Source organism: Alnus glutinosa, chromosome 5 (assembly GCF_958979055.1).
Source record: "Alnus glutinosa chromosome 5, dhAlnGlut1.1, whole genome shotgun sequence".
Classification (NCBI taxonomy): Eukaryota; Viridiplantae; Streptophyta; class Magnoliopsida; order Fagales; family Betulaceae; genus Alnus; species Alnus glutinosa.
Window position 1 is genome coordinate 29,247,436 of NC_084890.1, and position 72,089 is coordinate 29,319,524.

A 72,089-nucleotide genomic window follows, 5' to 3' on the forward strand; every position below is an offset into this window, starting at 1 on the left:
ATGGATGGATTAATTATAAAGGAACTCATAAATGCTAAGTCTCACGTTGATTATTTATTAGGTGAGATTTATTAAACTTTATAAACTATTTTAAGAAGCTTAAATTGTAATTTAACTATTTCTTTTAATTAATTAAGTTGTGATGCAGATTGATATGCATGATGTGATTCCTTGTACGATATTTCTATTATGTGTCGGCCGGCATGCACAAGAGGCTATAAATTCCTCCCTCCCCCTTCTTGTGTAGACATGTCAAAAAAAAAAAAAAAAAAAGGCTAAAAATTAAATCAAAGTAAACAAACAAGTCTTCTGATTAAAAAAATGAACAACTCAGTTGCGTCTAACAATTGCCAACAAAAAAGAGGGATACATGACATTAAGAGATCGATAATGAATATGTTAAAATCCTTTTAGGAATGTTAAAGTTTAACTGTTTAAGGATATGTTTGGTATGGAGAATGTCTATTTTATTAAAAGAATGAAATAGATTTTATTATAATTGGAATAACTATTCACATTCCGAGTATTTAAAAGCTCGGCTATTATTATTATTAAATGGATAATTCTCCATGCACCAAACGTATCTTAAAGCACTTTTCAAATACATGACATTACAGTTAATGAATGGTCGTATTTCATTGACACGATTGTTGGCATTTTCCGATTGTCTTATATTAATTTGCTTTCTCAAGTGACCTTTTCAAGTTTATAAAGTGATCTTCGGTTGGATTCATTTTATCATGTTTCTATATGTGTCGATTGCATAATTGGATTTATTCATTGACATCAACAAACTAGGGTTTCATGACTTCTAAGGAAAAAATAAAAAGTAAAAAAATAAAAAATAAAAAATTGAATTCAATTGCGTCCTACAACCGACTATTGTTGAATAGACAGTCTAAAAAAAGGTTCATTCACACGTGGTAAAGATGTACGTCGTAAGTGTAGGTGGTTAATATAGGGTCCGTTTGGGTTTGCAATTTCAAAATGTGCGATTTGAAATAACGATTTTAAAATGTGCAATTTGAAAAAATAATAATAATTTTTAAAGTTTGGCCTTTAAAATCACAAATTCGCCTTTAAAATTCTGCGTTTGCCAAAAAATCATCATCTGATCTGCGATTTGAAAAAACAGATTTTTCGCGTTTTCAAATCGCAATTTTTAAAAACGCAATTACCAAACGATTTATATTTTGCGATTTGGTTTAAAATCGCACTTATTGTCTATAAAATCACAATCTCAAACGCACCCATAGTATTGTTGAACCCAAACTTATATGCTTAAACTTTTAAGTTGAACGGTGTCCTAACATGCTATAATATTGTACGTAGTCTCATTGATAGATTGTGATTTGTAGCTTATGGTTACTATTAGGTTACTAAAATGTTTGTATTAACTTATGGTAATTATTAGGTTACTAAAATGTTTGTATTAACTAGCCTCAGTTTCATTCTACCATTATTCTTCACATGTCATTGTGGGGGTAGATTTATACATTGGATATTATATGATAAGAGAGTCAATTGAGTTCCACAATTATGATTTTCAATGTGACAATCTAACATTCTGGTTGAACATTGTACTGACCAACTATATTAAACTTTTTTGGAAATAATTTTGGATGGTGCACAAAATTCTTATTGAACTAAAATAATACCAATATGAAAATTAACAATTAAATAAATAATTGTTACACAAATAATTGGTTGAAAAATTATTGTTGATACTAGACCATAATAATCGAAATAATTATAATAATAAAATAAATATTGTACAAGAGATTAAAAATAAAGCAAGAAAAGATCTCACAATACTATAAAATCACGCAAGAGCGTTATCCTTAAAGGTTGATTCATGTCTCCCAGAATATATAACTCGGTGTGATCGCATCTCTTAACACGCAACTTCCCAAGATTAAACTATAACGTCTATCTTCATTAAGGACATACTTTCAAGAGCGAAGATCACATAGAACTACCATTTGATCAAAGTGAATGGAAGACTTTCAAATATTTTCTCTTGTAGAAAAACTAATAATGTACGAAATAGCTTTATCACTTGAAAATTTGAAAAAACAAAAGAAACAATTTCTATATAACAGTGTAAAACGTACATTCACCCACTTTTGATTGAAGAAGATTTGAATATTTTATAAACAAAATCAGTGTTGACTTTCAAAGGATTATGGGGGTGAATCAATGACAAACGATCATATCTGTTAGAATCAAGAGTAATAAAACTTGATAATTGCCAAACGGTAAAACAACGTAGAGCCAAATTTGTAAAACGGTCACAAACGGTAAAAAAACAAATCAATGGGTTTAATGACTAATAAAAAAAAAAAGGTTTAAAATATTAATACATTTTAATGACCAAACGTTTAAAGTAAGATTTAATTATTTGTAAACACCCAACGGTTATATTTTGAGATTTTATGACTAACTGTCATAATTCTTTAAGAAGAAAAAAATAAATGGTCAAAACACTTTAAGACCAAATTATTAAAACTGATTTGTCTTCTTCATAAAAACTCATAAACATTTTGAGAAACGGTAATATGTTTTAAATACTTCAAAAAAGAAATAATGTTTGTAACAAATACAACAATCCCCCACATGTTACAAACACTATAATATAAGGAGATTGAAAGCATGCATCAATATGGTACCCGAAGGTTTTGACCGCACCTAGGATAAATAAGTAGGAACTTAATGAATCGTAGTAGAGTTAAACTCTTTTAACCAAATTCATAAGTTGGCCAAACTTATCACCTATATAACTTTCTCCAAAAAAAAATTTTGGTTGTTCTATAGCGGGTTGGCGCCTTATACAGGCCATGCGCCCCTGGGTTTCATGAGCGCTCTAGAAACCTACCCTAGTCTCATAAGAGGCGGCACTACCTCCACACTCACATAGGTGGAATCCATCAAAAGTGTGTGTAGAGTACACTACATCCCAACATGTAGGGACTATAGATCCATTAAGAGTTTTAAACTCATCCTTAATCATTTTGCATCTTGTATTGTCTTACACCATAGGGATGGACTCATCACTACTTTCTCAACAAGATAGTGGATAAACATAGAATGACAGTACCTCAATATGATCACTTGTCACTTCATTTCCCATTAAACCTCATTCATGGGATCTCCAATCAAAGAGGTTAGGTATCAATCACAGTGTCATAATTTGGGTATTAGTCCTATTCTCCTCAATGTTTTACTCACTAGCCTTCTTGCTAATGGCTTAGTCAAAGGATTTGCAAATTCCTTTTTGACCTCACAAAGTCCATGGACATTATACTAGTCTCAATAAGCTGCCTCACAATATTGTGCACTTTTCCCATTATAAATTTTGCTCATTCCTCGAGCTATGGCAGCTTGTCAATCACAATAAAAACACAAGTGGAACGAAATTAGTATATAAAGGCAAATCAATTAATCAATGAGCTTCTTAGCCATTCATCTTCAATTCCTGCCTCCTCTAAGGCAATTAACTCTGACTCCATAGGAAACTTCGCTATTTAGGTTTGCTTTGAAGACCTCCAAGAGGTAGCTTATCTAGCTAGAGTAAACATATAGCCACATATAGGCTTTACCTCATTTGAATAAAAAATTCAGTTAGCATCACAATATCCTTTCAATAAACGAGAATAACCACAATATGACAAATCAAAATTAATTGTGCCTTTTAAGTATCTCAACACTTTTGAGATAGCATCCCAATGCTCAACAGCAGGTTATGAGTATATCTACTCAATATGCCAACAACATATGCACTATCAGGGCGTGTATAGTTTGTCAAAATATCAAACTACCAATGAATTGTGTATATTTTTTCTTGCAAAACACCATCACCATGATTCTTAACTAAATATATTTTTAATCATATGGTGTAGACATAGGCAGATAACAAAGTGCTCAAATCTTTTAATTATGTTTTCAACGTAATGTATTTGAGCTAAAATAATGTAATCATTATCTATAAGAACTTTAATATCCAATATGACATTAGTTCTACCCATTTATTTCATATCAAAATTATATGCAAGATCTTTTAGCTTCATGCACAATATCAATGTCGGTTAAAAAAAATAAGCAAATCACCAATTTGCATAAACAAATAATGACACAATCATTATTATAAAACTTGATATGTATTTACCTACACAATTATTTAATATGAATTAGATAGCATCACATTGTCAAACTTTCCATGCCATTGTTTAGGAACTTGCTTTAATCCAACAAGGATTTCATCAATTTAAATACTTGGTGTTCTTCACTGGAGATTACAGGTCCCTCGGGCTTCTCCACATAAATCTCTTCACTATTTATAAAACAATTTTGACATCTATTTGATGTACAACAAGTTTATAAATAGAAGCAATGACAAATAACATTTTATAGATACAGTTATAGTAAACAAAGAATAAGTACTAAATAATCATCATTTGACATTTGCTTATAGATTTTAGCTATCAAGCTTGCCTTGTACTTATCTATCATATTGTACAATTTAAGCTTCTTCTTAAACATCTAGTTACAACCAAGTGATTTAGTTGAAGGAGGTAACTCAATAAGTTTCAAATATGGTTAGACATAATTTAAGACGATCAATTCAGCATGCACTCTTGTCTTCCTCCTACCATGTGCTTACCTGCAATAATTTTCAGCAAAGTGGTATTCTTTGCACACAATTAGCAATGCATTTTTTTTTTTTTTTTTTTTTCCTTACAACATGAGTAATCATTCACTTTTGTTATTATTAAATGATGTGAATGTTCTCCAACAAACCCAGTACAACACAATAGAAATTGTTAAGTTCTAAAAATCTATAAAAGACTCAACTTTTATTGCAAGATTCGTGACTTAACAAGAAAAGATTATTTGATAAACAAATTAAATAACTCAAATTTGAGTTCAAATAATCGAAAATTCTTTTAGTCAAAATATTTTCACTTCACATGAAATTAGGCTTTTCTTCTGACAAACAACTCAATTATCAAATAATTTTTTCACAACAAAGTCTTTATTTTTTAAACCAAGAATTGATTTCATTTTTCTTGTATATATGCAAATTGCATACCACAAACTCTAATTGTATTTGACTTTTCATAAGTTCAAATACTATTGTTATAATCAAAATATTTGTGCAACCATCAACACGAATCAACCTTTAAGATTGTTGGAAATAATTTTGGATGGTGCACAAAATTTTTATTAAAATAAAATAATACCAATATGAAAATTAACAATTAAATAAATAATTGTTACACAAATAATTGGTTGAAAAATTATTGTTGATACTAGACCATATTGATCCAAAATAATGATAATAATAAAATAAATATTTTATAAGAGATTAAAAACAAAGCAATAAAAGATCTCATAATACTATAGAATCACGCAAGAGCGTTGTCTTTAAAGGTTGATTAGTGCCTCTCGAAGTATATAACTCGGTATGATCAGATCTCTTGACACGCAACTTCTCAGGATTAGACTATAGCATCTATCTTCGTTAATGACACGTCTAAGAACAAAGATCACATAGAACAACCCTTTGATCAGAGTAAATGGAGACCTTCAAAATATTTTCTATCGTAAAAAAACTAATAATGTACCAAATAGCTTAATCACTTGAAAAATTGAAAAAATAAAAGAAACAATTTCTATGTAACAGTGTAAAACGTACATTCACCCACTTTTGATTGAAGAAGATTTGTATCTTTTATAAACAAAATAAGTGTTGACTTTCAAAGGATTATGAGGGTAATTCAATGACAAACGGTCATATCTATTAGAAATCAAGAGTAATAAAACTTGATGATGGCCAAATGGTAAAACAACGTAAAGCCAAATTCGTAAAACGGTCACAAACGGTAAAAAACAAATCAATGGGTTTAAATTTTAATGACTAATAAAAAAAAAGGTTTAAAATATTAATACATTTTAATGACCGAACAAAGCAAGATTTAATGATTTATAAACACCCAACAATTATATTTTGAGATTTTATGACTAACCGTCATAATTCTTTAAGAAGAAAAAAATAAACGGTCAAAACACTTTAAAACTAAATTATTAAAATTGATTTGTCTTCTTCATAAAAACTCATAAACATTTTGAGAAATAGTAATATGTTTTAAATACTTTAAAAAAAAAAAAAATGTTTGTAACAAATACAACAAACTTTGCCCGGAAACCTCTGTTCGCTATAACAGCATGTTCCAAGATAACTCACTTAGGAGGGTAAAGCCACTAGAACATAGTATGAGCTACTATATCAAATATCTTAATCATGTAAAAAGGGAGAATATCTACTACTTAATGTATCTTCAACTTCATGTTACAACATTTTTTACCCAAGACTGGTAACCAAACACAAATATTTTCAAACCAAAGGATTCAATATAATTTCTTCTCATTAAGCAAAAACCTTTCATTGCCAGGAGGGCAATTTTATGGTCATTTTACTCAAAACTAAGATCGATTTGATAATGCAGCAGAGGAGCCAATCCATGTAGCATCTGATGATTGAATGAGACTCTGAGTGGTATTTGAGCTCTCTCCTAGGATTTGATCAAACTGGTCTCTTAAAGCCTTAAATCTCAACTCATCGCTATAAATACTTGGATCCATGATCAACTCATGAACAACAGTACGGCCTTCAAGCATGCTCACTACTGCAGACATTGTGGGTCGAAGTGCTGGCGATGAATTAGTACATAATAGAGCTACTTTAATGATTCTTACTGCCTCTTCTTTACTGAAGTTAGACCCCAACTTTGGATCCACCAACTCCATCAAGTTCCCTTTTTGTTGTAAAACAAGGGCCTATATAAGAATAGAGAAGAAAATGCAAAATAAATACAAATCTTGGATGAAAAGCTAATAACTTACAATGAAAAACAAAAATGAAATTTGTTATACATTCATGATATTCGTATGTTGTCAACATGGATTAACATATGTTATTTGATTTCAATGAAGATAAACTAGTGTGCAAATTGAAACTTTTGATGAAGATCAATGATATAGGAAAATCCAATGACAAAGCCAAATAGATAAATCATTAATTGATTGATTGGGGCTCAAAATTATGCGTTTAGTTTCATGTATCAGAATAAATTGACGAAGACCTATCTTACCCAATCTAGAAGGCACACAAAATCCTCGTTAGGTCGAAATTTCATGTTGTTCTTCCCAGCGACAATTTCCAATGCAACAATTCCAAAACTATAGACATCCGCTTTATATGTTAAATAGCCCCATAATGCATATTCTGGTGCCATGTATCCTCTGCACAAAAAAATTATTCTATTAGTAAGGGTTCATTGGTCAGAGGCTAAAAGCTTCACTATCAAAGAACTCCATAAGAAAATAATTTTAGGTACTAGATTTCCCATCTTAGTAATTTTATTGGCATCTTGACAAGTAGTCAGTGCCATAAATAAAGCTTGCATTATCTCTTCACAAGTTTATTGCACTCGAAAAAGTGAACAGTTCAACCAACAGAAAGAAGAGTTCGTACTCTAATTACTACAGGCCTCGATAGATGCACTTAATATTTTATTTTGGTGGAGGACTAACTGTATCTGTTACAGATATTTGTCCTTGCAAATTGTTAATAAAAGCAATCATGCACCATTAGCCATACGGGAAACCTGAACATATAAATACAATCTTCTGTTTATTGCATACTCCTTGTATGAGGAGGGGAGTAACAATTAGAGGTAAAATGCATCATATGGTAAACTAAGTATTAAGTTTGTAGATCATAGCATGTGTTACGTACTTAGGGAATGTGACAAGGGCATTATCAAAATTATATTTATGCCCTAAGTTTTTAAATAAGGTAATAATCTATTTGTCACTTGGAAAGAATAATAGATTATTATTATTATTAGGAAAATAAGGAATTTTGCTCATAAAACAATATCTCTAATAGGAAATTAAGGGATTTGTCTCTCTTTAGAATTAATATTTATTATTTAGGGTTTGTAATATTTATTTAATTATCGTCTCGTAATTCTAGCTTTATAACCCTATTAATAGAGGTATTGAAGAATATTCAATCAAGAAAAAAAATATTATTCAACTTTTGTAATTGTTTAGGAGTTTTTAGGGTTACTCAAATAACCCTAACCTTAAGAGGCCTCAAGTACCTCGAATACCCTAGTATTACATGCACCAACTAACTCAATTATCCACCGTCCATCTCCCTTCAAAGAAAACCATAACAACTTGGTATCAGAGCTTCGTTGGGACATGGAGGACCAAATATTAGAGCGTATAGCGAACGAGTTGAGTTCTCTCAACGTCAGGTGGCAACTTATGGGCGACAGACTTGCCAAAAGAATGGAGGAGATGATGGCTGCCTTTGCCACCAAGCTCCAGCCATCCCGTGCAGAAGACCCATCCTGCCCAGAAGTCACCCGTGCAGAAGAGCAACCCACAAGAAACCCCACCATCACCATCACCCTTAGAAAACCCACCCGAACAACAACCCACAAAAGCCACCCTACCACCCCCATCACCCCTTGAAAATCTTCCAGAAAAACAACCACTGCCCAAACCCACAGCCCCACCAACACCTCTGAAATTGCCACCATGTTCATCCATCACCCAGCCACTCCATCACCCACAGTACCCACCCCCGAAACCTCAAAACCCAGCCACCCTCTTCACGATTTCCTCAACCCAACGTTTCCCACACATCAAGACCGCCCATTGTCAGCCACAAAACAAAAGACCCAAACCAAGAAAACCGCCCCCGTTGTGGAAACCCAATTTCTTCCGCATAGATTGGTTCAGAACGAAGAAACGGGCAAGGTACAAAATGGGCAACGGAGGACCGAAGAAGAAGAGGCAGGTGCTGAGGGCCAACATCCAGGGGTTCACGGTTTCGGCGATTTGGCGTTTAGTAAGAAGGAGGCTCGGGGAGCCGACCCAAACTGGGCCGTGGCCCAGAGCGTCGTTCCCTGGCTGGCGGCAAGAAACAGGAGCCGGAAGGATGGGTGGAGCTCCGACGGGTCCAGCGGCGCAAAGTTCTCCTCCGGGCTATTTGTTCGGCCACCCAGACGTCCCCCAGACGGTAATGACGCGAAGGACAGAGATTCCGGCATGAAGAGCGGCAACCCAGACCTTGCCACACCCAAAACATGGAGTTTTTCCCGCAAGCGATGGACAGAGGAGCAATTTCGGCCTTCACTGGCGGAGGAGGAAGGTCGTCCGAAATTTCTAAGGGGAGAGAAGGAAATCCAGACTGTGCAGATGAGGGCAAATTGAATGGGATTATGGCAGTATCCAAGAGTTCCGGATTCTTCGTTGAAAGAGAAGCAAACCTGGAATCTGCTGTTAAAGGAAAATGGAAAGGAACTGTAGTTGGGACAAAAGAGGCGCGTTGCAGGTCCTTGCAAAGAAGAAGCTAGATCTTGAAAAGAAGAAGAAGAAGAGGACCACGAAGGACAAAAAAACAAAGTACAAATAAGAAGAAGGATAGGTGGCAGCGCATGATTGATTTTCACCAAAATGAAGGACAGCTGGAGTCCATTAAGACTTGTGGAACATACACTGGGCCGGATTTTGTCTATGGGGCCACCTCGATACAGTACTGGCATATCTTGTTGGAGAAGGCATTGCTTCTTTGTGGATTAATGGTCCGACAACAATTGGAGCATATTTCTAAGACCTCGAGGACATGGTCCATTTGAAGAGGGTAAGAGTGTTACTTACTTATTTAGGATATGTGACAAGGGGATTATTGAAATTATATTTATGGCCTTTTTAATAGAATAATTAGGTTAGATTTTTAAATAAGGTAATAGTCTAATTGTCACTTGGAATGAATAATAGATTATTATTATTATTAGAAAAATAAGGAGTTTTGCTCGTAAAACAATATCTCTAATAGGAAATTAAGAAATTTATCTCCCTTAAGAATTAATATTTATTATTTAGAATTTGTAATATTTATTTAATTATCGTCCCGTAATTCTAGCTTTGTAATCCTATTAATAGGGGTATTGAAGAATGAATAATCAAGAAGAAAAATATTATTCAACTCCTGTGGTTGTTTAGGAGTTTCTAGGGTTTCTCGAATAACTCTATCCTTAAGAGGCCCAGGGTATCTTGAATACCCTATTATCACACGCACTAACTAACCCAATAATCCACAGTCCATCCCCCGTCAAAGAAGACCATAACACCATGTGTATCATGCTTAGAAAATAATTTGTGAAGCAGGGATACTAATAAGAGTGCAATTAGGTCACAAATGCCGATGGCTAACATAAACAGCTTACTAGTAATACTTAAGCCAAGACTTTTTACACAGTAATGCACATGCTAGAACTCATTTATGGAGACTTCAATATCCACCTTATTCTGATTTACTTTAAGGCAATAAACTTGACTTTAGAGACATTATGATGCATATTTTGTACAAAAAGAACGAAAGAAAAATTTGACATTAGAGTGAAGGAAAGAGATAAAGGTAGCTCACATTGTTCCTGCAACACGGGTGCTAATGTGGGTGTTCTCCTCTTCATCGAGCTTGGCCAATCCAAAATCAGAAATCTTAGGGTTGAGATCCCTATCCAGTAGTACATTGGTAGTTTTGATGTCCCTATGAACAATTTTCAATGGTGATTCCTCATGCAAGAAAGTCAAACCTCTTGCTATGCCGACACATATTTTATGCCTTGTAGGCCAGTCCAATTTCACATCACCTTCCTCTGGACCTGCAATTGGTGTTTTATAGCTCAATCAATGATATTAAACATTTAAGTTCAACCTATATGATTCATGGCATGCAATTCCTATTCTTTTTATAATCAATATAATATACATGCCAGGGATCAAACACAAAGCTTACCAAACAAAGCATGTGCAAGGCTATTGTTTTCCATGTATTCATATACCAACAATAATTGATTTCGTTCAATACAACATCCATACAGTTTAACAAGATTCGGATGTTGTAAACCAGAAATCATTCCTATTTCATTCACGAACTCTCGATTTCCTTGCTTTGATTTAGAAGAAAGTTGCTTAACGGCAATTATGGTACCATCTAATAACGTGCCCTGCAGTTAAAGCATAATATGCATTATTGGTTATGTATAAACTCTATCTGAAAATGTAACAGTCTAGTAAACATTTTGAAAGAGAAGAGAAAAAGATATTTAATGCTTTCATACAAAGAAACAAGATAATGATGGAATAGTAGATTACCTTGTATACAGATCCAAAGCCACCTTCCCCAAGCTTGTTTGCAGCATCAAAGTTGTTTGTGGCAACTTTAATTTGTCTGAAGGTAAAAAAACCAGTTTGTAGATCTAATCCTTTCAGCTCTGCAGAAGGAACAAGGTTAAGATTGTTGTAAGTGCACTTGAGTGTTGTGTCCCATATTGAGAAAATGAAGAAGAAGAAAGTGAGTAGTTAATATACCTAAGTGGACCTTAGCCCAATAGCTTAAGCTTTTGGGCTAAAATGGCATCCAAATATGTATATAAATGTATTCTTAGTAGACTTCCTAGTGATTCTCTCCCTAACAAAGATGTTGGACTGCATCTTAAAACATTACTAGACTGCTTGGGTGCTCTGACTAGTTAATGCATCTGAACAAAATTACCTTGTTCCCTTGATGTCTTGCCTCCTAAATAGCCTTTCCACCAAAGAATTCCTAAAATCATAAAAACAAGGATTGACACAAAAAATGTAGCTCCAACTGCAAGGAATATCTTCTTTTTTTTGTCATCGGGAGGGTTGAAATCTGCAGAAAAAGGTAGCAAAGAACAGTGATTGTAGGACTACATTTTTTTTCTTATGTAATAGCATAGACGTATATATAGGTGAATCTTGTGTAAAATAGGATTCTTCTCGATGGTTCAAGACATAGATTAACTAATAAAGAAGAAAAAAAGAAAGCTATAAGACAAAAATCTGGATAAGTCTTCCACCAAACTATGCATTAACTTTATTTCAAGTATTTTATTTTGCACCCAGTAGATGGGAATTGCGCATCCATTATGTGTAAAACATCTTTTATTTTGTCAATATTTTCCTAGAGCAAAAGACATGGAAAATTGATAAATTTAACAGTTAGTATGAGAGAAAGAGAGTGGCATAGACCAGTAATGTCTCACAATGTAAAAGAAGGAACATAGAATGTACAACCTATTTCACTCACCAGAGTTTATGTTGATAGCTGATATAAGAGTACCATATGTTCCTCTCTTTGGGATATCTTTTGTCCCCTTCCCAGCCCAATAAAACCGAATCTCCAACGTTTTATTCTTAACAACTGCTGTAAAATTCCTAATGACTGCTTTGTCAACTCCATGTGCTTCCTTTTCAATATCAAAATCCTTTAGCACCAATTCATTCTGTAACAAAGTAATTTAGTTAAATAATCTTCTATAGCATATAGAGAAGAAGAAGAAAAAAAAAAAAAAAAATCTTATTGACCACCTGTACCTGTATATAAACATCAAACATCCGTCTTCCAACACTGTAAAAAGATCTATTGCTTCGGAGTATTATCTCAGCAAAATGAAGTTTCACAGTATAATTGCCATTTGCCAAACAGCGTGCATAATATGTTAGAGAAAGAGGAGAGAGACGTGCATTCATGTATAGTAGGGAGTCATTCATTCTAAGCTTGGATACATTTTCTACTAAATAGTCCTTTGAGGTACTCCAAACATCCCAAAAATCTCCAGTGCTACTAAAGCCCCAAGTATCATCTCTCATGCGAACAAATTTCGCTGCACCTCCCGGCTCTAAATCTTCTTCATACTCGATGTCGCCAATGGTGGTTGCCCTTCCACCACAATTTATATGCAATGAGTAATGATCTACAGAGTATCATTACAAGGTAATTAGATGCAAACAAACATGATAGAAGAGATTCGATTATGTTTGATAGTTTAATCTTGTTGTTATGCAGTATAAAAGATTGAACAGTTTCTTCTTTTTTTGATAAAAAAAAAAAATTGAAGAAACAAAAATTCTGTTTTGGTTCTAACAAATGTACCTTTTGAACACGGATTATTCTTCAGACACTCTGTAAGTATTCTACATTAAAATATAGCACAAGGAAGAAGAATTAGTATGTTAAGAACAAAATTGAAATGAAATATAGAAAATAAAAAAGAGGCTCATTCTTTGAAATTTAACAAATTAGATGCTTACGAATTGTTCGATCCAGAAAAGCTTCTAAACAAATTTCTGTTGAATAACAAACAAGTTACTTCCACAAATAAAAATTACAAGTAGATGAAAAAAGCAAAGTTGTAATGCTCAAGTAGGTTTCTATTAAGGGGGAAAAAATTTCTTACAGGGTGTCTGGACAAGTATTTGGTGCAGAGCTCGTGGAAAAATTATTATAAGATATGTCTATTTGACTGCACGAAAACATAATTTCTTTTAGTCCTTGGAAACAAAAAAAAAAAAAAAAAAAAAAGCTTATTGAACCATATTGAAATAATGATGTTTATATTTAAATTGATCTAATTTAGATGGATTTTGTATCAAAAAGAGTTCATAGCCCAGAGAACTTTGTACAAACTTATTACCTTACTAACCACCCGTTGACACAAACTCTTTAGACCTTCTTACCATAACTATACAATGAAACAATATAGTTAAATACCATCTTTATGGATGTTCTGAGAAAGGCCATATATTAGGAGTAGTCTAAATCAGCATTGTGATCTATTTACAACATCACAACATTTCTAAGACTTCACACTGGGTCTTTTCAAAGCTAAACAAATACTAGTGGCATAGCATAATGGGGTAAACTTGCCAGATATAAATAACAAACATCAAACTATGGAATGAAAAATTGACGCTATGTCTAGGTGACACTACATAGAGGACGATGGAAATAAGTTGACAGCAAAATGGGATCATTTCACCCATTGGACATGGGAGAATGTTCCCACAACTGACACCTATTGAGGTCATGTGATGAAGTACCATCCACTGTAGGGTTTCATGTATATGTATCTAGATCTATAAGGCATGATGTTTACAACTTAAATGAATATGCTTCTGCAGTCCAAAATAAGTGTACTACATAAATGAATGGAAATCTCATGCAAAATTAATGTACAAGTTACAGAGGAAAACATACTAGCGGCTATCTCTGCTCTTGATCCATTCTGGAATAGGCCCATCGAGCAAGTTTCCTGTCAGATATCTATCCCACCATCAACAAAATCACATTGCCGTCAGAAACGTTCAGATTGTTACTATTTTAAACATTCAAACGTTCAGATTGGGTGTTGAATTTGTTTGAATTTTTTATTTTTTAAAGCTAGGGTCATCTATGCAAAAGCGGAATTGTTTTAGGAAGTCAATGCCTTATTCAAGCTTAACACACTGACAGGGCTCCTAGACATAATGCTGTAAGTTAGCCTTCCTCATGAATTTAGATTGCTTACATGGTATCCAAGCTTGTTAGAACTCCAAACTCTGAAATTCTTCCTTCCAATCTGTTGAAGCTGAGATCTCTGCAAAAGAAAAAAAAAATGAAAGGAAGAAAAACAGATGTCGTAAGAACCAAAAATTATAAATAATTTTTTGAGTGAACGTGGTAAACATAAGAGATATGTGTGTTTCCTAAATGAGAGTGTTTTATGCAGTAAAACTCAGTCATTCAGCACACCCCTGAAAATGCAAGAGGCTTTCATGTCATACCAAACTAATGAGATGTACAGGTGTTCCAAACCAATGCAATTTCATTATCTTACTAATCTATATGTGTACTTGGCTAACATTCTATCATGGCACTGTATATCACATTCATTATAAAGCAGACGCCATCCATTCTCTTGAAATACGAACACCTAATACTACATTCTATTTTGTCAAGCTAACATTAAAAGGTCTCCAACTTCTATGAATGTCAAAGATTAGCGTTTCAGAAGTTATCAAATTGCAAGAAGCTCCCCTAGTAGGAGAAGTCCACACATTTCAATGTAAATATTATTATGCATGTCTTAGTCTCCATGTTCTTCACTAAAAAAGTAGAGAAAAGAATTACAATATTTTCAGCTGTGCCATTTCTGAGATATATGCAGGGATTGGTCCAGAGATATTACAATTCCTCAACATCCTGAACCATAAACAAACTTCATGTAAGTGTTGCTACGAGAGATGCATTATTTCAATTGCAGAGCATTTCACAACATAAAAATGCCTTACAATTTTTCCAGGCTTCTCATGTTTCGTAATGGCGGAAAAGGTGAACCCTCTCCTAGTAAGTCACTAATCCTTCTGCATAGAATAGCATCATCAAAAACTGTTATTGCGTTCAGCAATGCATTTTATTAGTTTAAAAATCACATGAATATATCGTAGAGATTATGCACTCAAGAATGTTAACTTAGAAAGCAGAACTCACAGCTCCGTCAAATTACTCAAGACAGAAATGCTAGGAGGAATAGGCCCCTCAAGACCACTAGCTTGGATCTCTCTGTTAAGAACACAATTCCAATGGATTTAGATTACACCTGAAAATTTCAGGTAGAAGATATTTAAATAGTATTGTTGAAAAAATCACATACAATTTCTGAAGTTGTTTCCAGCTTTGAAAGAAGTCAGGCATTCTTCCAGTGAAGTTGTTACTGCTAATCCTACTGCATGTGGGCCAAATGGAATCAAGATTGAGTGAAATAAAAAGCTGAATATTTTCAAGGAAAAATCTAAAGTTACTGCTAGTAAAGCAATGGAAAAGATTACAAGCACTTACAGTTGTTTTAATTTGGTCAGATTAGTAAGATTGGCAGGCAACTCTCCTGTGAGATTGTTAGCATTAAGAATGCTGCAGTCACCAGATGAAAACTTAAGACCGGTTTGACCAACTCTAATGGTACATTATTCCGAAAATCATTGAGAATATAAAAATGATTAATCAAATGTTATTATGAAAAAAGAAACAAGGAAGAAAGAAACACTGACAGTCTCTCCAAGTCCACCAAGTTCCCAAGCTCAGGGGGAACAGGTCCAGAAAACAGGTTGCTCTCTATGGTCCTGGAATACAGTCCTTTATGAGTACAACAGGGCTAAACCAAATGAAACCTCATAATAATTTGGGTTAAACACCTTTTTAGTCCCTGAGTTTTGACAACTTTATTTTTTAGTTCCTGAGTTTCAATTCGCATCACAGATGATACATCAATTTTGGGAATGACCAAATTAGTACCTCGGTTAACTTCTCCGTCCAAAAATTAACGGTCTGCCACGTGTCAACCTCAGAAGTTGACACGTGGCACTATATAAAAAATTAAAAATAAAAAATAAAAAATCTTTAAAAATTAATTAAAAAATTAAAAAAAAATTGAAAAAACTAAAAAAAAAAAAAAAAAAGGGGGTGGCTCTTGGCCACCATGGGGGTGGCCGGCCACCCCCATTTTGGCCAGGGAGGTGGCCGGCCGGTCTGGGGTGGCCGAACCACCCCCATGTGGTGGTTCGGCCACCCCCTGGACAAAAAAATAATAATAATAATTCGGGTTTAGGGTTTTGCCCTTGGGGGTGGCCGAACCACCCCCCAAGGGGCACGGGGATGGTTCGGCCACCCCAAGGGCAAAACGGGAAAAATAAACCCTAAAAAAAAATTTCGTTTTGCCCTTGGGGTGGCCGAACCACCCCCAAGAGCCACGGGGGTGGTTCGGCCACCCCCAAGGGCAAAACCCTAAACCCCAATTTTTTATTTTTTATTTTTGTCCAGGGGGTGGCCGAACCACCACATGGGGGTGGTTCGGCCACCCCAGACCGGCCGGCCACCTCCCTGGCCAAAATGGGGGTGGTCGGCCACCCCCTTTTTTTTTTTTAGTTTTTTTAATTTTTTAATTAATTTTTAAAGATTTTTAATTTTTAATTTTTAATTTTTTTATATAATGCCACGTGTCAACTTCTGAGGTTGACATGTGGCGGACCGTTAATTTTTGGACGGAGAAGTTAACTGATGTACTAATTTGGTCATTTCCCAAAATTGATGTATCATCTGTGATGCGAATTGAAACTCAGGGACTAAAAAATAAAGTTGTCAAAACTCAGAAACCTTAGAGGTATTTAACCCTAATAATTTAACATAGAGATCCAGAGCATACATAGCTTTAATAGTGGTAATCTTTCCCAAGTAGTCAATACGTCCTGATAAGTTGTTTCCACTGATGGACCTGCACTTGATTCATTCTATTAGTTCAATAATTAGCTTTTACTTGCTAACCTTGGACATGAAACTTTAGTAAGTTGTTTACAGATATTCCAACTGTGTGGAAGCCCATTCTCTTGGTATTGTACCACTAAGGTAGTTCCTATTGAGATCACTATCAGCAAGAGAAAAGTGTGCTGTTAGCATAGAAGCTCTAAGTCTAATTTCTGGCAATAACAAGAAAAACAAATAATTAGAAGCTCTTCTTACATGGCCTTAAGGTAGGATAGCTTCACCAATGCTGGTGGAAGTGTACCAGCAAGATCCTGCCCTTTAAGAAATCTGCATGTCAAAAATTTAAAAGAAATAAAATTGTAGATTACTGTTAAAGTATTGATTAAATGAGTAAATTTACCTATTCTTATAAGTTTCAGCTTTTGAAACAAGTGATGATTTAACATGGTATCAAAGCCAAAAGTTCTGAGTTCGAACATTATTTCGTCAAAATCATTTTACGACAGAAATCATTTTACGTCGAAACAAACGGAGCATTAGTCGAAGGGAGCTTACATGCTTTGTATGTGACATACACCTCCTGGGTAGGAGCAATTGCACTCGACAGTATTGTTGTACAATGGCCTCAAGTCCGATTGTGGTGTCGCCCAGCTTGAGTCGTTACTGCATGGGTCTACGCGGAAATTCCAGTCCTTTTTCCCTAATTGTCCAGCTATTTCTCGGAGGGCTTCAACTGCACACGTACATCAAGCTTATTAAGAAAATTTTCCCTCGCTTTACACTTTCTTTTTTTCTTTTTTCTTTTTTCTTTTTCTTTTTTTTTATTGCATGGTAATACTCCTGCACCAAAAACAAAGAAAAAAAATCTAGAAAAAAAGAAAAGAAAAGAAAAATTAGAAGAAAGTTGAAAGTTTTTAACTTTTTTTTGTTAATGTAAGATATAATTAAATGAATAGTTTTCATGATCGAACTGCCTTTTATAATTTCTTTTAAACTGCCATCAAATAATCAAGCTGGGTTTTAGAAGTATTTTTGTTTTTCTCAAAGTGATCTTGAAAAAGTCTCTCTTGATCAATGTTTTGGTGAATCTCGCAAGATCCAACAAAGTAAATTAAAACTTCTCCAGTTAATAGGTGATATTATCAGCAATTATTAACTAATTAAAGTACTTTAGGACTAGATATTGCTAAGAGGGGATAAAGTATAAACAGTTCTGTCAGTTAATCAGTGGCATTTATATTAGATCTAAATTACATCTAATAAAGTTAAAGTTACATATTTATTTCTCCTCTTTTCTTACTTATGATCACCATAAATTTTTAATTTTTAATTTTTTTTTAACGGAGCTCGAATAGTTAATATTAGGATCAAATCTGCTCGATTACTATTAAAGAATAGAATCTTTTGAGATACCTGTTAATTTGTATATCATAAATCAAGGAATTTAGATGATTTGATCACTGTAAATTAAGGGATTTGCTAACCCTAATTTAAGGAATATATTTGTATTTGAAATTATTCAAATCACATGCAAAGCTATATAAATAGAGCATTGTACTCATATCAAATATGAAGGAAAAATGTAGTCTATAAAGCTTTAACGTGCATGTGGATGTAGGTCATAGGCCGAACCACCTTAATATCTGTGTTTTATCTCTTTCCTTCATCTCTTTATTTTATTATCAATTTCTATATGGTATCAAAGCTATAGACTAACGCAATCTAGTGAATTTCATTTTTTTTTTTTAAATTTTATTTTGCTTCCCTTTATTTTTTTATTATTTTGTCTTTGATTTTCACATGGAATCAGAAAACGAAATGAGATATGAGAGTCTATTTTAATTTTATATATATATATATATATATATATATATATATATAGTCAATACTTTTGCAAATGTTCTCACCATAAATTTTGCTTACTTGTACTTGATCGGAAAGGAGACAAAAAAAAAAAAAAGCAAAAAAAAAAAGCAAAAAAGGAAAGAGAAGAAGAAGAAGAGACCAAAGAAAAATCGGTTAAAAAAATAAATAAATAAAAAACACTAAAGAGGCATTTGTGTGGCCATGAAGGCCGTTTCATACCCATAATTGACTCTATTCCGGCCAAAGTTGCGATGTCAAAATTTTGGTCAAAGCAACTGATACTGGCCAAAGTTGTCGAAGTCAAAATTTCAGTCATAGTAACAGACGTTCTAATTCAGGCCATAGTAGACATTCTTCGGTCATTTGATGTTCAAGATCAATGATCGCTAACGGATCATTCATTTTATAGGACATGTTAAAAGATATAAATCCTTTGAGATAATTATTGATTTGAATACCATAAATCAATGGATTTAGATGATTTGATTATTGTAGATTAATGGATTTGTTAACCTTAATCTAAATGATTTGTTTGTATTTAAACTTATTCAAATCACATGTAAAGTTCTATAAATAGAGTAAGGTTTTAACGTGTGGATGTAGACCATAGGCTGAACCACCTTAATCTCTGTATTTTTTTTTATTTTCTTCATCTCTTTATTTTATTATTAGTTTCTATAATTATAGACTTACTCTCAAATATCACATCTTTAGGCTTATACCGGCCGCAACTCACGTGATTATTTTATACATAAAGAAAGAAATTCAAGATTGTTCTTGAGGACGAGCAAAGATGTATGTGTTCACCATGTTGCAAGATGCTAAATGCATGCCATACTCCGACCGCCTTCTTTTTCTTTTTTCTTTTTTTGGCACTTGGTATGATTGAAAATTTTGACCCAACTGAAAATATTTTGGGTTAACAAGAAAAACTTTTTTCAAACTGCATAAAATTATTGTTATAATTTTTTTTTTTTTTAAGTTTGAATTTCTCATATTTCGTCTATGGCATTTAACTTTCTTCTCGCATTCACTCTAGCTGTGGATGGGGTCTTAATATATGGGCAAAAAGTTTTGTATGTATTATGTACATATATATGGATCTGGATTTTTTTAACAAAGTAAATTACAAAGTGATAACAATGATCGAATTGAAGAACTCTACTCAGTAGGATACCTAGCTTGAAAATTCTTTGAAATCCTGATACTGTGTATATATAGATAAAAAGAGGATACAAAACCCTCACCTTCGTCATGGGCTAGACGGCCAGATTGTCCTTCCACGCGCATAAGCAAGCTGATGAGTACCATAAAGCAAATATAAGGAGAAAGACTTGCCATCATCCCTCCTCTACTGACACGAGATCGCTTGCAAAGCTTCATAGAAATTAAGTATGAACTGTACGTATTATATATATATAGTGGTACTGAATTATTCATTTGATATTGTAACGGACCCTACACATTTATGGATGGTTGCTTCTATTCGGAGCATCACTGTGTCTCAAAAGTTTAAATCGATAAGAAAAGATAAATTAATTTAATCATTTAATTATATACTTTGTCACTTTTCTTCAGGTGTGAATTCAAACTCTATTTTTAATAGATGAAGTTCAACATGTGAAATATTTAATTGAAATGAATGGTATGACTGAGTCAAGGTTCGAACTCATTACATTTGACTCTTATATTATGTTAAATCACCTTTTATCCAAAAAACTTAAGCTAATAAAAAGAGATAAATTTATTTCTTTATGTGTGTGTGTGTGACATTTGTTGATTAGTATATATTAGACTCTAAAACAGTGAGTACTATTTGGCTGCCGTCGGACTCCTAATAATTTCTTTTTTCTTGAGGAGTACGATTTCTTATATTTTACTGAAAAGAAAAAACTTTATTCGTTATCCAAATTTCTTAGGATTGTGCGACACTGATACCACATAAAAATATTTTCTTTTGAATTTAATTTTATTGCGAGTTTACAAGTTTACCACGTTATCATGATGCACATAGATGGTACTTAATTTTTTTTTTTTTTTTGGATGAATCAATTCTATTAAAATCAATTCTAGTTTGGCAAGCTATTCCTTCGCATTTCTTATTGCCTTTTTTCTTGTCATAAATAGAAATTAAGGACAGGCCAGCTTCAGAACTAATCCTGCACAATATTTTCTCTCTGACTCACCCATTGCCTTTCGGTCTTCAACTTCACCTTTTGTTATTTTTTTATTATTTTGTTTTTTCTTCCTTTTTTTCGAGTCAAGGTCTTCTCTCCGACAAACTTTATTTTTTTCCTTTCTTTTTTTTTCTTCGAGTCAATGTCTTCTCTGCGTTGCCTTTCAGGCTTTCAGCCTTCACCTTCACTTTTTGCTTCCTTTTTTTTCTTTTAACTTCTTTCGTATTTCGTCGCAATAGAAAAGTTGCTTCAGTTTTTTGGACGTAAGGTAGAGCTACGCCTTCACGTCCTTCACTATGGTCCATAATACTTTTGCATTTCTCTCTCTCTAATCGGTGGCAGGCTTGGCCTGTCCTTAATCACCGTTCATGACAAGAAAAAAAAGCAATAAGAAATGTGAAGGAATACCTTGCCAAACTAGCCCGGAACACTTCTCAGTAAAACTGGAAAAACACAGCAACTATACAGTGGACCAACCAAAATCAGCTGGACCACCTAGAAGAACCAACCTCCACTACTTGAGATACAACACATTTTATTATTCATTTTGTCATTTGTTCTCTCTTGCTTTTATTTTTATTATTCTATTTTAAATTTTTATAACATTATTCACTTTTTGTTATTATTTAATAAAAAATATTCCTTAAAACGTTAAAGGTCCTGTTTAGTAACTCTTCTTCCCTCCCCTTTCCTCATTAGAGAATCTTTTTATTGAGTGAAAATAAAAAGTGATTGATGTGATATAAAGTATAAATAATTTATATGAAAAAGTAAAAAAAAAATTTATTGAAGTGAATTTTTTTATTTAAATAATAATAAAAAATTATTGATGTGATATAAAAAATTAAAAAAAAAATAAAAATGTTTGGAAGTTGATATTTTTTGAAAAAAGTGAAAATAAAGAGATAGGGAAGTGAGGGGATTATTAAACGAGCTAAAATTCTTTATCAGACAATTCCATGTGACTCGAATAGCAGCCATCGGCAACATTATTTCTTCTGTCACTTTTATGGTCCGGAGTAGGCCCCTGCCTGCAAGTGCTTCTAAGCAAACAAGCAACATGAGTACAATAAAGTAGAGAAGAATGATAGACTCCTCAAAAAAATTTTAAAAAATTTCTTTTTAAATGATATGTTATAATCTCATGAAATTGTGACATTTTTTTTAAAATAATAGATTACATAAGATTTTGATATATTATTTAGGAACCAAATTTAAGAGAAATTTGGAGATGTGTAATCATCTTTGCTTGATCTGCCAACAGGTTAATGGTCAATCCGAATACGATCTTTTTAGTTAAATTGGTTATACCTGCCAATTCAAAACACGACTTGTGAGTGACCCGATCCGATTGACAGTTTAGTAAACAGGTTACAAATGGATCGAACCGTTTGATCTTTTTAGATCCAAAAGTAACATGTTTAACTCGTTTGACCTTATTCAAAATGATCCGTTCGACCCATTTCAACATGTATTTATTATATAAAAAATATATATAATTTTATAGACAGGTCAAAGAGATTAACTCTTTTATGGCCCAAATCTATTTATATCAAACCTTAACCTTCTAATACTATATTGAATTTATAAATGGTGTGAATATGCATAGAAAGTGTGATATCTATTATCTATATGAGAAATGATTTTTGTAAATTATTTGTATATCACTTTTCTAAATTAATTATTGGGTTCTACAAATTCAATAGTTAATTTAAAAAAATGATGTATAAAAGATGTATAAGTGATGTGCATGTAACATGTCTCTATCTATATTATCATTACTGAATTATTTATTTAATTATCATACATGAGGTACAGACTGTTGCGTGTCCCTACGACATGTGACATGTCTCCTATTTATTGACTCTAAGGAGAAATGATTGAGGGACCTTTAACTGCCCATCCTCATTTTGAATGAAAAAGCAATTTTATTTAGAAAGTGTGCTTTTTTATTGTTTTGATTTTTCTTTTTGAATAAAATTACTTATTTATTTATTTATTTTATTTATAAAGGTAGAGGAGTCTGGTTAAAGGTGCTCGCTCAATCATTTCTCCGCTCTAAGAAGTAGAACTACTTTTTAGGTGGCGTGCGACTCTAATTAATTTTGTTTTTCTTGGACTACTATTAGTCTTATATTGTATTAAAAAAAAAAAGAATTATGCTTTATAAAAAAAAATCCATAGGATATGCATTGATAACATAGAAAGAGATGTTTTTGAATTAAAAATCAATAAAATAACTCTTGTGTGACTTAGAAAAGCTTCATCTTCCTCTTCATCATCACCCATTTCTTTTTTATCATCAGGATCTACATCCTCCACATCCACATCTACCCTCCCTTGTAGATAGAAGGATTCGCAGATCTCACCTCTTCTAACATTGGAATACTCTTCCCCCTTCCACAGCCCTTCCCCTAGGGGTGGCAGCCCAACCCTAGGCGGTAGTTCGCAGTCCCCCCCCAACCACCTTTTCTTTTTCTTTTTTAAAAAAAAATTATTTTCTTTTTCTTTTTTTGGATTGATTGAGTTAATTATTGGTATTAATTTATTTATTTTCTTTGGTTATTTGGTGCTAAAGTTTAGGCTTTCTTTGGATTTTTTAAGTGTTGGGTTTTTGTTTAGCCTTTGAATCTGTTCTTGCTGTCTACGAAGGTTTCTGCAACCTGAAGCAGGTTGGGTTATTTTCAAAGTTTTAAGCTTTAAGTTCTATAATTTCTTACAGGTCATTTTTTTTTTTGTTATTCGTAGAAGTTTGCTATTTGATTGCTTTGTTTTTGGTTGGTGAGAGAACTGAGGTAAAACAGATAATGAAAAGCAGAGTTATGTGTGTTTTTCGCTTTGTTGTTCTATTTCCAAGAGAATGTGAAAGATAATTGAACTAAAGTCTAATGGTTGGACTAACGTAATAGGCTTTCTTTGGATTTTTAAAGTGTTGGGTTTTAGTTTAAAGGTTTTGAATCAGTGTAACAGGTTTTCTGGTTGATAAGAAATTCTAAGGTTTGTAATTACTGTATTCTAAATGAAATTAGAAATGGAAATGGAAAATAGAAGAAATTGAGGAAGAACTTGTATTAATTCAGCCACATTCAAGAGGGCCAATCTCCTAGCACATGCGAGAGTGCAAATTTCCAAATTACAAAGTGACTAATCTCATTCGATAATCCTACCATTAGTCTATTAGGCCTTATATAGACATACCCCTTATCTAAAGACTCAACTAATTGAAATGGGCCAAGCCCATTCAACCCACTACTAATAACCCAGCCCATACACTACTAATATATCCATTACAATCAGCTGGTAGGTGTTGCGGTTTTTGTTTGATCATCTGGGTCTTGTTTTGTTGTAAGGTGTGTGATTTTTTGTTGCATTCCTATGGTCATACTAAGAACAAAAAAAGTGTTGATGGGTATATAATTTTGGGTGGTATTATGAATTGGGTTGTTCTTTTGTTCTTTGGTTCGTGTTGTGGATCAAGTTATGGTTGTTTCCTTTTTTGAGGCTCTTATGGAGATATGTGATCTGCTTTGGTTTTGTTTAGGTATTTGGGATTGATTTTGATTCTACTGAAAAACTCGTGTGGTAAAATTTGGTTTTATGATACAATCTTGATGTTTTTAGATAATTTCAGGGCCTTAGAGGCTGCGTTTTATTTAATAGTGTAGATATGAATTCCAATTTGGATTATGGATTCATCTGCCATCCAATGTAGGTTACCACGTTCGTGAACCACACATTCTGCAAAAGGATAAAGATAGACAAATACATATTATAACTGAGGAAGCAGGAATGTGTATTTGTTGCTGTGATATAAGCAATGGAAATAAATCTTGCAGTAACAATGTTTTGACGCAAATCTATATATATATTTAACCATCCTTCAACATATCTACTTGACGCAAATCTTCTGAAGTTAAAAGTATTTATAGAACCAAATGGTTAAAGTTAATAAAACATGAGAAACGCATCCGTACTTTTGCTGTAAAATTTTCATCTAACATACCACTGCTTGAGGTAATGGAGACATGATACAACGTGAGGTCACTGAAGAGAAGCAAATATTGTTATTTTCTCTCTTAATTCAAGAATGTATTCAAGCTTGCAATATATATGTTACTTGTTATAAACAAATAATTACCCCTCAACAACACAAGAAAGGAAAAAAAATTAGACAATTTGTAGAACACATTAAGTCCACTATTAGAAAAAAAAAAAAAATAAAATAAAATAAAAAAATGAGAAAAAGAAAAAGTAAAGGCCCCTCCCCTGTTTAGAACAACTCTTCCATGCACTGTAATGACCATTCACAAGGCATGAATGAATTTCAAAGGCAGCAGTGGTCGGCAGAGTTGCAACTTAAAATCAGCAAAACTCCAGTCCTGAATTGTCCGAACTGAACTTCTTTGAGCGGCTCTGTTTTGACCCCAACACCTCTTCACCCCAAGCTGTCTTTGGTGTTTACTACTAATAATCATGAAAACTAAATTTTATTTGGCTAACATATTATCCAGAAATCACAAAGATTATAAACAATTTAAATTTGCAGAAGGAGCTCTATTCCAGGAGAATGATCAAATGATCAAAACATATAATATAGCTTCCAGGCCCATCCCTTAGCCAACTAACTCATAGCTTTCAATTCCACTGTGGGACAGCTTGCAATAAAGAACTTCCAGCAAAATTTATGAAACAAAATGAGATAGATTTTTTAATGGAATATAACTTTAAAAATCAGACTTGTACACAAATTTCTTGATGGAAAATTGATCAAACAGGTTGCACTTGAAATGACCCAGCCAATTAATTGTAAGTAGCAGTTCCTGTATCAATTGAACTCAAAATTCACTTCCCATTGACTCAGATCTTTTGTGTTCTCTCTTTAAATTATAGTTCACAAAATTATCTAAAGCTTGTTGAAAAAAAAAAAAGAAGCTCAAGCTAACAAAGATCCCATTCACGGATACACTCTACTTTAAAAGCTCTAAAAGCCTCCAAAATAAATCTAGAAGTCCCCAGCAACTAGTTCCAGAGCACACTTTACCCTCAATCAACATGGAAACACAACTTACAAAATAGTATGATAAATCAATCACATAGTCGATCCAATAACAGCAATAAAGTCAATCACATCAATTCAATCCATAAAATCCAGATTCCACTTTGCTATAAAATCAAATATAGATTCAAATCACAGTAAATTGCAAGATTTCAACCTCAAAGCGCCATGTTATCATCTATCTTTTGTGACCAAATTCAGTAATATACATAAAGATGATATCAAATTGAACCTAACTGTCTCAAAACAAGGTAAACACAAAACCGGATCCAAATTGAACCAAATCAAAATCATTCACCAAATTTACTGCAAACCCACTAGACCCCACACCTTGAATCCAACACGATTCCAAATTCAACATCCACCAGTCCCTGCAAAACCCATCAAATTTTCAATCTTTCAAATCCCACTCAACCGCTGGACATACCATTACAAGAATTAATCCTCAATAATACATCAACAACTAGAAAGAATAAAAAGTAGATCCAATGTTTTCAATTCTGTCAAAAGAATGAGCTTAAAATGTTTGACAGAATCTTAAAAAATAATTAGACTTCTTAATTTTGTATCTAAGTGCCTCTATAGTAATGGATGATGTTTTAAAGAACCATACCAAGGCATGCAACTAAAAGACACTTAACTCCAGTTATTACGCAAAATTTCAATCTTATACGACTTTGTGGATATGAGAAAACAAATCAACTCAAAGTCAATTCTCTTTTTCCACTCCCACAGTTGAAATGGTCTGATTCTAAGATAGCAAATAAAACTGTTTACGTGAACAGATTACGCATAACCAACTTTGCAATACTACAAAACAACCAAGGACCACGGAACCATGGCATATCAAAAACAATTCCCTTGAGATTCTTGATCTGTAGACAGCGCAACACAAAAATGTTTCGTTGGAAAGAAACTGTGGAAGGAAAGGGAAATCAAAATTATAATTTCATGTAAGGCGAGGGCATACCACACATTTAGACATTATATCCGGGTCACAATCCAGATACACAACTTGACAAACTTTGTCAATTCTTCCCACAATTTGACTTCAATCTCTCTGCTTACTGGAAAGACCATAAATGAAGTGGGGATTGGCCCATGCTCCCTCAGATTCAACGCGTCATAAAGTGGTGTGATAGGACTTGACAATCAAGTCACGTGAGCTCCCTTTTCCATGTCGCTTTGCTGTTCTGTTTGGTTTTGGAGTTTTGGCTGCTGACACGCCTTCAATGCCCTAAAACTTGATTTTTACCCAAAAATAGGCTTCCAGCGTCTTTGATGACCTTTTTTTATTGTTTGGTTCAAAACGTGTTTGCTTTGATGTAAAGTTCAAATAGTTTTGAAAATGTTTATTTTTAGATTTTTTATTTATTGAAAGTTATTTATTAATATTTTGACTTTGGATAAGGTTGTACTTGAGAGCCGAGTTTTGAAGAATTGTTCGAATTCAACTTATTAAGGCTCGAACTAAACTAGCTTAACAAGCCAAGTATCCAATCAAGCTCGAGCGGCTTGAGCTCGATTGTAGTTTTATAATAATTTTTATTAAAAAAATATATATATTAAAATTCAGTATAATTTTAACTTTGATCTATATTTTACATTCTAAATAGAACGTTTGTAGTATTATATATATTATGTTTACTATATTAATATTTATAAACTATAATTATAGAATCTTATATTTATAAAACTTATTTTTATACATACATATATATTAATAAATATGAATACTATATATATACACAAGTGAGCTAACGATTCGAGCCGAACGAGTCGAGTCGAATTTATACAAGCCGAGCTCAATAACTTTGTCCGAGACGAATCGAGTTTATATGAGTATATTTCATTTACTATACAAACGGATTGTTGTGTTCACGAACAACTCATTTATTTTTCGAACTAAGTTCACGAGTAACCGGGCTCATTTAACACCCCTAGTCTCACCTAATGAGATTTATTTTTAGACGGTTCAAATTTCACAAAAATAACGGATTTCGTCAACTTTTATAACAGTAGAGACCATTTTTTTTCCCCTACACTAAGGAGTACTGATTTATCATTTTTCAAACTCTAGAGAGCTATTTGTCAAAAAACCTCAAACTACAGGGACCAAAATTACATTTTTCGCTTGTTTAAAATGCGAGTAATGTTTTAAGTTACATTTTTATCACATAACTACCTCATAATATTAATATGATAGACCCAACTAACCGTTATAGGTAATGTAACACCCTAGTCTGACATTAAGAGATGATGATTAGCCAATATAAAATGAATGAATTAATTATAAAGGAGATCATAAATGTTAAGTCTCACGTTGATTCTGTATTAGGTAAGATTAATTAAACTTTATAAAATATTTTAAGAAGTTTAAATTGTAATTTAACTACTTTTTTTTAATTAATTAAGTCTCACTTTGTAGTTTGTGTAATATCTACAGATAATGCATGGTGGATTTCATTGACACATGCAGTTGTGAACTTGTGATGCAGATTGATATGCGTGATGTGATTCCTTGTACGATATTTCTATTACGTGTCGGCCGGCATGCAGAAGAGGCTGGAAATCAAAGTTAACAAACAAGTCTTCTGATTCAAGAAATAAACAACTCGATCAGTTGCGTCCAACAATTGCCAACAAAAAAGAGGGATACGTAACATCAAGAGACCGATAACGGATATGTTAAAATCCTTTTATAGGAATGTTAAAGTTGAAGGATATATTTAGTATGGATAATGACTATTTCATTAAAAAAAATAAAATAGATTTTATTAAAATTGAAATAGTTATTCTCATTTCGAGTATTAAAAAGCTCGGTTATTATTATTATTATTATTATTATTTTTAAATGAAATAATTATTCTGTGTACCAAACGTATTTTAAACTTTTCAGATACATGACATAATAGATGATGAACGGTCGACTTTTATTGACACGACTGTTGGCATTTTCCAATTATCTTATATTAATTTGCTTTCTCAGGTGACCTTTCAAGTTTAAAGTGATCTTTGGTTGAATTCATTCTATGATGTTTCTATATGTGTCGATTGCATAATTGGATTTATTCATTGACATTAACAAACTAGGGTTTCATGACTTTTGAGGACAAAAAAAAAAGAATTCAATTGCGTCCTACAACTAACTATCGTTGAATAGACCGTTTAAAAAAAGGTTTACTCGCAAGTGGCAAAGATGTACGTCATAAGTGTAGGTGGTTAATTTAGGATCGGTTTGGATTTGCGATTTCAAAAAGTGCGATTTGAAATAATGATTTTAAAATATGTGATTTGAAAAAAAAAAATTGATTTTTAAAAACGTAGTTAAGTATTTGGCAAAATCGTAATTTAACCTTTAAAATCGCAAATTAGTCTTTAAAGTTCTGTGTTTTCAAAAAAGTACAATCTTATCTGTGATTTCTGCTTTTTCAAATCATAATTTTTAAAAACGATTTATATTCTGCGATTTGATTTAAAATCTCACTTATTGTCTACGAAATCGTAATTCCAAACACACCCATAGTATTATTGGACCCAAACTTATATGCTTAAACTTTTAAGTTGAACAGTGTCCTAACATGCTATAATATTGTAAGCCTCATTGATAGATTGTGATTTGTAGCTTATGGTTACTATTAGGTTACTAAAAAATGTTTATACTAACTTCTTTTTTTTTTCTTTTTTTTTTACTTTGTGATTCAGAATTTAAATTTGTCACGACAACTATCTGTAGAGCAAGTCTAGTCAATACAACCATTTGTCTATTAAATCATTTTTCAATTAAAATAATGGTAAAATATTAAAAAGCCACGTAACTAACAACCAAATTTAAAATAGGCTTTGAATTTCTAAATGGGTTAAAAGTGACCTATCAAACTATCAAAGTGTGCCAAAAATGCCACTTTTTTATTATATTCTTATAATACCCTTACCACGTATCATATATTCCATTGAAAAATAATAAAAATTAAATTGAAAAATAAGGAAAAACTAAAAATATTGATTTGTCTTTTAGGAGTAGGGTTGAAGGCTCTCGTGATGGTCATAACCCTACCCTCCTCTATTTTGGTGCCTATACCGCTTTATGCGGCTGCCCATTCTTTGGATATCTGGGACATTTATGACTCATTTGAAGTCATAAACGTACACAACCATTTCCTGTTTGCTGTTTACAGATTCAACGCTGTTTTTTTGGTTTGGGAGCCTACTCCTATTGAACTTTTTGTTGCTCGTAAACATTTACAATAAGCTCTTTTAAATTTCTTTAAATTTAACTCTAAAAATTTACTTTTGTTGATTTAACTAGTCACTTTTTAAAATTATTAAATAAAAAACTCTCTAAATGTTTCGCTATTTTAAATAAATACTATTTTTTTTATTGATAAAGTTAACTACTAAAAACATTCAATGCATTAAATTAAAGCCAAGTCAAATCTTTTGAAGCATTTAATACAATATATATATATATTAAAAAAAATTTAACATTCACTCTTTAAGTTTAAAGAGAGATTATGATATATGTTAGATTAACTTTTAATAAAGAGTTTGTTAGTTTTAACTCGTAACTTTTTGTGTGTTTTGTTAAAAATTTAGAAAAAAATTAAATAGAAAAAGCTCGCTCAGTGCTCACACACTTTTCTCATTTATTGAATGATATGATGTCCTAAAAAATAAGCGAGATGAGTAGAATAAAGCAAATATATAAAAGCAAGAAATCTGCCATCATCTCCTCTACTTTCAAGGGTATTCCACGAGCTCGATCTGTTTGCAGTGATGCACAGAAAATGTGATATCTATATATATCATTACTGAATTATTTCATTGATCCAAACTATGTTGTAGATTTTACATGTAGCTGGATCTAGTGAAACTATGTTGTAGATTTACTGTTCTAATGGAAGTTCTAGGCATATAAATAAATTGTCAAGAAGAAGAGAATGAAAGACATGATCCGAATCCATACGACATTGGAGTTGGTAAAGCAAATGTAATTAACTTTTTTATTAATTAGAAAAAAAAGCATTTAGCATGGTCGGCGGCTAAATTACTGAGAATCAAGATTAACTTGATAGAGATCCTGGGCAGATGTACGTAGAAGAAGATCCAATCCATGTTGCTTCTGATGAATGAATAAGGCTCTCTGATCCAGTTAGGCTCGTTGGTCCTGGTTGCATATGATCAAATTGGTCTCTTATGACTTTTAACCTCAATTCATTGCCGTATATACTTGGATCGACGATAACTTCATCAACAATGGTTTGGCCTTCCAGAATGCATAGCACTGCAGACATGGCAGGTCTAAGTGCTGGCGATGGATTAATGCATAAGAGAGCTACTTTGATCATTCTAATAGCCTCTTCCTTATTTAATTCAGAACCCAACTTTGCATCCACCAGCTCCATTAGATTACCTTTTTGTTGTAGAACATGTGCCTGCAATAAGCATAGAAAAGAGAATGGAAATGAAAAGTAGCCAATCAACATATACAAGAGAACAAAGCAACCATATACACAGAAAAAGGGTAAATGACACTCCCCCCCTTAAAAAAAAAAATAGCTACTACCCTTTATCTCACTTACCCCCACAAACTTTAACTTAGTGCGAGTCAAATTCTCTTTTGAAGTTTCAGTGTCAGTTTATTCCCTCAGTCCAAATCAGCGGTTAAGTTGGCCGAACTTAACGTCATTTTCAAATATTTTTCTATTCAACTTAACGTCAGATTTTGATGGAGTGGAAAATTTGACACGGAAACTATAAAATAGGGTTTGAGTTGTACTCGGTTAAAGTTTATAAGGGTAAGAGACACGGGAGTAATAGTTTGTGGGGGAAAAGTGTTATTCATTGTAAAAGAAAAAAAAAATACATGTCAATGAGCTAAACTAAAGTGAGGCGAACGAGTAAAAACAATTTCAACATAGTTGAGTTTATTTTGCTGCTTAAGTCTAGAGTAACACATCAGAATGACCAAGTTTAGTGGAAAGGGACAAAGAAGTAATCAGGCCTCCAAACATTATTTATAGTTAAATGTACTAATAAGAAAAATATCAATCTTACCCATTCTAAAAGGCATGCATATTTCTCATTTGGCCAATACTTCATGTTGTTCTTTCCGGCGACAATTTCCAATGCAACTATTCCAAAACTATAGATATCTGCTTTATTGGTTAAGTAACCCCATCATGCATATTCCGGTGCCATGTATCCTCTGTAAATGAAAATTATGTTATAACTAATTAGATCACTAGTATGAATGCTCGAGAAAAATAAAATAAAAAGGCCAATAGTATGAAGCTCTGATCGTTCATATTCAACAAAGTCCAACATCAAGAGAAACTTAAGTACCAGAAATACATCATGTAATTATGCAATAAAAAGAAATTAGGAGTCAGAGCGTTTGTGTTAATGGTCTAATAGACAGATTTTGTTTTTATGTTTTTCTTTTTTCTTTCCTGTATCCTGCAATTTTTATTTTTACGAGGAAATTGAGCTGATTGTTTGATGCATCAAGTATTGAGGCATACGATAGTTATGGCAGGTTAATAGAACATGTTTCATGTTTAGGCAAGTTTGCCAAGCATGAATACTGGTTGATATATAATTAATGTAGCTATGAATTTTCCTGTATAAGCATGGTTGAGTTGCAAATGTAAACATCTACGTGTAAAAATCATACCAAATACTTAATCCACGATGTCTATAGTACTTAATCCTTGGGAGACCAAAAGAAAAGAAATAATAGAATTACAAAAAGACACCATGTCGAAGGAAACAGGGGAAAAGGTAGCTCACGTTGTTCCCCGCAACTCGGGCGCTGATGTGGGTACTTTCCTCATCATCAAGTCTGGCCAAACCAAAGTCAGAAATTTTTGGGTTAAGATCCCTATCCGGTAGAACATTGGTAGTTTTGATGTCTCTATGATAAATTTTTATTGTTGATTCCTCATGCAAGAAAGCTAGGCCTCTTGCTATGCCAAGACATTTTCTGCCTCACGGACCAGTCCAATTTTAAGTGGTATTCCTCCGGACCTGCATATTTTATAGATATAGACCGTTAATGGTGCTAAGTTCTTATGCTTTCTAAAGTCAACATAAAATACTAAAATAAATACATTAAGCTCACCAGGTGCTGTAAACCAGATATCATGCCAATTTCATTAACAAATTCACGGTTTCCTTGATTTGAGTTTGAAGAAAGTTGCTTTACGGCAATTATAGTACCATCTAGAAGTATACCTGCATTAAAAATACATACTTTCAAGTATTCACAAAAGACTTACCTATAAGTTTCTGTTACCAATATGAAAGAAAACAAATAAAAACGTGCATGCAAAATATTCACAAAAATAAGAAATAGAATAAAAGAGAGACAATGGAATATGAAATGTAGGATACCTTGTAGACGGATCCAAAACCATCTTCCCCAATTTTATTTGCAGCATCAAAGTTGTTAGTGGCAGCCCTGATTTGTTTGAAGGTAAAGAAACCAGTTAGCAGATCCAATGTTTTCAATTCTGTCAAAAGAATGAGCTTAAGATGTTTGACAGAAACTTACAGAATAATTAGACTTCTTAATTTTGTATCTGAGTGCCTCTAAAGTAATGGATGATGTTTTAGAGAACCATACCAAGGCATGCAACTAAAAGACACTAACTCCAGTTATTACACAAAAGCTCAATCTTATACGACTTTGTGGATATGAGAAAACAAATCAACTCAAAGTCAATTATCTTTTTCCAGTCCCATAGTTGAAATGGTCTGATTCTAAGATAGCAAATAAAACTGTTTACGTGAACAGATTACGCATAACCAACTTTGCAATACTACAAAACAACCAAGGACCATGGAACCATGGCATATCAAAAACAATTTCACCCCAAAAATACAAATTTAAAAACAAAAGAAAAACAGAGAGAGAATTGAAAATGAAATATATCAACCTGTAAAATTGAAATGGAAAAGAAGAAGATTGCAATCAATAACTTAAAATAATAATTCTGGCAATATCATAATAGAAGCATGACAAGAGCTAGCAAGCTTACAGTTCCAGTAAAGTATGTAAGGAATGATAACATAACGCCATTTTCAAGAATTGATTGTACACAAGCATTGACCATCATGCCTGGAACAAGAAGATCAATCAAAATTCCCTTGAGATCCTTGATCTGTAGACAGCGCAACACAAAAATGTTTCATTGGAAAGAAACTGTGGAAGGAAAGGGAAATCAAAATTATAATTTCATGTAAGGCAAGGGCATACCACACATTTAGACATTATATCCGGGTCACAATCCAGATACACAACTTGACAAACTTTATCAATTCGTCCAACAACCCGTTATAGAAGTTTCCCAATTTCACTTCAATCTCTCTGCTTACTGGAAAGACCATAAATGAAGTGGGGCATGATGAAGAAACAATTTGGACCTTATATCCATTGGCAAATTGGTTGCAAGTTGCAACATAAGTGAGCATGGTACAAAAAGGTGTCTTCTTGTATGAACGTAGCAACCAAATGATTTTTTCAATTTTTTGTGGTGTTTCGGCCATAATAAAGATACAGCTTATAAAAGACTACGAAATATAGCTCATTATTTTATAAAATGTTTTGACCACCCAAATTGCTTGTTTCTAGCGTCCTCCTTGGTTTTGCCGATTGCTACAATGACAAGCGCATGAATGATAATGAAAGATAGAAACATATAACATCACATAAAGATAGGAACATACTAAATGGCTAATTTATTTGTTGCCCAAATGACATTCTTAAAACGTGGCAGACAACATAACTAAATGGCTAATGACATTTTGCCTTTCTTTTCCACAATGCAAGACTAAAATTTAGATTAATATATTCTTATTCAAAAGGAGCAATAATACCAGCCAAACTCATTTGAAAGATTTGATATACTTATCAACATAATCATGAGCATAGCAAACATTCTTCACTTCTAAGAATGCTTGCAATAAAAAGGAAAAATCTTATAGGATTGCCTAAATTTTTAGTGAAGACCAACTTTGATTTTTCAGAACCCATTGTTCTTTTACTGTCTTGTTCCTGAACACATAGAGCATGATCTGTAAGAAAGATGCAAACTGTCAGAAGAATATATAACCAAAAACAGCCTGCACAAGATGTTAAAATCACTTGCTCCTGCTATATCAAACTTTGTGAAAGGACAGTAACAACGTTATCCAGCATTTGGTGCATTTAAAAGAAGAGACTCGCAGATAAGTATAATGGAAGCAACTACAGTCAACTTAAGCTCAATACCTTCTGTCATTAGCACAAGATAAGGTATCCAAATTTGATCCATAATGATAGAAAACATGTTGCACTGAACATCATTCAAAGTACCTCCAAATGTTTGTACAATCATGTTTGACTATGAAAAGCAACATGTTTATCAAGAAATACCTGACAAAGTTTTCTGCTCCACATAAGTCTTTCCAAATACCACAAATGTAGGGTGCAATTACACCATATTCAAGATTCTGAATGACAGTGCCGAGCACATAGGACCCATGTTTAGCTGTAACAGAGGATGAGCTAAGCCAGCTGAATATGCTATGCACTCGCTAAGCCTACTCTCTTGGTTAAGCTCACGCACAAGGGCTTGGACATTTGAAGTTCTCTTCCACCAATTAGGTGACAGGAGACTCTCAAAAGTTTGCATGTAGATTGGAGGAATTGTGGACTATTCAACTCAACAAGCTGAGCCAGCAGCTGAAATGCATAAGGGAAGAACTCAGTAACATCATTGGCCAATATTAGCTGCAGGAAAGGGGAAAAAAAAAAAAAACCCTTTCTTCAAAAGCTGATGTTAAGAGACGGCTCCTTCTCACAAGCCAATTTGACAAGAATCGCCACGGACTCGAACAGATAGTTATTAAAGATTGGGATTCTTTGGGTTTTTACCAACTTCGAAGAGAATAGAGATCAACCAGACATGGGAGATTCAAAAAAAAAAAAAAAGAAAAAAAAAAAAAAAAAGGAACATACAAGTGTCTCTGTGTTGACATATTAAGGAAAAAAATACTAGTCATGGGAGATTCAGAAAAAAGAGCATAAAAGTGTGTCTTATTGTTTGTAAGGGTTATTCTCTTCAATTTGCAACCAAGCAACCGGAATACCAGCTCAGCCCCAACCTGGAAAGTCATACATCCAAAAGCAGTCAATAGCTTCAAAATCAATCAGTTTAATAAAAGGAACCAAAAAAAAAAAAAACCCAAAATAAGATGAATCATCCTTGCCCTATCATAGTCCACCAGAAATGCAATCAACATTAACCTAAAATGGAACTAGTTCAAAAAGCATATGCTGCTAGGACATTGACCTCAAATTTTTTGCCAGGCTTTGCAACTTCAAATTCAGACATATGCTGGACAGGACACTTAGCCTTCAAACCACCAGGAAATTGCCCAATAGCACCAAAGCTGTCGGACAGCTATAATTTTTAGCCCTCAAAACCATCCCAGGCTTGATATCCTCTTGGGTGACAGATGACTAAAGTGGGCCTCTTGTAATGTATTTCTTGCTGTAGCAGAAATGCCTCGTGATGAGGATGATATTTGGTTAATCCCTAGTCTAATGAAAGTTGGCAAAAATTCAAAGAATCCAATCTGTAATCGGTATCTGTTTGAGTCAGTGGCCATTCTTATCCAGTGGGCTTGTAAGAGGGACCCCTCTCTTATATAAGCTTTTGAAGAAAGGCTTCTTTTCTTCCCTGCCCCTAATATTGGCCTATGATTCTCCACCAATTCAGCTTTTTGAGTCTCTCCTGTCTCTTAATTGGTGGAAGAGAACTTCCAATCTCCCCTCCCTGGTGCATCTGCTTCGAGCCTTCATTCACAAGACACCCCACTAGCTTAACACAGAATGGAGACTAATTAGTCAGCTGCAGAGCATAGTGAGGCATCTTATCTCATCCCCAGCTAGTGCAAAATATGGCTCATTCCTGCTTGCCTCTTGCATTCAAGATCTTCCATATCATCTAATTGCACCCTACCTGTCTATTATCTGGAAGGACTTGTATGACCAGCGCCTCCTGTCAAAAACCTCTGTCAAGTACTTCTTAACAAACATGTCACTGTTGGTAGTCAAACATGGTTCGCTAAACTTTATTAAGTCTCTCAATCATAATAATAGTACTGTTTGGGCGCAAATGACATGCTTTGTAAGATAATAGACAATTTTTGGATGCCACACTTCGGGCTCATGACAGAAGACAAAGAAGTTAAGGTGACTCTACATGCTTCAACAATACTTTTACATGATTCACTTTATCCAGAAGCCCTAAACTTTGATAACTTTGCAAGAATGCTAGACAAGGTTGTTGGTGTCATTGTGCATAATAGAATGGAGGTGGAATCTGAAATTCTAAAGATTGAATTTGAATGTACTTCCAATGATCCGAGGAACTTTTTGATGGATAGTTTGGCACATCATTCTTTAGTCCTTCCTCCTGGGATGTGCCGCAACATCATCAGTCAATTTCTTGATTGCTCTAATCAAGAAGCACTGCTTCAACTTTGCAAGACAAGAAACATTGAGTTGTGCCAAACGATCCCAGGAGGAAGGACCGAAGAAAGATGTGCCAAACAATCCACCAAAAAGTTCATCGGATCATTGGAAGGACATTCAAATTCAGTCTCTAGAATTTCAGATTCCACCTCCATTCTATCATGCACAATGACACCAACAACCTTATCCAGCATTCTTGCAAAATGATCAAGGTTTAGGGCTTCTAGATAAAGTGAGTCATGTAAAAGTATTGTGGAAGCATGTAGAGTCACCTCAACCTCTTTGTCTTCTGTCATGAGCCCGAGGTGTAGTATCCAAAAATCGTCTATTATCTTAGAAACCATGTCATTTGTCGCCCCAAATAATACTATTATTATGATTGAGAGACTTAAGGAAGTTTAGTGAACCATGTTTGGCTACCAACAGTGACATATTTGTTAAGAAGTACCTAACAAAGTTTTCTGATAGGAGGCGCAGGTCATAAAAGTCCTTATAGATAATAGGCAGGTAGGGTGCAATTAGATGATATGGAAGATCCTGAATGCAAGAGGCATGCAGGGATGACCCATATTTTGCACTAGCTGGGGGTGAGATAAGAAGCACTGCGCCCAAAGTCCAGAATTGCTGCTGCCACGTTGAACTGCGTCCAAAGTCCAGCCACAAGTATCAAAACGTCATCAGGTCGTGTCACGTGGACCTCCAAAACCGTCCAAGACTCAAGCTCATACGGTTATCCTTGCTTCCAAAAGCTTCAGAAATTCTCACCCATGCAAAACGAATCTGCAGCCATGGCCACGTTGGTACCCCATGTCGCCCGTCATGTAATGTGGCTGACTTCAGCTCGGGGTAACTGAATTTGCTAGGCCCTGTAAGCAACTCTGCGTTGAAGCCCGACTGGCGCCCGATCATGCCCCTCCATTTCCGAAGCGTCACAAGCATACACCAAGAAGCTGTGATACAGCTCAGCGTGCACCCAAGGAGCTCTAGAAACGTCGGAAATGCCAACGTCATATGCAACTGGGAAAGATACCGGAGGCAGGGCAGCACCCACGGCGGCCGCCAGCAAGAAACTTCCAACGCCATCGGTGTTTGAAGATGACCAAATGCGCAGCCCTCTCAGTCATTTCGTCAAACACGTTGCGCCCATAATCCAAAAGCCCGTATTTCATCTACATATCAAAACATAGTATTGCCAAGATACAAATCAGAAGCAAACCCACCAATCAGAAGCGTTTGTGCATGAATCGGCCGCCCTTGCTTCTCTGTAAGCGCAACTCCATTGTTGATATGAAACCTAGCAGAAGCTGTTACACTAGGATATGGAAGCTTAGAAACAAGGGCCAAAACCATACGAAGTGGAACAAGATTAAAAAGGCCAAGGAAGCTGATGACAAATAAAAACCCAATCATTTTACTTAATATAAAGCACATCACGATCAGAGGGCTGGCCGGGAGGAGGACGGCCAAGAAAAGTTTTGATATTTTTCTTTTAAATTTAACTTTTTCATTTAGCCGTTATTCAAATAATATGAATAATCGTGTCCAGAAATAATATGAATAATCATAAAAAAGTGGACAACAACAACGATAATAATAATAATAATAATAATAAATTAATAATATTGTCAAACAGTTTATTAATCAACTTTTTTACATGAACAACAAAAGTTGGATTTTCTCGATCACTTTCCGTTTAGATAATATTTTGTTATTGTTGTGCCTACTGTTAGATTGATTTTGATTTTTAATACTTTTTTCTTTGTTTTTTCTTTACATGTTACCATTTTGCCTACTTTATTAAAATTTTAACTTAATCATAAAGAAAAATCGATGAGGGGCAATCTCTTTGTTTTTCATATGATTTATTTCACGATATTAATCGCTTTCATGTAGGGGTAGTGCTATTCCGAGAGACCTATAATATAACAGATGCCTTGAATATTGTACACTCCTGTCCATCACTAGCAATTCAACCGAGTCCGACCTCGGGTGACCCAAGCCATTAGTGAAGTCCGTACATACATAATGACTACTACTCAAGTGTGGCTACGCCAGTCACAACAACCATTGGATCTAAGGCTAAACATCATTCCAAGTAACCTTTGTGACCATAGAGTCAAGCCCGTACAGTAAGCCTATTGCCGTTCTACCGCATGTATCGGTGTACTATGTCATACGATACAAGTATTGTTCCATCATTAATGTTGTAAAACAAATATTTCTCAGCACAAATCAATGTTAAAATAATACGCTTACAACATATTATTACGAAGAATAAAATGTGTTCACTCAACTGACACATCGCATGTGAAAACGAAGCTAGTTTTATAAGTATTTACTTACTTCAAACGCATAAATCAATGTCAAACACTCATCCAAATGCTCGGACATCTCGAACTCCCGCTACTGCGAAATTATACCATAGTATTAAACAAAACATTACGAGAGTTTAAACTCATGCATGTAAAAACCCTAAATATGACTTAAGCACTTTAACCCGTTATTAAAATCCTAATTACCCTTTCATGACCATTGTCGAATATTCAGTATCAAGGTCAATCATTTGATCATTGTAGGGATCAAACATTTGGTCATTTACAACGAACGTTCGCAGAGTACTAGAAAGCAAAAAAAATTCAAAATTTAAATCTCAAACTCAAATTATTTTCTTTCAAAACCAAGACTTGCAATAACTTTGCATACATGTCAAATCATGCCAATCGTCAAGTTTTATGAAAAATAAGTGTAGAATTATATATATATATATATATATATATATATATATATATTACGAATTGACATAAAACTTTATAATTAATAAAAGAGTAATTAGAAACAACATTTATTTTACACCTATCTCACAATATTGATGTGAAAGTTCCAACTAGTCATTTGATTTTTTTTTTTTATTTTAATTTGTTAACAATGATTGATCTAAAAGTTGATTGAAATTGACACGTTAGCATTATGAGATAATTATTTGATAAAAATGTAAGTTTTAGTATTACTCTTAATAAAAATAATTAGTTGTAATACCCCGAAATCAAACCACAATTTTAATAAATAATTAGTTAAATTTTTATTAATAGTCAGCACATAATCGGTGATTGATTTTTTTTTTTTTAAATACATTTTCCCCTATTAATTCACAAAAATTAAATTATCACCTTAAATTAATCAATAAATAAACTATGTTCGATCGTCCAACCCTCCCTTGGAATGTTCAAAATGGACCCCCCTTGAACGTTCAAAGAATCTCTGGAATGATCGATGTAGACCACTTATGTACGTGTTTAGAACAGTACATAGAACGTTCGAAACATCTTTGCAAATTTGGTGTAAACATTACTCTAAAAATTATGGTAACTCTAACCCAACTCTTAACCAATTCTTTTGTTTCTTTACGCGGGGGTTCTACCAATCTGGCTCTGTGAACAAAAATTGAGGGTATGAATTGGTTAATAATAATTGAAACTTCTATAATTAAAATCTATAAGAACTTTCTCACATTTTCTATACCAACAGTATCAGGATTCTTTTTATGATATTTTTATATGCGTCGATTGTTTATTCATCTGATATATTTATTCGTTGGCAGAAGACGCTACAAATTAAATTAAACAAATATGTCTTCTAATTGAAGAAATAAACAATTCAATTGGGTTTAAAAATTGAAAACAAAAGAGGGACAATTGCATGAACCAATTATATGCGTTGCAACATGTGCTATAGACTTTTGGACACACTACTTCTAGTTCTGGGTGATAATGGCTGCATCGTGTTCTACAGTCTCTAGGAACTTGTTTTTCAGTGAATCCCTGGATGTTCTATAGTTAGCTGTTGATTTTTTATTTTTTATTTTTAACTAAAACAAGTTATTTGATATTAAAATTAATATTAATTATATAACTTTTTAGTTATTATGTACTATCATATATTATTCAAGTTATCTAATAAATAGATCGATATGGAGAATTTGTAATAAGCGAATAAAATTATATAATGCAATTAATCTAGTTTAGTGAAATAAACAATCGAATGCACAATTCCTAAAAAAAAGGTGTGGTCAATTGTCTAATCCAATTGGAGGCAATTTATTTTCATATATTTGTTTCGTATTTCTTCAAGGAACGTTAGAATAAAGAATACTTGATAATTCATCAACGCTATCATTTTCCACGTAAGAAAATATGATTTCAATCACTAAAACATGAGAACCAAAGACATCAAATTATTACAAGTAAATGCAATCTAAAAGCACCAGTTTTCTCGAACAGGATAAGCAGAGACAACTCAAGGGTACGTATATATATCTTATGCACTATTGAGTTTAGCACTCATAATGTAATGAATTCTATGATCAAGAGGTGAATTTCTATTGCTTGCAACAATCTTCTGCGTCATTTTACGGCATATTCTTTTTATTCAGAATTCAACAATGGAAAGAGAGATTATAAGTCTACATTTTTTCAGCTGTCTATAGCAAATGTTGGTTTATTGATTATAATAAGAGCATTTAGCATGGCTGGGGGCAATAGTATGCTGAATTTACTGAGAATCAAGATTAACTTGATAGAGATCCTGGGCAGATGTCGAAGAAGATCCAACCCATGTCACATCTGTTGAATGCAGAAGGATCTCTTCTCCACTTGTTCTCCTTGTTACTGGTTGGAGTTGTTCAAACTGGTCTCTTAAGGCACTAAACCTCAATTCATCGCCATATATACTTGGATCCATGGTGACTTCATCAACAATGGTTTGGCCTTCGAGCATGCTTACTACTGCAGACATGGTGGGTCTAAGTTCTGGCGATGGATTAGTGCACAACAGAGCTACTTTGATCATTCTAATAGCTTCCTCCTTGTTTAATTCAGAACCAAACTGTGGATCCACCAGCTCCATGAGAGTACCCTTTTGTTGTAGAACAAGCGCCTATAATAAGAATAGAAAAAAGATCAATCTTACCCAATCTATCCTATAATGAGCATAGAAAATAATATACATGTCAATAAGCTGAAAGTGTGAAGTGAACGAATCAAACAATTTCAACATATGTTAGTTTATTTTGCTGGTTGAATCTAGAGTAATGTATTAGGATGACCAAATTGAGTGGAAAAGGACAAAGAAGCAGCCAGGCCTCTGAACGTTAATTATAGTAGCATATGTCAAAATAAAAAGATCAATCTTACCCAATCTAGAAGGCATACACAGTTCTCTTTTGGTCGATATTTCATGATGCTCTTCCCAGTAACAATTTCCAGTGCAACAACCCCAAAAGCATAGACATCTGCTTTATAGGTTAAATAACCCCATAATGCATATTCGGGTGCCATATATCCTCTGCAAATGAAGATTATATTATGACTTATATCACTAGTAGGAATTATCTAAAAAAAAAAAAAAAAAAAAAGAAAAAAGAAGAAGAAGATCACTTGTATAAAGATCTGATCTTTCATATCCAACAAAGTACTTAAGAATCAAGAGAAACTTAGGTACCAAATCATATTTCATTTGCATTTACAATGCAATTATGCAATCAATAAGGCTACTAGGGTTGAGTGGTAATTTAAATTTTTGTCAGTGAGGAAGAAGAATATGTCATTACCTTTGCACATTGCAAGTGAAGAACTGATGTAATATAACTTTAGCCACACAATTTGTTTGGTCATTGAGCTCAAGTTTAACGGGGTGTGGTCTTAGATTCCGCAAGATCTCAATAAATTCTTTTTTCCCTTTGGAAATATTGGTTTTTGAAAGTGAAGGATCATAGAATAATTGAGCATAAATTACTCTGTATTGTTTATTTCTCTGTACTGAGAATAAGGGAGTCATTGTTTAGGGGTAGCATTTATTTTAGAGGTTGATTAAACATATTTTTCGCCTTTTTTTAGACGTTTTCAGCACTTAAAAATTGGTTGATAATTAATGTAGCTTCGAATTTCTTTGTAAGCATGGTTGTGTTGTAAATGCAAACAGCTGACATATAAAAATCCTAACAAACACTTGATCCAGGACGTCAATATCATATTCCATATACAAACTTTTCTGATATGCAAAGACTTTGAATGCTTCCATGTTCAGGTTTACTTTCAAGGCAGCATCTCACAGAGACATAAAGATCAATCAATATTTGTTCCTTTTTCTCTCTTGCTCAATAACTTGGGAGGCAAATGAAACAGAAGAATAGAATCACAAAAAGACTCCATATTGAAGAAAGGAGGAAAAAGATAGCTCACATTGTTCCAGCGACTCGTGTGCTGATGTGGGTGTTTTCCTTTTCATCAAGCTTGGCCAAACCAAAGTCAGAAATCTTTGGGTTAAGATCCATATCCAATAGCACATTGGAAGTTTTGATGTCTCTATGAACAATTCTTAGTGTTGATTCCTCGTGCAAAAAAGCCAAACCTCTTGCTATGCCAACGCATATTTTCTGCCTTAAAGGCCAGTCCAAGTTCAAGTGGTATTCCTCTGGACCTACATATTTTGCAAATTGTCCAATGGGGAACTCATCAACTTATTTCTTAATATAGGCCACTCTCAGTTTTAAGTTCGTAAGCATTCTACTGTCAACATAAAATACTAAAGTGAAAACCTCAGGCTTACCAAACAAAGCACGTGCCAAGCTATTGTTTTCCAGGTATTCATATACCAAGAATAGTTGATTTCCTTCGACACAGCATCCAAACAATCTAACAAGATTTGGGTGTTGTAAAGCAGATATCATTCCTATTTCGTTCACAAATTCACGGTTTCCTTGATTTGATTTTGAAGAAAGTTTCTTAACTGCAATTATAGTACCATCTAATAGTATACCCTGCAATAGAAATAGAAAAATATACATCTTCAGGTATGTATTCATTATCTAATTAGATGCCTCTAAGTATCATGGATAAATAAGAAAAGAAAATAAATAGCCTAAAATTGAAGGAAGATGACGTTGTGGGATACCTTGTATACAGATCCAAAACCACCTTCCCCAATCTTATTTGCAGCATCAAAGTTGTTAGTGGCTGCTTTGATTTGCCTATAGGTGAAAAAACCAGTTTGCAGATCTAATCCTCTCAGCTCTGCCAGAAGGAATGAAAATGTGAGGCTAAGATGTCACATTACATCTTATAAATGATATGATTAATTTTTTAATTAGTATTGTTGTGTCTATTGACTACTTAGAAGATGTCAGATAGAATGTGACCAAACAAATGCAGTGAGAAAGTACCATACTGCAACTGGTCAACCACATAAACCCCAAGTTTTTACAAGATTTAGGGTTTCATTTTTGTTTTCCAATCACAGGTGTACTGGGAATCAAAAAAACAATTAAAAAGAGAGGAACTCCATTGGTAGGTATTACCAAGAGATTTGCCTTTTGTTCTTTTCAACAATAATGGTAAGATCATTTAGATGACATTTCAAAGAGTTAATTGAAATCCATAATCTTTTATCTCTCGCAATGTTTTTTTTTTTTTTTTTTTAATATGGGTCCTTAGACATTTACTCTACTCAGAGACCTCAAGTCATCCATCTCTCATGTAAATATGCCTTCATTTAGATTTTATGAAAAAACAACAATCTCATATTTCTGTATGATTATGGTTGAAACTAATTGACTCCAGTAGCAGTACCGAAAAAGCCAAAGAAAGCTATCATGAAGACAGATTCTTATGCTCTGCAATCCAGCAACAGTATAATATATTGCTTTCATGGTGTATTTTGGATTGTTGATTTTTCATCAAGAGAAAAATGTTAAATAATATAACACGTAGACTGCAATAGTATATAAAGCCCTTGGGAAATTGCTATACATTGTTTCAACTTCGTGAATAGTTGGAGAAGATATAAATTATCCTATCTAATTTCTACACCAAAATGAGCGCCTGGTGATTACCTTTTTCCCTTGTTATCTTGCCTCTATTGATTTTCCAAATTCGAATACCTAAAATCATAAAAACGAGCAATAGCGCTGATACTACAGCTCCAACAACAATGAATATCTTCCTGTAATCATAAGGGGGACTGAAATCTGCGGAAGAGAAAAATAGTTAAGGAAACTGATTATAAAGTTGCATCCTGGAATACAAGTAGTGTCATATACATAGATAGACATAGGTAGACCAATCTAAAACAAGATATGAATGGATGGTTCAAGCACACGAATATCAGAGTAAGAGTATAAAGAAGATTATAAAAAATTTTAGTTGAAGTTTAATCTTGTTTTGGGTAATACTTTTTACAGCAAATAATCATAGGCTCTAACTTCAACTATATCGTGCTATGCTTTTATTGCTCATCAATCTAATATGTATGGAAGAAGTTGGAAACTAAAAAGATTCTCATACTCCAAGAAATGTTTACCAGATTTAACAGAGATTGCTGAGATGAGAGGACCATATATTCCTCTCCTTGGGACAGCTGTAGTCCCTTTCCCAGCCCAATGAAAGCGGATTTGTAAAACTTTATTCTTCACAACTGCTTTAAATTCCCTTACAACGGCTTTATCAACACCTGGTGCTTCATGTTCAATATCAAAATCCTTCCGCACCAATTTTTCCTGTAACAAATTGAATCAATAAAATTGTGTTCTATGTATAAAGCGAAACAAATATAGCTTCATACCTGGATATAAATATCAAATATCCGTCTTCCAAGACTATAAAAAGATCTGTTGTCTCTTAATACTATCTCTGCAAAGTATAGTTTCACCGTATAATTTCCATTTGCCAAGCAACGTGCATAATATGTCAGAGAAAGAGGAGAGAGCCGTGCACGCGTGAATAGTTCAGAGTTCTTCACTCTTAGTATTGACACATTATTTGCTATGTATTGATCTGAGGTTCTGTTGGCATCCCAAAAATTTCCGCTGCTACTGAATCCCCAACTAGCAGTGTTAGGAACAAATGTTGCTGGACCTGCTTGGTTTTGATCCCCTTCGTACTCTATGTTTCTAATAGTGGTTGGACTTCCACCACAATTTATATATAAGGAGTACCGATCTACCCAGAAACAAAAACAACAGCTTTTTAATGAAATAAGATATAAGCAAACATTATAGAGCAAAAAGGAAATTATGTATTAACTTTCTCTTGTTTCATTTACTAGGTTGCCAATAACAAGATGGTATATTTTACCATGTTTTTCTTTCATTTAATTATGAAAGAAAATCTCAAAAGGAACGCCTGAAAACATAATTAAAGCATACACCTCAATTGGAATGAATAAGGTAATATAATTACCTTTTGAGCATGGATAGGGCTGCTGGCACACGCCACCAAGTGTTCTTAATTAGCGTAGTACAAAGAAAGAAGTGTTAACGTAGCAAAATTAGAATTAAAAAAAAAAAAATGCTTCTCCAAAATAAAATCTTAAAAAAAAAAAATAACAGAAAAGCATGGATGGGGCTTCCATCCCGTAGTAAAATAACATAACATATCTTGTTATTTTAAATGTAAAGCTAAGAGTAAAGCTTCCGTATTTTTAACTTACTAAAGTATTGATTAAATGATTAAATTTCATTCTTTCTATAAATTTAACTTTTAGGATAAGTCATGATTTAACATGTATCATTGCCAAAGGTCTTAAGTTTGAATCTTAATTTCATTATTTACTCTAATTTCAATTAAATATTTCATGTTTTAGGCCTTATATGTTAAAATATAGTTTGAGCCCAAACATGATAAGAGTGTTATATTATTGATTAAGTGATTAAATTTTTCTTTTCCTATCAACTTAAGCTTTTGAGATAAGTGGTGATTTATCAACTCCAAACACATAGCTTTTAGAGCATCATTATCAAGATCTCCAAAATTTTCTCCAAATTTAACCCAAACAATGTATTTTTTTGATTTTATCCATCACTTTTAAAGTAACTCATACATCAAACTCTCTAAACATTTCTCCATTTTAACCATATATTATTTTTTATTAATTTTGAGAATAACTACGTTAACTAACTACTTTCATGAACATCAAAATTGCACCAACAATCAGCCAATTCCCTTCGTCCAACGTCCTACATTTATTTATTTTTTTAACCCAAAATGCCCCGTTTAGTCAAGCCTCAGTAGCCTCCAGTTGCTCCCCACTTGCTCTACTAGGCTTCTTCTACACTCTTCCATCTTTTGTTTGAACTCAAACTCAAAGGTTCCACCCGTGTACTACCTTATCTCTACTAGGCTTCTTCTACACTCTTCCATCTTCTGTTTGAACTCAAACTAAAAGGTTCCACTTTCAACTTTCCTTCCACATACCTACCTTTGACAAAATCGCACTCGGTGAAGAAATTGCACCCAGAGAGAGATGCACAAAAAGCGGAAGGCGGGGATGAAAGTGAAGAAGCGGGAGAATTGAAATAAAATGATATAAAATGAATGGCGTAAGAGTAGATCGGAGGTAAATTCGGAGAGAGTTTCTGACATGGGTTATTTTGAGGAAACTATGGAGAGCTCGATGCAAGAGAGATTTTGAGAAATTTCTCAAAGGGACAAAATCCTCAGGGACCAAAACGATAACTATTCACCTTTCAAAGTTTTGAGCTTTTAACCCCTCCTTTCAGCAACCATAGGAGCGTTTAACTGGTTTCGTAGAAAACCAAAAACAAGGCCAGGTTTTTGCAGAGAGAGGCAACATCTTTCGCTTCAATTAAAGCGGGAGAGAGGGGGAGAAGAGAGAAAATCATGGCTTTGAAACTATCAGAGTTGAGGAAGATAATGTGTAAAGAGAGAGAGAGAGAGAGAGAGAGAGAGGAAAGTACTGAAAAGAGGTTTGTTTCAAAGACGAACTTACCGAAAGAGAGAGAAAGTGGAAGTGGGTGAAGAAGAAAGAGGACAGTTTTCGTTCGGTGCAAACGGCATTTAGAAAACTTCTGTTAGTTTGCTATAAAACTACGTCGTTTGGAATAAAAATGGGGAAGTTTTAATAGCTTTAAAATAACAGAAGATGTCCTGTTATTTTTCTACAAAATGTAAGCCATATCCGAAAAACATTGTTTCTTCTAATAAGTTTACAAGTTAGAAGCTTACAAGTTGTCCTGTCCAGAGAAGCTCTGAAACAAATTCCTGATGAAATCAGAATCTAGTTAGTTTTAAAAAACTAAAAGCTTGTGAAGAGGGTAAGTACGCAAACCTCAAGTAAACTTAAACTAAGATTAAAAAGGATGAGAAAAGTCCTTACAGGCTTTCTCGACAATTAGGTGGTGCAGAGCTTTCTGAAAAGTTATTGTAAGAAAGATCTATTTGGCTGCACAAAAACGTATTTTCATTAATAACTCATTATAAATCCATAAGAAAAGAAAAAGTATATTTGAAAAGGTTTTGATAAACTAAAGATAATTGTAAAAGAAATTCATTTGAATATTCCAGAAACACCTAGACAGAGAAGATCTGACCCTTACAGAAGTAGTATGACTGACTGCATCTAAATCAGTAGTTTAAGCTGTCAATTCAAGCTAAGACCACCAAACTTCCGTAACCAACTCAAAATTAATTGTGAACATGGAATTTCCAAATAACAGAGATCCAACGTTAACAATGGTAAAAAGAAATTTCTCTCCATTCTTTTTTTGCTGGAGTCACATGGTGCAAGAAGAAAATCTATGCCAGTAGCAAAATCAGTTGAATTCACCCATTCAATATGATTGAAGGAGCTCTCCCGCTAACCATAAAGGGTTCATGAGATGAATCAATGTCTAAAGTAATGTATATTTGAACATTATGATGTCTGTAAAGATTAAATATATACAGAAACATAAAAAATTAAAGAAAAAAAAATCATGCCATGCAAATTTCAAATTGAGTTCAAGACGAATTATGTACGCGGAACTGTCTCGGTTTATGATCCAGTCTGGAATAGTCCCATTGAGCAAGTTGCTTGTAAGAATCCTGTTCAAATAGCAACATAATCACGCTCTTGTTAAACTTTTATTTATATCATTCCTAAAGGAGAAATATTCGAATATAAAGTATATACTTTGTGATGATATATTCATATATAAATGTATATACATATGTGTATGGGTAACCATAAGCAATATAATCTCTTTGTTGATTGTGAAATTCCTTATATCTTCACCTATTAACATTGGAGAAAAACCAAATCGTTATTATTTGTGTGCTTTAAGCTGCTTTTTAATTGTTTATTTGAGCTCCTCTGCAATAGAGCTATATTTACAGGAGGGACGCAGGAATTGGAAATCGAAGGGCTTGCTTGATGTTTTATGCAGGCTGGTCTTGAGCTCTACTGTTTATCATATTTGGCGGGCCAGAAATGAAATTAAGCATGGTGGCCAACCAAAAACAGAGGAACAAATTTTGAAGGTTATTTTTTGGGAAGTTCGATCCAGAATTTTGGGTAAAGGAAGATTCAAGAAGTCTAGGGGAAATTTTGTACTTTGTCAAAACTGGAATCTCACTGTAAACTTGTTGGTGTAATGCCAGATTCTAGTTTATTTTCTGGTTTCTTTGGTTAAGTTGTCTATTGTAGGGTCTGGTTTTGTTTAGGCCCTTGTTTTGATCTCTGTTGTGTTTTTATCAGCTTGTTTTTTTGGCTGGTCTGCTTTGTAAGTTGGTTTCAGTTGTTGAATGAGAAAAGTTTACTTCTTCATAAAAAAAAAATAAAAAAAAATAAAAAATAGAGCTATATTTAGGGTTTTGACTCCACACTTACATGATTTTTAACTGTGTTTGATCTTTAAAATCTGGAATATTTCCTTCCAATCTGTTGAAGCTGAGATCTCTGCATGGATATAACGATGAAAGAGTATTAGTAACAGAAAAGAAGGATTATAAAATGAGATATAAATGTCCATATTTTGAAGATATAGGAAGAAAAAAAATTGAAAGAGAGACTTGAATGTCCATATAACAATGGAAATGTAGGTTAGAACAAATTCCATAGACAGCCTAACTAGAGCGCAAATTGTTCAAAGGTATCTTATGGCAGCTGCCACAATAGGCCAAAGGAGTAGGAGGGGGTGGATCATGGCTGCCATTCCTACAATGAGTATTGGTTGGAAACCTTAGATAGCTACTTTCTAAAAGGTGTAGGTTGCAAAGATTAGAAGCAATCATCATTGTTTTCAAAGGCTAAATGATGAAATCAGATAATTAATTATTACATATTAGATGAACGATGTTTCCCCATCCTTATTTCAAATTAATGTTACTCCAAAACTACGTACACCTTGGTTTGATGGTTTCTGTAGATGATCTTATTTCTAGAAAAGAATGACTAAAATCTTTATTGAAATAGTTATCCACTACTAGCTTTAAGAATAGGGTACCATGAAAACCCAAAGTCCATAAATTTTAACATGCCAATTTCTACTTACACTACCCAAAAACAAATAGGAAAAAAGAAAACTTTATGCATGTATGTATGTACAGAATAATGTTCTTAATGGAGATAATCCAACCGTCTGGCCGGGGTTTGTAGTTCAGTAATATTTTAGCAAATAAAACAGAAAAAAAAAGGGAGGAAAACAGAAAGGAAAGAAGACCTACAGAGTTTGTAGTACTGTCATTTTTGATATATTTGGGGAGATTGGTCCGTAAAGATTGCAGCTCCTCAACATCCTGCAATGTCAACCGCAGTCATCTAAGCAAAATTGCTATAAACTTGTATGATGTCTCGAATATTGTTTATCATTTTAAGAATAAAACTTAATGGGATAAATGACTAAAATTGAATTGACAACCGGAAAATACAATAGGATGCGCAGAAAATATTTTATGGATCAAAGAAATAAGTTATATAAATGAAAAATAAGAGAAAAGGAATTGAAAATGGAATAAATGAGGAAATGATGTAAAAATGTGTAAGTATACATGGCGCTCTGGATGCAATATTGTGGGCGTCCGGACGGCCCTTTTTGGGCACAAGTCCGCAAGTGGACGCGCGTTTGGACGGGAGACAATGCCCGTCCAGACGGTACCTGTTCTACAGGTGGTGGACGCCTCATTTCACGCGCATCCGGACGGCTTGTGATGCCCGCCCGGACGGGGTCTATTTTAAAGAGGGCCGAATGCCCTTTTCTTCTTGGCAGCTCGGTTTTTCTTCCCTATTTCTATACAGTTTTTCATCTAAAAACCGTGATATCTTGAAAACCAGCCGTCCAATCTTAGATCCGACTTCGATAATGTAATCATTGAAGCCCAATCTATGTTTTGACCGATTGTTTTGAGGTAAATCGTTAAACTCGCATTTTTGGAGATTTTTAATAAATTTTTTAGAAATGAGTTTAACTTGGCGTTTTCTCTAGGTTTTGTGTGGTTTGGAGTTGCTAAGAACTTCCCGAGCATTTGGTCTTTGCATGGCGAATTTTTGGTAAGTTTTTCATAGATATTAGTTTTTGGGTATTTTGTTAAAATGCTATTTTATTATGATTAACCCTAAGTAATGCTTATGGGTTAGTAATATTGAGTTTATTAAAGTGATTAGAAATTTTGGATAAATATTTAGAAGTTTTAGAGTTTAATGGGTAAATTAGCAAAGTGGCTTTTTGAACAATTCAAAATGCTACCTAGGGTGTTTATTGGTTAGAATGCTAATTAATGCAATATATTGTATTTTTAGCAACACTTTACGGTTAAGCTTAGAGTTGTTTGGATATTGGGAGTACAAACGATCTGAGATGACAATTCTACTCACAGAGAAAATATATATTTTTACATGTAATAGATTGATATATATATATATATATATATATATATATATATATATATATATATATATATGAAACCGAACCGACCATATGATCAAATATGTTTTGGATAATTTGATTAGTTTTGATTATGCTCAATTATATCAATGATGATTAAGAATTGATGTAGAGTGAAGAGTGTTGAATTGTTTTAAAGTGTTTAAGTGTGTGCTGCAGTTGTAATTTAAATTATGCAAAATTGTTTGAGAACATGTCATGTTGAAACTGTTTATGTTTTATGAAGAAACTATGATTTGAATGTTTTCAAAGTATTTGATGAAATATCGGATTTGTTTAGTTTTAAGGGAACATGATTTAGTAACAGGATGATTTTATAGCATGATACAGTCGTGAAACATATACTAGTCAGGCATAGAGTATAGAGCATGTAGTATAGATCATACATACAACAGTAGTACAAGAGTAACAGAACACAGTAAAACAACAGTAAACACAGTTAAACTGCAGTTATCAGCATCGTGAGGGACCTAAGCCCTAGTAAACCCAGTTTCATGCATATCATGTATAGCATTATTTCATGAGCGATATTTTTATGTTATGAGTAGCTTTTAGTAGACGTGTTGATATGCATAAGTGTCTTAAATGAAAAACGGTTACGTATATTTTTATCGGATAGTCGCATGTGTTAAGAAACATTGAACTTGAATGTACATGGATTCATGACTACTCAGGTGCGAGTAATGGCATGTCTATGAGTAAGAAGATTAACTGTTATTGTTTTTCAGGAAAGACGTTTTAGCATAATTGAGTTCAACTCTAGTGCTCTCATGATCTACTGACGTTCAAGGCATGAAGCTGAAATATGATTAGAAATGGTGTTGCGGGTATTTTGTTAAAGGATGATATCCAAGTATGGAAGAGTAAGATGCCATGTTTTATTGCTTAAGACTTATGTGTAGACGTGATATCTGTGATGGAGTGATCGTGTGCACATATGTCTGAGCTACCGTTGAAAAGTATTATTATAGAGGGGTCTATATGTAGAATCTTCCAAGCAGTAGACTAGAACTTCTACATATATTCACAGCTATATAGTATGTCTTAAATGTTTTCTGAATAGTTAGTATTTACTATATTAGCTATTGGTAAATTATGGCTGATATAGTGCTTGCGTGACTAAAAATAAAATAAATGTTGGTTCTTTGTGAAAACTTAGTTAGTTTAATATCACTGAGGTCTTAATATGTTTTATACTGAGACGGTGGACTCATTCATTCACCTATGCGGATGTGGATACCACCACAACCGTGTAGATGCTATTCTTATGATTACAGGTACTACTGATGCGGATGATGATCCTGTAGCGTTTTATTTGGGTTACTACGATTGAAGCCTATAGCGACAGTCGTAGTTGGATGGACTATGGTGTCCTTATTTTGAGTATTTTTGTATATGGCTTGTGACGTATGTGTCATGTATTATTCTGTATAAGCCATTCTTTTGTAATAGTTATATGTAGTTAAACCTTAAATAGACAATACAAAAAAAACACAAATTCTGGACGGTTTTAAACCGTCCAGAAATTGAAAAAAACCATCTGGAAACAATTCCAGACAGTTTATTATAGACGATTTAAAACCGTCCAGGATAAACAGTCGCGAAATAAATTTCTGGACGGTTTAAGTAAAACCGTCCAGATTCAATTCTGAACGGTTTGCCCCTTTTTTTTTTTCTTTTTTTTTGAGAGATGTATTTCTTTTCTTTTTTAATATATATTAACATCATTAATTAAATTTTATTTTTTTAATTATTACCAGAAATGTTAATTAAGATAATAGGTCTTTCCCTAATCTGAGGCGTGAGCAAACCCCCTATACCCCCCATGCCACCATAGTTGCAACAGATAGGGCTTGGCCAGGTCGACGATGGAGAGGACGGTGTTGAGGCTTCGCAGAGGCTTCGCGGCTCAGTTCTACAGGCTTCGGTCAATTTCAGTGGCAGTGAGTTCCGGAGGCTTCGCGGCTCAGTCTGATTTCAGGCTCGGCGGAGGGGGATGACAACGAGGAGTCATCGATCGTCGGAGATGTTTGTCTGGTATAATAGCTCGCGGTCTCGGATTGGAGGTGTGGAAGCGGTGGTGGTAGTGGACACGCTCATCTTCGTCTCTCTTAGCGGATCGGACCTCCTCATCTTCGTCTCCCTAGGTGGATCGAACCTCCTCATCTTCGTCTCTCTTGGCCGGTGGTTGTAGTGGACACCACCGGAGAGCTCGGAGATGTCGTTTTCGGCAGTGGCATTGATGGGCGAGATTTGTCAATCTAGCTACGTACCTCCAGTCAGGCCATATATATTCCTTTTTATTTATTTTGGTTTGGCTAGGAAAGTTTTTGGTTGTCAAAAGAATTAATGGACGGTTGTGATTTTGGTAGGGAAAGTGAAATTTGGAGGCATCACGCGGATTGATGACATGGCGTGAGAAAAAATATTTCCAAACGGTTTTTTTTGAAAACATCTAGAACTTAAATTTTATGGACGGTTTGGTAAAAACCGTTTCTAAATTTATAGACGGTTTTATAAAAACCGTCTAGAAATGAAAATTTCTAGACGGTTTAGTAAAAACCGTCTAGAATTTTATGGACGGTTTTGTAAAAACCGTCCATAAAATTCTTTGGGAATAATATTTACAGACGGTTTTGAAAATTTCCAGACGGTTTAGTAAAAACCGTCTATAATAAATTTTTTACAGACGGTTTTAAAAAAAACCGTCTGCAAATTTTGTTTTCTAGACGGTTTTAAAAACCGTCTAGAAAAAAACCGTCCATAAATGAGTTTTTTTTTGTAGTGAGATAGACTTGTGTTGTGGCTCACTTTGAAAAAGCACTATCTCGTTGAAAGGTTCTATACATCTGCCCTTTCTCAAGGCATTTCTTTAGATAAAGACTCCGTTTTTTCCTCTTTTCGGATGGTAAATATTTCTCAGAACATGGAGTGTGAATCAAACCCATGTTTGAATTGAAATTGAGATACTGCTGCAAGTTCTTCCCCTCTGAATCAGATAGATTCATATCTGAAAGAGGTTTACAATAAGTTCTTTCAAAATTTACTATTTGTCCCTCTGTTAGAGGTGTTCCAAAAATGTCTGCGATCGAGTAAATAGCTCTACGAACGAATGGATCGGATCGAATGTATAGATAACAAGTTTATTTATAGTTATGCTTTTCCACTATGTTTGATGGTATCATGATGTATTCCGCTATAGTTATAACTCTGTATATCAGGTACATGTTATTGGGCATGTGCCATATGTTGGCTGAGGGACACGTAGTCGTGCCACTACAATGACTCGTTTTGAGTTTGTAAAAAAAAAAGGGGGTCGTCTCAACTTGTATCATTTAAGTACAGAAAAAGAATCACTTACAATCTTAACATGGATGTCATGTTACTTAAGGATGGAAATTCAGAACCCTCACCAAGTAAGTCACTAATCCTTCTGCATTAAATTGCATTATTAATAACTGTTAGTGTCTTAAGCAACACGTCTTGTTAATTTGAGTATCACATGAAGATGGGAGAGAGATTATGCAACCCAAGAGTACATCGAAGGCAGAACTTACAAGTCGGTTAAATTACTCATGACAGAAATGCTACGGGGAATGGGCCCCTCGAGACCGCTAGCTTGAATCTCTCTGTTAAAAACACAATTCTAATGGGTTAGATTAAACCTGAATATTCTACTAAAAGAGATTTTAACATTATAGGAAAATAAAAATAAAAAATAGAACGCATACAATTTCTGAAGGTGTTTCCAACTTTGAAAAAAGTCGGGCATTCTTCCAGTGAAGTTGTTACTGCTAATCCTACTGCATACAGCCAAATTGGAAACAAGACCGAATAACATAGAAATTATAAGCTTTTCAAGTAAACATCTAAAATTACTATAGAAATGGGTTGCAACCACTTACAGTTCCGTTAATTTGGTTAGATTAGTGAGAGCTATTGGCAACTCTCCAGTGAGATTGTTATGGCTAAGAATACTGCAGTCATCAAATGGGATGCTCAGACCGGTTCAACTTAGTGTCAGTTGAATAAGAAAAGCATTGATAATTAAAAAGAGAATCATCAAATCTGATTTGAAAATGAATAGAAGGATTAAAAACGAAACACTGACAGATTCTCCAAGTTAACCAAATTCCCAAGCTCAGGGGGAATAATTCCAGAAAACAGATTGTTCTCTAAGCTCCTGAAAATATAGTCTTCGTCAATATTAAAGCTCGGCTAAAGCAAATGAAACTATGATGCATTCTACTAGATTAAAAAAAGGGTGAGCAAGAAAGATACAATATGAGCATACAAGTATATAAGAGTGGTAAAGCTTCCCAGGTAGGGTGGGATTGGTCCAGATAACTTGTTTACAGTAATGGACCTGCAATGAATCAGCTTAATTCAATAAGAAAGAGCATTCAGTACGTGGCTAACCTTAGACATGAAATCAGTCGTAACTTACAGAAATTCCAACTTTATAGAAGCCCATCCGGGTGGTATTGTACCAGTGAGGTAGTTTCGAGTGAGGTCACTACAAGCAAGAGGAAAGCGGGCCGTTAGATTAGAAGTTTAAATGAATTTTGTAACGACCCAGAAAAAGCGATTGCCATGTCTCGCTATTGGGATTAGACAATTTACAATTTTGTTAGAATCACTTAGAAAGTCCAATTTTGCAAATAAGCAACGTGAGACCTAACTCGTGAGTGTCTTTATCTATGTTTTCATGTAAATGTAAATAAAAAAAAAAATAGTTGGCGAGTCTTCTTACATCATCTTTAGGTAGGGTAGTTTCACCAGGGAAGGTGGAAGCACACCATCGAGATCCTGCCCTTTAAGAAATCTGTAACAAGAATAATCACACTTGCATTAATCCATAATGTACTAGGAGAAGGAATGACGGATCATCTTCCCCCCATATATTTCTGAACAGAGAATGACAAAATCCAAAATTGAACCGGTGACCTCACTCTCTATTCTTGAATGGTGAAATCAGCGACTTTGTAAGTCAAATTTAAGTACCTTTTCTGCTTTTGGTTGAATAAAAGCTTGATCTGTTCACAACTTCAGTTACATGTTGTATAAAGGGAAATGAAGGGTACGTACAGTTGAACCACGTGACATTCACCAACAGCGATTGTGCAATCGCAGATTAGAGAATTGTTGTACAATCGTTGCGTCGTTAATGAACTCGAATTCGGTTTTGGTGTCTCCCAGCTCGAGTCATGATTAGAACACGGGTCTACATTGAAATTCCAATCTTTCTTCCCCAATTGTGTAGCTACTTCGTGAAGAGCTTTCACTGCATAATACACCAACCTCATCAAATTTGTTGTTATTTTTTTATTATGATTTTTTTTTTTTATCCTTAAAATGCTCTATAAATTAATCTATATAAAAATAAAACAAAGCAACGTTCGTTTTTATTACAATATATATATATCTTACGAAATTTCCATACGACCTCATCTCTATTTTTGGCATAAAGGTGAGGTCGTACTGAATAAATTTGGACCACATGTCAGATTTTGTTTTTAGTTTTAGTAATATGTCAGTTATATTTTCTTTTCGGAGTACTCGTAGAAGACTCCCACTTCCTTTATGAAGTACTATGACCAATAATGTAAATAAATAAATAAATTTGAGCCTAGGACCAAGTATCTGGAGTTGGTTACTCCTTGAAGACAGATTCTAGCTGTCCTAGTTTATGCAACGCATCCCTCTCTTCAAGCTCTTCTAGCTAGGTGGTTGTAGTAGTTTTTCCCTGGTTAGCATACGTTCGGGTAGGTTTGAAGGGTTTTAAAGGTTTGAGTAAGATTGAATTGTATCGTGAGGGTCATATCCCTACCCATTTGGGTAGGGTTAAAGGATCTTTCGAGTGTCATGGCTTTTCCCGCGACTCCTTGATTGGGAGTTTGGACCGGGTTAAAAGGTCATGTGATGGTTATAACTCTCCTCCTCTATTTTGGTGTCTATACCGATTTAGACGGTCCATTCTTTGACTTATGCCCAAGTTTTAAAGGATTGAGATATTTATGACCCATTTATGAGGTCAAAACACAACCATTTTTTGTTTGTTGTATACAAAGCCAACGCTATTTTTTTGTTTGGGTTTGTTTTTGGAAGCCTACTTCTGTTAAAACTTTTGTTGCTTATGAGCATTCACAATAAGTTTTTTTAAATTTCTCTAAATTTAATTCTAAAAATCTATTTTTGTTGATTTAGCTAGTCATTTCTTAAAACTATTAATTAACAAGTTCTCTAAATATTTTACTACTTCAAATAAATACTATTTTTTTTATTGATAAAGTTTATTATTAAAAGCATTAAATGCATTAAATTTAAATCAAACCAAACCTTTTGAAGCATTTAATGTAAAAAATAATATTAAACAAAAAAACTGTAGATACTCTAGCACTTCTGTTGTCGACATCTAAATTTTCTACAATATTTTTTCATGAAATGGTTGATGTCAGTCAACTGCTGCCGTTTGACTGCATGACTAGTACGTTGTTAGTACTCTATACGTACTATTTACACGTGAACAATCCTTCATAACGTTGGATACAATCGGAATACAGGGCTTGTTTGAAGGGTTACAGAACATAACAGCATAGTCATAGTGTTGTTACTGTTTATATAATTTTTTTTATCACTTTTTTATTTTTTTTACCATCAATCAACATCAAAATATTTTCACTTTTTTCACTTTTTATATCACATCAATAATTTTTTATTACTATTCAAATAAAAAAATTCACTACAATACAAAACATTTTCACTTTTTTATACAAATTCTTTTTATTTTATATCACATCAATTTTTACTAATTTCAAAATTAACAACCCACTATTCTGTTCTATTCTGTTCTGTATATGTCTTTGCCAAACAAGCCCACAATTTGGGTAGATTAATTAAGAGAGAATTTGGAGATAATTTTTTTTTGATAATTTTATTAACATATAAGAGTTTTTTTTTGATAATTTTACTAACAACCCACTACTCTGTTCTATTCTGTTCTGTACATGTCTTTGCCAAACAAGCCCACAATTTGGGTAGATTAATTAAGAGAGAATTTGGAGATAATTTTTTTTTGATAATTTTATTAACATATAAGAGTTTTTAAATAGATTACAATAAATTATAATACCCAAATTCGTAACAACTTTAATCTTAGAATAATGATAAATGACATATGCTGCCACTAAAAGCTAATTCATTAGCTAGGCTGAAAACACAACGTACACACACATATAAATACATATCTACATAGCCCCGTTTAGTAATCCCTTCCCCTCCTCTTTCCTTATAGGATCATTTTTTTTTTTTTAGTGTGAGTAAAAAGTGATTGATGTAATATAAAGTAGAAAGAATTTATATGGAAAAGTAGATATTTTTTGTCTTGTAGTGGATTTTTTTATTTAAATAATAATATTTTTGTTGATATTTGATAATATTTATGGAAAAGTAGATATTTGTTGATGTGATATAAAAAGTAAAAAAAGGTTAAGAATGTTTTGAATTGATATTTTTTGGGAAAGGTAAAAATAAGGGGAAGGGAAAGGGAATGGGGTTATTAAACAGGGCCTAATGTTTAGATTTTCATTCACACCAACCTGAAATGATCGAAAAGTTTACATATATATAGAAACAAGAAGAAAGAACTCCTCACCTTCATCATCAGGAGTAGGCCCTAGACGGCCTGCTTGGGCTTCCATGCAAATAAGCGAGATCATGAGTAGAATAAAGCAAATATAAGGAAGAAATCTTGCCATCATCTCCTCTACTCTCAAGGGTATTCCACGAGCTCGATCTGTTTGCAAAGATGCACAGAAAATGTGATATGTATATATCATTGCTGAATTATTTCATTGATGTTACTTAAGGAAGTCGGGACCCTTAACATTTATGAGCCACGGAGTACTGATGCTTCAGTATGTCCCATGCATAGTTGATTAGTATATATATATCCGACACTACTAAGGAAAAAAAAAACACTTAGATTTGACACTTTTCTTGTATTTAAGACACTGCAAGTCCTATTTGGCTGCTATCATGTTAATTTATAATCAGGAGTTTTTGTGTGGGTCAATCTGAACCTATATATTATTGTAATCTCCTACCATCTAAGTGTTACACAAATATATGTATGTATAGTACTCCATCTATGTAAATGTGTGCGCGCTTATGTAAAATAAAAACAGACAAATATTATATTTAATTTCATATTAAGTTATAAGTCATAATTGCATGTGTATAAAAGTTATACGTCCATAAAATAGTCTTTAAAAAGAATTTTCATTTCAAATACAAAAGTTTTCTAGTTTACAATAAACATGTGCAAGAAAAATTCAAATAAAAAAAATAAAAAGAACTTGGCATCTCATTCAAATTATGTTTGACGAGAGTCTTTCATGGAATAAAACTTATCCATTATATATATATATATATTATCGTTGTAGTAAAATCTTTAGCAATTTTTTTTCTCACTATAAACTACTAAATGATCTGTTTAAAACTCATAATCCATCTATATAGGGAGTGAAAAGGTCATTACTGAAACTACTATAAGGATACTAAAATTTTCTTGGATTGCCAAGGACACCCCAACCATTAAGGTAGCAGGTATGTGCCACGCTACGGTAGCCTGTTGGACTCCTAAGATCTTTCACACTCGGCTAGCCAAATGTTATTTTGGCTAATTAAAGTTCAAATTTTGATGAAAATGTAGCTATATTTGGTTAATTACTTTAATAAAAAATATTTGGTATGACTTGTGCACTTTTAGCGATCTATTAAGATGGATGGTCGCGGCTATATCAAACAATGTTCATATATAGGAGAATTTCTTGGTGTAAAGAAAAAGCAAATAACATAATATATATATATATTTTTTTTTCCTAATTGATTGAGGAAGAGTTACAATGATTCCCACTTTTGATTCGAAATGAAAAAGAAGTGAAAAATCCAATTGAAGAAATAATGATGAGTTCCCCAACAATAAACCTAAACTATAGGGTGTAAACCCGGAGCCGGTTCCCGGTTATTAGCTAAAATCGATAACCGGCTCTGGGGTAGCCGGTTATTGAAATTTGGTAACCGACTCCGGTAACCGAATAGCCAGTTAACCGACCGAGTAGTACCCGATTATCCGGACCAGAGACTACAACACATTAATTTCTGGGGCACCGGCAGCCATGCCAGAAAAATACCAAGGACGGTATGATCGATCCTTTAGTTTTGCATCCACGAGGTGTCAATGCTAATAATCACCTTTATCGCATCATAATTTTCCAGGGAAAATGGGGGGATATATATATCGAGCAAACGGCAATAATTTTCATCTTTTCGAAAACATTTTCAATTTTCTATATTGCTCGTAGTTCATTTATAATTAGTTATTTTTCTTTTCCACTCTCATGATAATGTAGATATGTCATCTACGTTAAGGCAGGAGTATATAAAAGGAGACCGTGACTGCAGTGACGAAGAAGATGGTGAATGTCACCATCCTGTGACATTATAATGTCACCATCCTGTCATGTTGCGAAGTCTAGAATCTCAGTATGATCGATATTGTTTAATTTTATTAATTAGTAGATGGTGAACTTGTTTATACACCGTTAGTTTCAGTTACTAGCTAGTTTGAAGATTGTAATCGCACTAATGCTCTGTTTGAGACGGAAAGCTAATAAAATACATCCGAAGAGGCAGATAGAGCTAGAGAAAATTCTAGTTGGATAGGGCCTCAAAAGAGGCGTGAGCAGCGAAAAGGGGAGGAAAATGAAAAAAAAAAAAAGAAAAAAGAAAAAAGGAAGAGAGAGAGGGAGTTGGACCTTTCCTCCCATGGCGTTCGGTGCAGAAATTTTATCAAAGAAGAGGAGAGAGAGCAGAGTTTTTTCGGGAGTTTCTTATGCGTCTAAGATATGATACATAATAAAATATATATATATATATATTTCAATAAAAAAAAGCGGGAAGGGGTAACCAGTGTAATTAATCCCGACCCCCTTTGCGTGACCATTGGGGTTCCCACCTGCTGTAGAATGTTCAGTTTGAGGCATAACTACTGCCTTGGAAGGCGAGCCCGTCACCACGGCTCCACCAAAGTGCAAGTTGGTAAAACTGCTTCTTAGGAGCATCTGATTCGCTGATTACTACAGCAAACGGGTTCGAACTCGTGACCACTAAAAAGAAAGGAGAGGGAATTGAACCCTATCCCCTGCTACTTTACCAACTCGATCAACTACTGTCTTGGTGGTACATCACACGGAACTAAGATTTACGACATTAACAAGCCTATATTCTTAGGCTGTAACGGTTAGGAAAAATTTTCATTATAAAAAAGATAAGAGTACATAGAGTAGTTAAAAAATAAAATAAAATAATCATAACTCAAAACCTTAATACACCCAAATTTAGGGTTGAGTTTTTTTAACATGACCTGCAACCTTGATATCAAGTCAGCACGAAATTAAGGGTTAAGATTAAATAATTTGACTTATTTAATTAATTGATCAAATATATTAAAATTGATATATATAATCTAATGCTAAAGAAGAAAGCCTCCTCACCTTCATCGTCAGGAGCGCTTGTGCTTCCATGCACAAATTAAAGCCAGATGAGTACAATAAATTAAAGCAAAAATATAAGGAAGAAGTGTCATCTCCTCTACTGATCGTAAGGCTATTCCGCGAGCTCCGCTTGCAATTAATGCTGCACAGAAAATATCATTATTACTAAAAATTATTTCAATCCCCTCCCCTCCCCCTTCTCCTTATTTTTACATTTTCCAAAAAAATCAACTCAAAACATTCTTAACATTTTTTACTTTTTATATCACATCAACAATTTTTTATTATTATTTAAATAAAAAAATCTACTACAATCCAAATTTTTTTCTACTTTTTCATATAAATTCTTTATACTTTATATCACATTAATCACTTTTTACTCACACTCAAAAATATAATTCTCCCATAAGGGAAGGGGAGGGGAGGGGATGGGATTACTAAACGGGCCCAGATGTTACTTAAGGGACCCTTCCCATTTAAGAGACACGGACTATTGTCTATTTAACACTTCAAGAGTATATATAGGCTGGAGGGTACATTCACACGGACTATTTTCTTTTCTTTTTTTCTTTTAATTGAAAAGGTGGAAAGGCCGATCAGTGTAATTTTTTTCTTGAGCATGACTATTGGGGTTCTCACCCGTTGTGAAATGTTCGGTTTGAGCCATAACTACTATCTTGAAAGACGAGTTTGTCACCACAACCCCACCAAAGTGCAAGTTTGTAAGTACTTAAATCCTATCCTCCGCTGCTTTACCAACTCAACTACTACTTTAATAGTTTTAATCAGAAGACTTGTTTGTTTACTTTAATTTCTAGGTCGTCTTTTGCATGCCGGTCGACACAAATAAAAATATCATAGAAGGAATCCCATCATACATATCAATTTGCATTGCAAACAATTGAAAGGTCCCATGAGAAAGCAAAATGAAGATAAGGAAATTAAATGCTAACAACTGTGTCGATGAAATCGACCCTACATTCTCTATTGATGTCACACAAAGTACAAAGTTGTTCAACTTTGCCTGTTTAATTTTACCTGTAATTTCTTGGTGCATGTAAAGAAATAGAAAATAACATAATAAAATAAGTTAATCACACGGAACTAAGATTTAATTCATAAGCTGAAACGGTTAGGGAAAATTTTCATTATAAAAAACGATAGAGTAAAAAAAAAAAAACTTAAAAACACTTAAATCTAAGGTTAAGATTTTTTAACATGACCTGTAAACTCGATATGAAGTCAACACGATATTGAATGATTTAACCTGTTTAATTAGATAGATCGGACGAATTAGATTTGACATATATAATGTCATACTCGTGCTTCGAAAATTATACACACATGTATATATAAAATAGAGACAAAAAAGAAAAAAAATGAAAGACATCCTCATTTTCAGCATCAGGAGTGCTTGTGCTTCCATGCACAAAAGCAAGATGAGTACAATAAATTAAAGCAAAAATATAAGGAAGAAGAAGTGTTGCCATCATCTCCTCTACTGATCGTAAGGCTATTCCGCGAGCTCGATCCGCTTGCAATTAATGCTGCACAGAAAATATCATTACTAAATTATTTAATTGATGTTACCTAAGGGACCCTTCACGTTTAAGAGACACGGACTGTTGTACGTGTATGTATGGTTATTGTAGGTAGGGGTGGTTGAGCCACTTTTTTAGAAAAAAATTAATTTTTTTTTAATTTTTTAATTATTTTTTATTTAGTGCCACGCGTCAATTTTAGAGATTGACACGTGACGGACCGTTAATTTTTAGACGGAAAAGTTAACCGAAGTACTAATTTAGTCATTTTTGAAAATTGATATACTATCTATGATACAAATTGAAACTAAAAAATTAAAAAATAAAATTTTCAAAATTTAAGAACTAAAAAAGTGCTTAACCCTTAATTTAATTGATGTTACTTAAGGGACCCTGACCATTTAAGAGACACGGACTGTTGTGTATGTCCGACACTACAAACTAATAAAAAGAAAAACACATATTGACTCTCATACAGTCCTATTTGGCTGCTGCCAGGGCAGAGCCACAAATTAATTTAATTGATGTTACTTAAGGGACCCTTCCCATTTAAGAGACACGGACTGGCCGACACTACTAATTAATAAAAAGAAAAACACACATATTTGACTCTCATCCGGTCCTATTTGAAGTTGAAACTTGAAAATGTGCCCAACAAAAACACAAGCAACTATAAGATCAATAGTATGCTAAATAAGCAAAATCACATGAGCTGTTTTCTTTTGCACGTATTATAAGAAGATTTAATAAGAGGGAGATGTCAACTGCCAGGGCAGTCACAAATTTTTGGTCTGAACTTATATATATATATTTCATTTATTTGTGGGAACGCACGTTTATGTAAAATAAAAACAGACAACTTTTAAACTTAATTTTATATTAAATTATAACTTATAATTGTATATAAAAATTACATTTGTATAAAACTTCCTCTCAAATTAAATATAAAAGTTTTCTAGTTCGCTATAGACAAGTAAAAAAAAAAAAAAAAACTTGACATCTCATTCGAATTATGGTTGACGATGTCATTCATCGAATAAAATTCATCTATTCTCATCTCTGTAGTGAAATTTTTAGCAATTTTTTCCTTAATATAAATTACTAATTAAAATTATCTTCTAAAAATGCATGCATCTTCTATCTAGGGGTGAATAAGTCATTATTGACCGGGCCATAATATAAAAAATAATAATTTTATAAGGATATTAAAATTTTTTAGGGTTGCAAAAGACCTCCCAACCATTAAGGACCTTAATTCACCCCTCACTCCTGTAGCCCGTAAGGCTCCTAAGAGCATTCATACTAGGCTAGCCAAATGTTATATGTTTTAGCTAATTAAAGTGAAAATTTCGATAAAAATGTAGCTACATTCGGCTATAATTTTAACCAAAAAATGGGTGAGTATTCACAAAAATATAAAAGAAATTTGTTTTTTTTTTTAAAAAAAAATAAAATAAAATAAAATTGACTCTTGATAAGACATTCATATGACTTTAGAATGTAGGTGGTTAATTTGAAAGAGAAAAAATAAAAATGACTACCTTTGAAAAAAAAAAAACCCGTAAAAAATACGATGCTTAGAAAAGAAAGAGTAAAGGTAGAGTACAAAAAGAATATTTAAATAGTATAAAAAAGATAACTAATAGAATATTGTAAGATGCATTTTAAAAGTCATTTAACTAAAATAGATAAAAGTCGCTTTTGATTAATTATTTTAGATAAAAATACGTTAAAGCCATATTAAAAAGGTGATCAAGTGCATGGAACGCCCGATGTGATTGTACGCTCGGGGACTTTTTCTCATACAGCCGACATCTTTAGAATGCAAACACGCTTATAATTGAGTAAAGGTCCGTTTTTGTAAATCAAAAGTGTAATTTTAATTTAAATTGAAGAGAATAAATTGTTTGAAAATTGTGTTTTTAAAAAATTACAATTTGAAAATGTAAAAGACTACTTTTTCAAATCGCAGATAATAAAATGATTTTTTTTTGAAAATACAAAATTTTAAAGATCAATTTGAGAATTTAAAAGTCAAACTGTAATTTTACCAAACACTTAACTTCATTTTTAAAAATCAATTTTTCAAATCAGACATTTTAAAAATATTATTTTTTGAAATTACAAACTCAAATAGACCCAAAGACTACCTCGTTTGACATCTACCGTACCACTGCTTCTTCATCCAGCTCTTTAATTTTCTCTTTGTGAGCTACTACATGTCGTGATTCATCGGGAAAATTTCTTTCCCTGAGATCATTTGGTGGGTGAGGCGAAGGCTACTTGACTCTCCATCAAATTTGTCGTTGCAGAAGGCGCATTAATAACATCATTTTTTAAGGTAATTCGCAAGTGGTCGTTTGTGTCTTTATTAATTATGAGCTTATTACATATAATAGAAGTCTGCCATCTCTTCGAGTGCATTCCAGATTGGTCGTTTAGAAAAGTTCATCGTAGCGCTAACTGTCCTGTGCATAATCTTGATAGAAGTGCTGTCTCTACAAACCAATTAAGGTGAAAGCATTCCCATTTTTTTCCTTGCTCTGTAGGCTTTTCATGCAATAAACGCATGGCTTTCATATTATTTGTTAGCAAGGACGGACCAGGATTTCTCGTCCGAGAGTAAAGAGCATGAATGAGGGCCAAGCCCAATTAAATGTCAAATATAAAAGTTGAGTTTTTTCTTAGAATGACATAAAATGACGGCACATAGTATGAACTTTAGTGACTAATCCGGTCTTTTGAGTACTGACCGGTCTTCTAAATAAAATTGAACCAGTCTATTTAATATCTGTTAATATGCTTACTTAAAAATCTATATATATATAGAATCAAGAGTTATATATATTAATACGGTATTTAAAAACCTATATATAGAATTAAGAGTTATATGTGTTATATAGAATCCCATATATTGGAAAACAAAACCCCCCATATATACCAAAAAAAAAAAACCATATATATGTTACAAATAAATGCACCTCTCTCTCTCTCTCTCTCTCTCTCTCCATTAATGTCTTAAAATATAGAAGAGTTTTAGATTTTGTGTTTTGTGTGTGTATATACATATAAATAAGCTGAGTTCTTCTATAGAATTTCGCGTATTGCGCGAGTTCTGAGTTAATTTTAATAAGGGTTGAACCTAGCTAATTTTTAGAATACATATATATATATATTAAAGAAAATTTTCAAAACGAAAGGGCCATGGCCCCTAGCCTTCCCTGTTCTGTCTCGATTTGTTAAGGAGATAAATAACTAGGAAACTCTAAGGTGAAGTTTTGATATATAATATCACTACTTAACCTAAAAAGTGTTTTGATTTGAAATAAAAGTGAAAGTAATTTTGAGTATTTTGTGTTTTGAGTGGTTTATTAATGCTTTTACTTTTTTAGTAGAAAGCATAAAAGCGTTGCCAAACGGGTTATGTTAATCACTTAGAATTTTAACTTAAACATGTACATACTTGAACACTTTTCACAGTCCAAAAGGTATATCTCCATTTTCTGAAAGTGACCCTTCAAAGCAGTCCAGGATATGATCATCTTGTTCGAAAGCAACTTCATACAGCATGCCTTGCTTACATTGGAAGAAAGATACACACTACCAATAATCATCACAAGAGAACAGATTCCATCTTCAAAAGGTGTAGAGACGAAAACGATCTCTAACTATCACTTCCCTACCATAATTTATGTTTTTTCAAAAAAATTATGAATAAGCATCTTTTACCAACCAACCAAACCACGATACAATCAAACACTCGAGTAAAAACTGGATCACAGCTCCTAAACACCAGCAACTTCTAACAAAAAAACTCCTACCACTCTCAGCTTTATACTATCCTTCTGCAGAAACAAGTTCCTTCTGCAACAGGACTAAGTCTCACGCAACTAATACAACATCAGCTTTTAATTAGATTAAATAATTTGACCCATTTAATTAAATTGATCAGATATATTAAAATTGACATATATAATCTTCTGCTATATATATATAATCTTATGCTATAGAAGAAAGCCTCCTCACCTTCATCATCAGGAGCGCTTGTGCTTCCATGCACAAAAGCAAGATGAGTACAATAAATTAATGCAAAAATATAAGGAAGAAGTGTTGCCATCATCTCCTCTACTAAATTATTTAATTGATGTTACTTAAGGGACCCTTTCCCATTTAAGAGACACGGACTGTTGTGTATGTCCGACACTACAAATTAATAAAAAGAAAAACACATATTGACTCTCATACAGTCCTATTTGGCTGCTGCCAGGGCAGAGCCACAAATTTTTGGTCTGAACTTAAATATATATATATATATATTTCATTTATACATGCGTTTATGTAAAATAAAAACAGATAATTTTTAAACTTAATTTTATATTAAGTTATAAATTATAATTGTATATAAAAGTTACATGTAAATAAAACTTTTCTTTCAAATACAAGAGTTATCTAGTTTGTTATAGACCTGTAAAAAAAAAAAAATAAATAAAAAAGAGAACTTGACATCTCATTCAAATTATGCTAGACGATGGTCATTCATGGAAAAAAAAATTGCTTGACGACGGTCTTTTATGGAAAAAGAAAAAAGAGAAAAGAAAAGAAAAATTCATGCATCTATTATCATCTATGTAGTATTGAAATCTTTAGCAATTTCTTTCTCAATATATATAAATTACTAATTAAAATAATCTGCTAAAAATGCATCTTCCATCTAGGGGTGAAAAAGTCATCATTGACGGGGCCATAATATAAAAAATAATACTTTTATAAGGATACTAAAATTTTTTATGGTTGCCAAAGACCTCCCAACCATTAAGGTAAGTCCACCCCTCACTCCTATAGCCCTTAGGGCTCTTAAGAGCATTTACACTCAGCTAGCCAAATGTTATTTTGGTTTATTAAAGTGAAAATTCCGATAAAAATGTAGCTACATTCGGCTATTACTTTAACCAAAATATTGGTGGGCATTCCCCAAACATACAATAAATTTTTTAAAAAAAATAAAAGAAAATTTTGACTCTTGATAAGGCATACATGACTTTAGAATGTAGGTGGTTTGAAATAGAAAAAATAAAAACGGCTGTTGAAATATATAACTATAAAAAATAAAATGCTCATAAAAAGATAGAATAAAGACATAGTATAAATATTATTTCTTTACAAATATTTAGAGCACTAGCAGTAGATCAGTAGATACTTAACACTTTTCCCTAAATTTAGGGAACAAAATTACTTTTTCCTTTCCTATAAAAAACATTTCACAATAGATTTCCTTATATTTCCCTATATCAATTAAAATACTCATTTTTTTATTATTATTATTTTATTCTTTCTCTTACTTTCTTACTTTTTGTCATTTTTATCATTATATAATTCATTGGTTAGCTACAGACTACAGTGCTACCCATTGGGTAGCACTATAGTTATCCTAGGGTTTATGGAAAATATAGGGAAATTGATGCGAGTGATTTTTCATGACTTTTTTTTCAAATTTTTCTTATATTTATGAAAGCAAATCACCTATAGGGTATCTACTACTAGTACTCTTAAGTTTGTACCTACTCTCACATTTTTCACAAAATTCTAACATAATACTCGATCAATAAAAAGGCAAAGAGATGAGAGATGAGAGAGTAAATAAAAATATTTTGTATTAAAATAATGGATATGGAAACTCTTTTGGTTCCCTAGACATTGGGAAGCACTGTAGCATTCTCAATGCTTAGGAAACTTGTAAGGAATCTGCTACATTTGTTTTTTTTTTTTTTTTTTTTGTGATTTTTGACATTTTCCCTATATTTAAAGAAGAAAATTATTTATAAAGTATCTGCTACTAATGCTCTTATGTAAACAGTGTGAAAGTCAACTTGTAACACACTATAATATCTCCCGACCAATAAGAAAACGTCGAATATATTTTTTTTATTTTCCCTCATTGTATAAATTATATATATGAACTTATAATAAAAGGCTAAAGTATAATAATTTATTTTTTTTCCAAGATGATCGTCATCATTAACATTTTGGCTACACACAATGATATGTAGGAAAGGGTGACGGTGTGTTACGGAAGTAATACGTGGATAAGTTAGAAATTATATTAGAGTATAACTCTATTAAATAATGATAGTTATAAGAGATATAGCATATATGAGTAATTACCTATTTTAGGGTCAGTACTATTCTAGTACTTATCTTTGTTTTATCTCAAAGTAGTGGAGTTATTGTGGTTTTAGTTATCTTTGTTTTAGTATGTGTTATCTCTGAGTAATTTATTTGGATTATGGGTTTATCTGCGAGTAGTGATAGAAGTTTATCTTCTATTTCATGTCTGATGTTTTTGTAATTTTCTTATTTGTAAGCATGATTGATTAATAATAAAAATAATAATAATTTTAATCTTAAACTGTGTATTTGAAAAGTTTTAGATTTACTTAAAATCTAAACCGTCTAAGTTTTCTCGGAATCTAAAAAATTTAAGTTCCTTATAATGTAAGGTATAGATTCCTTTTAAGAATGCTGTAGTCACCAAAAGGAAAGTTCATAGCAATTCAAGTGTAAAGTGATCAAGTAAATCATTAATTTGGAATTTAGTCAGTCACGTCACGCCTAATAGGATGCCGACATGTGTCAATTACAATAAAAAATATAAAATCTAATATAAATATAAATATTTTATTTTTAAAAAAGTAGCCACCCCCGGCACTCTCTTCGGCCTCCCCCAGTGACACGTGTCGGCTTCCTATTAGGTGTTACGTGCTGACTAATGGAATCTGTTAATCTAGTTGATGGAAAATTGGTGCAGGGAGTAATTCGTAATTATTGTTTACTACGAGGATCTCCTATAAACTTTTTAAACCACATGGAGTAAAAAAAATTATGGTCAACTTAAAGAACTAATGGTACAATTAATTATCACTAAAAATTAAAGTAGGGCTAGACTAAACAAAACTATGACACAATTTTACTGTAAAAACAATTGGAGAGAAATAAAGCTATAATAAGAGAAATATTGAAGGGTGGTCATGTTTCCCAAGTAGCTTGGAATATCTCTCAAGATTCAACAAAGTAAATTAAACTTAAAAAAAATTTAAAAAAAAAATAAATAAAATTCTCCAGTTATAATCAGTGATATTATGAGCAATTATTAACTAAACTTCTCTTTACTAGATATTGCTAACTGCTAAGAGGGGATAAAGTAAACAGTTTTGTCTGTTAATCAGTGGCTTTAAAATTAGTTACATATTTATTTATCCTCTTTTCTCTCTTACGATCGCGCGATCACAATAAAAAGAAAGAATGATAACCCGAGTCACCAACATGTACAACCATACCTGCATCTACCAAGAACGGTGTAGAAATTAGAATGGCCATGGCCCATGAGGATGAACTGATGAAGACATTCCAAGTCAATGTCAATGGTGATGTCCAATCTTTCAACGACATTAAGAAAATTGATGTGAGAATAATCCGA

General features: G+C 33.3%; 2 protein-coding genes, 1 long non-coding RNA gene and 1 pseudogene across 4 annotated transcripts; all 4 read right to left on the reverse strand.

Annotated features, from left to right (window-relative positions):
• Positions 1 to 6,203: 6,203 nt before the first annotated feature.
• LOC133868343 (probable LRR receptor-like serine/threonine-protein kinase At1g07650) lies at positions 6,204 to 20,420 on the reverse strand. The gene is made up of 24 exons (XM_062305196.1): positions 20,299 to 20,420; positions 17,741 to 17,918; positions 17,441 to 17,512; positions 17,277 to 17,345; positions 17,127 to 17,195; positions 15,976 to 16,047; positions 15,767 to 15,838; positions 15,582 to 15,653; positions 15,419 to 15,490; positions 15,220 to 15,291; positions 15,059 to 15,130; positions 14,457 to 14,525; positions 14,147 to 14,212; positions 13,347 to 13,412; positions 13,201 to 13,236; positions 13,043 to 13,083; positions 12,484 to 12,863; positions 12,197 to 12,392; positions 11,639 to 11,779; positions 11,239 to 11,357; positions 10,880 to 11,090; positions 10,508 to 10,745; positions 7,152 to 7,302; positions 6,204 to 6,837 (listed from the first exon to the last, which is right to left on the reverse strand). The coding sequence occupies exons 1-24, from the start codon at positions 20,393 to 20,395 to the stop codon at positions 6,484 to 6,486; spliced, it is 2,985 nt and encodes a 994-aa protein (XP_062161180.1). The 5' UTR covers positions 20,396 to 20,420; the 3' UTR covers positions 6,204 to 6,483.
• Positions 20,421 to 31,089: 10,669 nt separating this feature from the next.
• LOC133868396 (probable LRR receptor-like serine/threonine-protein kinase At1g07650) lies at positions 31,090 to 32,485 on the reverse strand (annotated as a pseudogene).
• Positions 32,486 to 32,964: 479 nt separating this feature from the next.
• Positions 32,965 to 39,307, reverse strand: LOC133868397 (uncharacterized). The gene is made up of 6 exons (XR_009900328.1): positions 35,703 to 39,307; positions 34,545 to 35,362; positions 34,327 to 34,449; positions 33,680 to 33,746; positions 33,408 to 33,520; positions 32,965 to 33,313 (listed from the first exon to the last, which is right to left on the reverse strand). It is a non-coding gene; the product is annotated as an uncharacterized LOC133868397 (long non-coding RNA).
• A 2,853-nt stretch (positions 39,308 to 42,160) lies between these two features.
• LOC133868393 (probable LRR receptor-like serine/threonine-protein kinase At1g07650) lies at positions 42,161 to 60,303 on the reverse strand. 2 transcript variants are annotated; one of them, XM_062305282.1, is made up of 24 exons: positions 60,173 to 60,303; positions 57,607 to 57,802; positions 57,272 to 57,343; positions 56,966 to 57,034; positions 56,813 to 56,884; positions 56,630 to 56,701; positions 56,424 to 56,495; positions 56,250 to 56,321; positions 56,076 to 56,147; positions 55,880 to 55,951; positions 51,302 to 51,373; positions 50,466 to 50,534; positions 49,616 to 49,681; positions 48,975 to 49,040; positions 48,824 to 48,859; positions 47,039 to 47,082; positions 46,422 to 46,798; positions 46,161 to 46,356; positions 45,694 to 45,828; positions 44,757 to 44,875; positions 44,412 to 44,622; positions 44,045 to 44,282; positions 42,998 to 43,148; positions 42,161 to 42,740 (listed from the first exon to the last, which is right to left on the reverse strand). In XM_062305282.1, the coding sequence occupies exons 1-24, from the start codon at positions 60,276 to 60,278 to the stop codon at positions 42,357 to 42,359; spliced, it is 3,039 nt and encodes a 1,012-aa protein (XP_062161266.1). In that variant the 5' UTR covers positions 60,279 to 60,303; the 3' UTR covers positions 42,161 to 42,356. The 2 variants fall into 2 exon arrangements, with proteins under 2 accessions (XP_062161266.1, XP_062161267.1); XM_062305283.1 differs by lacking the exons at positions 57,607 to 57,802; positions 60,173 to 60,303 and adding an exon at positions 57,523 to 57,581.
• Positions 60,304 to 72,089: the final 11,786 nt, after the last annotated feature.

Bases quoted from the DNA above. Each gene is read 5' to 3' on its own strand.
- LOC133868343 (XM_062305196.1), bottom strand. From the start codon at position 20,395: ATGATGGCAAGTCTTTCTCCTTATATTTGCTTTATGGTACTCATCAGC. The intron at 12,393-12,483 runs GTACAGGTGGTC...ACTTTGTTACAG, and splicing joins TGTTTGATGTTTATATACAG to AATGAATTGGTGCTAAAGGA. The intron at 6,838-7,151 runs GTAAGATAGGTC...ATTCTTATATAG, and splicing joins TTGTGTGCCTTCTAGATTGG to GCCCTTGTTTTACAACAAAA.
- LOC133868393 (XM_062305282.1), bottom strand. From the start codon at position 60,278: ATGATGGCAAGATTTCTTCCTTATATTTGCTTTATTCTACTCATGATC. The intron at 51,374-55,879 runs GTAAGTGATTCT...TTGACATTGCAG, and splicing joins ATGACATCCATGTTAAGATT to GATGTTGAGGAGCTGCAATC. The intron at 50,535-51,301 runs GTAGGTCTTCTT...ATATCCATGCAG, and splicing joins ATGACAGTACTACAAACTCT to AGATCTCAGCTTCAACAGAT.